At 49.5% G+C, this 60948-nt stretch overlaps 5 protein-coding genes and 1 pseudogene across 9 annotated transcripts; 3 read left to right on the top strand and 3 right to left on the bottom strand.

The window, feature by feature from the left end:
* The first annotated feature begins 6067 nt into the window (after window positions 1-6067).
* Window positions 6068-15334, top strand: LOC100357193 (olfactory receptor 5AP2-like). The gene has a single exon (XM_070075958.1). It carries the CDS (start codon window positions 14036-14038, stop codon window positions 15113-15115), a length of 1080 nt encoding a protein of 359 aa, XP_069932059.1. The 5' UTR covers window positions 6068-14035; the 3' UTR covers window positions 15116-15334.
* Window positions 15335-15483: 149 nt separating this feature from the next.
* LOC138850110 (protein kish-A pseudogene) lies at window positions 15484-21727 on the top strand (annotated as a pseudogene).
* Window positions 21728-32116: 10389 nt separating this feature from the next.
* LOC103345960 (ral-GDS-related protein) lies at window positions 32117-39957 on the bottom strand. The gene is made up of 13 exons (XM_051829716.2): window positions 39783-39957; window positions 39343-39405; window positions 37823-38016; window positions 37144-37337; window positions 36737-37005; window positions 35880-36095; window positions 35446-35549; window positions 34926-34995; window positions 34129-34203; window positions 33645-33719; window positions 33087-33119; window positions 32611-32732; window positions 32117-32392 (listed from the first exon to the last, which is right to left on the bottom strand). Exons 1-13 carry the CDS (start codon window positions 39918-39920, stop codon window positions 32329-32331), a joined length of 1617 nt encoding a protein of 538 aa, XP_051685676.2. The 5' UTR covers window positions 39921-39957; the 3' UTR covers window positions 32117-32328.
* A 2811-nt stretch (window positions 39958-42768) lies between these two features.
* LOC127486022 (butyrophilin-like protein 10) lies at window positions 42769-49750 on the top strand. 5 transcript variants are annotated; one of them, XM_070075953.1, is made up of 4 exons: window positions 42769-43030; window positions 43560-43841; window positions 45276-45404; window positions 47090-49750. In XM_070075953.1, exons 1-4 carry the CDS (start codon window positions 42784-42786, stop codon window positions 47563-47565), a joined length of 1134 nt encoding a protein of 377 aa, XP_069932054.1. In that variant the 5' UTR covers window positions 42769-42783; the 3' UTR covers window positions 47566-49750. The 5 variants fall into 5 exon arrangements, with proteins under 5 accessions (XP_069932054.1, XP_069932057.1, XP_069932056.1 ...); XM_070075956.1 differs by having other exon boundaries at window positions 45302-45404; window positions 47090-47190; XM_070075955.1 differs by lacking the exon at window positions 45276-45404.
* LOC138850036 (olfactory receptor 6F1-like) lies at window positions 49191-52738 on the bottom strand. The gene is made up of 4 exons (XM_070075735.1): window positions 52733-52738; window positions 51668-52304; window positions 49439-49558; window positions 49191-49318 (listed from the first exon to the last, which is right to left on the bottom strand). Exons 1-4 carry the CDS (start codon window positions 52736-52738, stop codon window positions 49191-49193), a joined length of 891 nt encoding a protein of 296 aa, XP_069931836.1.
* Window positions 52739-55147: 2409 nt separating this feature from the next.
* LOC100341660 (olfactory receptor 11L1) lies at window positions 55148-57028 on the bottom strand. Its single transcript, XM_017339486.3, has one exon. It carries the CDS (start codon window positions 56831-56833, stop codon window positions 55862-55864), a length of 972 nt encoding a protein of 323 aa, XP_017194975.3. The 5' UTR covers window positions 56834-57028; the 3' UTR covers window positions 55148-55861.
* Window positions 57029-60948: the final 3920 nt, after the last annotated feature.

The following is a 60948-nucleotide window of genomic DNA, read 5'->3' as shown; positions in this document are numbered from 1 at the left end:
TTTTTGTTGCTATAATTTTTATTTTTTAAAATTGATTCACAAAAATTGTCGATATTTGTGTGCTCCCATGTGATGATCAGTGCACATACCCATGGTCTAGGGTTCAATTGTGTGGTCATCACCACTCTACTCCAAGCCTCTGTGAGGTCAGTGTTTTAGATTGCACACATGAATCAGATCATGGAACTTTTGTCTTTCTGTGCTTGGCTTATTTCATTTAACATGATGATCTACAGTTACTTCCATGTAGTTGACAATGACAAGTTTTCATCCTTTTAATGGCTCACTAATATTCTGTTATTTGTTCAAGCCACATTTTATTTTATTTATCCATTCATAGTTGATGGGCATTTTTGTTCTTTCCTCCTTTTCTTTCTTTCTTTCTTTCTTTCTTTCTTTCTTTCTTTCTTTCTTTCTTTCTCTCTCTCTCTCTCTCTCTCTCTCTCTCTTTCTTTTGTTCTTTAGTCTTTATTTATTTATCTGAAAGGCAGGGTTACAGAGAGAGAGAGAGAGAGAGAGAAAGAGATCTTGCATCTACTGGTTCCCTCCCAAATGGACACAATGGCTGGGGTTTCCAGGCCAAATCCAGGAGCCAGGTGCTTTCTTCTGGGTCTCCCACATAGGTGGCAGGGGCCCAAGTACTTGGGCCATCTTCTGCTGCTTTCTCAGGTACATTAGCAGGAATCTGGACCAGAAGTGGAGTGGCTGGTATTTGAACTAATGCCCATTGGGCATCAGTGTAAAGTTGGCTTCCTTTTTTACAATCTGGGTTCCATGTATTTATTTCTTATTATTTGTGCAAGGACTCCCAGTGTCATCTTGAATAAACCTGCTGAACTTATGCATCACAGCCTTGTTCCACATCTTGGAGATTAAGCTTCCACTTTTTACACATTTAGTAAGGGCTTCGATACTTGGCCTTTATTATGATGAAGAACATTCCTTTTATACCCAATTTATTCTAACCTTTTTCTTGCAAATCATGAAGGCATTTTGTATTTTAGCAAATGACGTTTCTGCATCCTTTGGGATGATCATGAGGTTTTTGTCCTGCGTTGTGTATCATATCTACTGATTTGCATATATTAAACCATCCTTGCATCACTGGGAAATATCCCAGTTGATCACAGTGAATAATCTCGGTAGTATGCTGTTGGATTCAGCTTGCTAGTATTCTGTTGAAGATTTTTGCATCCATGTTCATCAAGGTTGTGGGCCTTATCTTTGTCTTCTTTTGTATATTTGTCTGATTTTGATATCAGGGTGACACTGGCTTGGTAGAATGGGATTCAAAGAATCTTTGTTGGAAATAATTTAAGAAGCTGTAGTATTATTTATTCTTTAACTGCTTGGTCATATTCAGGAGTGAAGTCATTTGGTTATGGGCTTTTCTCAAAAGGGATAATGTGTATTACTGACTGAATCGACTGAATCCTGTTACCAATTCTTTTTCTGTTCAAGATTTGTATTTATCCATGATTCAATCTTGGTAACTCACATGTATCTAGGGATTATCAAATCTGGTGGTATGGAGTTGTTTATTTAATCTTTAATGATTCTTCTCACTGGGTCATTCAAGAAATCAAAAGAGAAATCAAAAACTTTCTGGAAGTAAATGAAGACAACAACACAACATATCAAAACTTATGGGATACAGCAAAAGCAGTATTGAGAGGCAAATTTATAGCAATAGGTGCCTATACCAAGAAATTGGAAAGGTACCAAATAAATGAGCTTTCAGCGCACCTCAAGGACCTAGAAAAACTGCAGCAAACCAAACCCAAATCTAGTAGGAGAAGAGAAATAATTAAAACCAGAGAAGAAATTAACAGGATTGAATCCAAAAAAAATTACAAAAAATCAGCCAAGCGAGAAGCTGGTTTTTTGAAAAAATAAACAAAATTGACACCCCATTGGCCCAACTAACTAAAAAAAGAAGAGAAAAGACCCAAATCAATAAAATCAGAGATGAAAAAGGAAACGTAACAACAGACACCACAGAAATAAAAAGAATCATCAGAAATTACTACAAGGACCTGTATGCCAGCAAACAGGAAAACCTATCAGAAATGGATAGATTCCTGGACACATGCAATCTACCAAAATTGAACCATGAAGACATCGAAAACCTAAATAGACCCATAACTGAAACAGAAATTGAAACAGTAATAAAGGCCCTCCCAACAAAGAAAAGCCCAGGACCAGATGGATTCACTGCTGAATTCTACCAGACATTTAAAGAAGAACTAATCCCATTTCTTCTCAAACTATTCAGAACAATCGAAAAAGAGGGAATCCTCCCAAATTCTTTCTATGAAGCCAGCATCACCTTAATCCCTAAGCCAGAGAAAGATGCAGCACTGAAAGAAAATTACAGACCAATATCCCTGATGAACATAGACGCAAAAATCCTCAATAAAATTCTGGCCAATAGAATACAACAACACATCAGGAAAATCATCCACCCAGAGCAAGTGGGATTCATCCCTGGTATGCAGGGATGGTTCAACATTCACAAATCAATCAATGTGATTCACCACATTAACAGACTGCAGAAGAAAAACCATATGATTATCTCAATTGATGCAGAGAAAGCATTTGATAAAATTCAACACCCTTTCATGATGAAAACTCTAAGCAAATTGGGTATAGAAGGAACATTCCTCAATATAATCAAAGCAATTTATAAAAAACCCACAGCCAGCATCCTATTGAATGGGGAAAAGTTGGAAGCATTTCCACTGAAATCTGGCACCAGGCAGGGATGCCCACTCTCACCACTGCTATTTAACATAGTTCTGGAAGTTTTAGCCAGAGCCATCAGACAAGAAAAAGAAATCAAAGGAATACAAATCAAGAAGGAAGAAGTCAAACTATCCCTCTTTGCAGACGATATGATTCTGTACTTAGAGGATCCAAAGAACTCTACTAAGAGACTATTGGAACTCATAGAGGAGTTTGGCAAAGTGGCAGGATATAAAATCAATGCACAAAAATCAACAGCCTTTGTATACACAAGCAATGCCATGACTGAGAAAGAGCTGCTAAGATCAATCCCATTCACAATAGCTACAAAAACAATCAAATACCTTGGAATAAACTTAACCAAGGACGTTAAAGATCTCTACGATGAAAATTACAAAACCTTAAAGAAAGAAATAGAAGAGGATACCAAAAAATGGAAAAATCTTCCATGCTCATGGATTGGAAGAATCAACATCATCAAAATGTCCATTCTCCCAAAAGCAATTTATAGATTCAATGCAATCCCAATCAAGATACCAAAGACATTCTTCGCAGATCTAGAAAAAATGATGCTGAAAATCATATGGAGGCACAAGAGATCTCAAATAGCTAAAGCAATCTTGTACAACAAAAACAAAGCCGGAGGCATCACAATACCAGACTTCAGGACATACTACAGGGCAGTTGTAATCAAAACAGCATGGTACTGGTACAGAAACAGATGGATAGACCAATGGAACAGAATAGAAACACCAGAAATCAATCCAAACATCTACAGCCAACTTATATTTGATCAAGGATCTAAAACTAATTCCTGGAGCAAGGACAGTCTATTCAATAAATGGTGCTGGGAAAACTGGATTTCCACGTGCAGAAGCATGAAGCAAGACCCCTACCTTACACCTTACACAAAAATCCACTCAACATGGATTAAAGACCTAAATCTACGTCCTGACACCATTAAGTTATTAGAGAACATTGGAGAAACCCTTCAAGATATTGGCACAGGCAAAGAATTTCTGGAAAAGACCCGGGAGGCACAGACAGTCAAAGCCAAAATCAACTATTGGGATTGCATCAAATTGAGAAGTTTCTGTACTGCCAAAGAAACAGTCAGGAGAGTGAAGAGACAACCGACAGAATGGGAAAAAATATTTGCAAACTATGCAACAGATAAAGGGTTAATAACCAGAATCTACAAAGAGATCAAGAAACTCCACAAAAACAAAACCAACAACCCACTTAAGAGATGGGCCAAGGACCTCAATAGACATTTTTCAAAAGAGGAAATCCAAATGGCCAACAGGCACATGAAAAAATGTTCAAGGTCACTAGCAATCAGGGAAATGCAAATCAAAAGCACAATGAGGTTTCACCTCACCCCGGTTAGAATGGCTCACATACAGAAATCTAACAACAACAGATGCTGGCGAGGATGTGGGGAAAAAGGGACACTAACCCACTGTTGGTGGGAATGCAAACTGGTCAAGCCACTATGGAAATCAGTCTGGAGATTCCTCAGAAACCTGAATATAACCCTACCGTTCGACCCAGCCATCCCACTCCTTGGAATTTACCCAAAGGAGTTTAAATTGATAAAGAAAAAAGCGGTCTGCACCCTAATGTTTATTGCAGCACAATTCACAATAGCCAAGACCTGGAACCAACCTAAATGCCCATCAATGGTAGACTGGATAAAGAAATTATGGGATATGTATTCTTTAGAGTACTATACCGCAGTAAGAAACAACGAAATCCAGTCATTTGCAACAAAATGGAGGAATCTGGAACACATCATGCTGAGTGAAGTAAGCCAGTCCCAAAGGGACAAATACCATATGTTCTCCCTGATCGGTGACAACTGACTGAACACCAAAAAGGAAACCTCCTGAAGTGAAATGGACACTATGAGAAATGGTGACTTGATCAGCATAGCCCTGACTGCTAATGGACAACTTAATACATTATCCCTCATAGTATTTTTTTTTTGTCTGTTCTACTTAATATGACTGGTTTAATTCTGTAATTATCACACAGTTATTCTTAAGGGTTGAAAATTAACTGAAATGTGATCCCTGTTAAACATAAGAGTGGGAATAAGAGAGGGAAGAGATGTATAATTTGGGGCATGCTCGGGCTGACTTGCCCCAATTGGTAGAGTTGGAAACATACCAGGGGATTCCAATTCAATCCCATCAAGGTGGCATGTGCCAATGCCATCTCACTATCCCAAGTGATCAATTTCAGTTCACAATTGATCATAATGAAAGGACTAAGAGTCAAAGGGAGCACATAAACAAGTCTAGTATCTGCTAACACCAACCGATAGAATAAATAAAGGGGAGAGTGATCCAACATGGGAAGTGAGATACTCAGCAGACTCATAGAATGGCAGATGTCCTAAATAGCACTCTGGCCTCAGAATCTGCCCTAAAGGCACTCGGATCTGGCTGAAAAGCCCATGAGAGTATTTCAGGCATGGAAAGCCAAGACACTCTGGCAAAAAGATCTCTGTGAGTGAGATCCCAGTGGAAAGAACAGGTCTTCAAAGAGGGAGGTGCCTTTCTCTGAAGGGAGGAGAGAACCTCCACTTTGACTATGACCATCTCTAAACAAGATAAGAGTCGGAGAACTCAAGGGGCTTCCATAGCCTTGGAAACTCATAACTGGTGCATAGGGAGATTACTGATGCCATAAACAGGAGTGTCAATTTGTAAAGTCAACAACAGGAGTCACTGTGCACTTACTCCTCATGTAGGATCTCTGTCCTTAACGTGCTGTACACTGAGGCTTAATGCTATAACGAGTACTCAAACAGTATATTTCACTTTGTGTTTCTATGGGGGTGCAAACGATTGAAATCTTTACTTAATGTACACTAAACTGATCTTCTGTAAAAAAAAAAAAAAAAAAGAAATTATCAATTCCCAACTTGACTCTCACTGGGATTAAACATGACAATAGGTCTGATCTGATTTCATCATCATTTAAAAAAAATCATCTATTATTTTTCACTTTATGTTTCTGTGTGGGAGCAAACTGTTGAAATACTTACTTAAGGTATACTAAGCTGATCTTCTGTATATTAAGATAATCGAAAATGAATCTTGATGTGAATGGAAGGGGAGAGGGAGTGGGAAAGGGGAGGGTTGTGGGTGGGAGGGACGGTATTGGGGGGGAAGCCATTGTAACACATGAGTCGTACTTTGGAAATTTATATTCATTAAATAAAAGATAAAAAAAAATCTTTAATGATTCTTCATATTTTTGTGATGTCAATGATGTTTTGCCTTTTTTTTTTTTTTTTTGGACAGGCAGAGTGGACAGTGAGAGAGAGAGACAGAGAGGAAGTTCTTCCTTTTCCGTTGGTTCACCCCTCAATGGCCGCTGTGGCCGGCGCACTGCACTGATCAGAAGCCAGGAGCCAGGTGCTTCTCCTGGTCTCCCATGCGGTTGCAGGGCCTAAGGACTGGGGCCATCCTCCACTGCACTCCCGGGCTACAGAAGAGAGCTGGACTGGAAGAGGAGCAACAGGGACAGAATCCGGCACCCCAACCAGGACTAGAACCCGGTGTGCTGGCGTCACAGGCGGGGGATTAGCCTATTGAGCTGCGGCGCTGGTGGATGTTGTGCTTTTTATCTTTGATTTTTTTGAGTCTGCTTTTTGTCTCACTCTAGTTAAGAGTTTGTCTATTTTGTTTTTCTTTTAGAAAAATCAGCTCTGCATATTGTTTTGAAAATCTGTATTTTGTTTGTTTTTCCTCTCACTTTTATTTCTTTCCTTTCATTAGTTTTGGTTTGGTTTCTAGTCTCTTGATGTGTAATGGGAAGTTTTTTTATTAGAGATGTTTTGCTTTTTGATGTTGGTGTTGATTGCTATAAACTTCCCTCTTAGTTCGACTTGTTCTGTATCCAATACGTTTTGATATATTGTGTTTCCATTTCTACTTGCTTCTAGAAAATTTTTGAATTTCCTTCTTAGTTTCTCTCTTGATCAATTGGTTGTTTGGCAGTAACTAGTTTGACTGCCATGTGTTTTCATCATTTTGAAGTTTACTTTTCTATTGGTTTCTAGTTTTATTTCTTTATGGTTGGCAAATATTTTCAATATGATTTCAATTTCAAAATTTGTTGATATTTATTTTTTACCTACTGTACCATGTATCATGGAGAATATTTCACATGTTGTTAAGAATATGGTATTTTTTGCAGCTGTTGGATGGAAGGTTCTGTAGTTGCTGTTATGTCCATTTGGTGTAGGGTGTAATTGATATCTTGTTTCTTTATTGATTTTCTATCTGGATGATCTCCACTTTGTTGAAGATGAGGTGTTGAAGTCCTTCAGTGTGATATTGGAGCCTATCTTTCTCATTGGGTCTGAAAACATTTGGTTTATATAATTAGACAATCCTGAGTTGAGTGCACACATGTTTACAGTTGTTATTTCCTGTTGTTGAATTGACTGCTCAATCATCATGTAGTAATCTTTAGTGTCTCTTCTTAGAGGTTTTGACTTAAATCTGTTTTATTTGAAATCAGTGTTGTCACTCCTACTTCCTTTGAGTTTCCTTTTTTTTTAAGATTTATTTATTGATTTGAAAGTGAGTTACTCAGCTAGAGAAGGAGAGGCGGAGGGGGGGGGGGTCTTCCATCCTCTGGTTCACTCCCCAGGTGGCTACAACAGCCAGAGATGTGCTGATCTGAAGCCAGGAGCTTCTTCCAGGTCTCGCATGTGGGTGCAGGGGCCCATGGACTTGGGCCATCTTCGACTGCTTTCCCAGGCCTTAGCAGAGAGCTGGATCAGATGTGGAGCAGCCAGGAATCTAACTGATGTCCACATTGGATGTTGGCACTGCAGGCGGCAGCTCTATCCACTACGCCACAGTGCTGGCCCCTCAGTTTCCTTTGAATGGAGCACTTTTTTCCATCTTTTCACTTACAGTCTCTTTATTTATTTATTTACTGTCTCATATATTTAAGTTGATGGTATGTTCAGAGAGACAAAAACAGCTGCCAAGATAACTGAGTTTATTACCAGAAAGAACTCCAGGTACTCATAACTTCTGGATGCATAATCCACTGTGGCCCAGGGCTATTTTGCCAGTCCTAATCTTATGGTGTGTGTTGTCCATGAGATTACCTTTGCCTAAGATTATCTAGACTGTCAGTTTCTCCTATGAGATGATTTCTTAGCACCACTGGCCTGATCAATGTGGAACTTACTTCAGTTGCAATTTGACATATATTTCTCTAAGTCTTTCACACATGTCTCTTTTTTTAAAAAAAGATTTATTTATTTATTTGAAAGTCAGAGTTACATAGAGAATAGAGACAGAGGCAGAGGCAGAGAGAGAGAGAGAGAGAGAGAGATCTTCCATCCTCTATTTCACTCCCCAATTGGCCACAATGGCCGGAGCTGCCCCGATCTGAAGCCAGGAGCCAGGAACTTCTTCTGGGTCTTCCATGTTAGCACAGTGGCCCAAGGACTTGGGCCATCCTCTACTGCTATTCCAGACCATAACAGAGAGCTGGATTTGAAGAGGAGCAGCTGGGACTAGAACCAGCGCCCATATGGGATGCTGGCACTTCAGGCCAGGGCGTTAACCTGCCAGGCCAGGGTGTTAACCCACTGCGCCACAGCGCCGGTCCCGCGCGTTTTTTTATAACCAAATTGTTACTCTCCACATTTAAATCCTTAATGTCAAGCTGAGCATATAGTCTACAGTAAGCATTCAGAAAATATTTATTGGACAGATAGGTTAATGTACACTACTCACATCTTTTCATATTGCCCCAGAAGTTTGCTTTTACTCTTACCTGAGAACTTCTTGGCCTCTTGTTTGTGCTATGCATATCAGATTTATTCTTAATGTCTAGAGATTTTTAAAGGTATTTGTTAGTGTGAGAGATTGTAAGCATCTAGTGGGGAAAAAGTCATCATTAAACTTGTTTTAAAATGAATTCATAAACACAATTTAATTATCAATGCCTTTGAACCTAAGAATACTTCTGTGTTTGTAATGAGTTGCCTTGTAATTCATTTTAACAGTAATGGATTTACTTTACATTTCAAAAAATTTTATATTTTTGAGATTTGACAATTTTTATAATATTTTAATATTCATTTCATATGTGAACATTATATACCAACACATGTATGTCTTTTTGAAAGTGGGGACATTAATATCATATAACGTGTGATTTATGACAGGGATCATAAAATGAGGAAAGAAGGGTATATTATAATGTAGAGGGTATAATTCATCTAATTTATAACTTCATATGCCAAATAATATGACATTCACACATTTTTATATTCTTACTATATATACATATATACACTTTTTTTCCTAAATGGATTTTACTTTTTTATGTCCGTACGTCTTCATCGTTGTTTGAAAACATGTGTGTGTGTGTAAGTTTATAAAGTTGAAATGTAGCACACATACCCATTCATGTAATTACTGTCAGAGATCCCAAAGCAAACATTTTAGGTCTAGACAAGCATAGGCAGGCATTATCTTGTCTCAATCCTGGATGTGATGTAGAAAGGAACTGGAATGGACAAGTCCACAACCATGTTGGATTGGATGGCAAATATCCTACATGGAGTTTAATCAATTGAGTGACCCTACATAGAATCCTTTTTTGCATGCTATGTATTTTCTCTCATGAAAATAGCATTACATAAAATCCCACGAGTTTGGGGTAAGGCTTCCTCTTGGAGGAAGTTAATGGTTTCCCTAAAAGAAAAATACAGCTGAAATCCTGACCTCTTTTTCTAGATTGGAGAGGACTGAGGGGCACGTGGTGTTTGTGTGTTAGTGTTGAGGGCTGGAGGGAGGAGCAACCTCTACCTATGAAACTGGAGAGCTAGTTGTGAGCTGAGGGCTGTACTCCTATATTCCTGACTTCACCAAGGATGATTTGAGGAGCTGGAAGCCAGTATTTGAAGTGAAATTTGCATGAAGGAAACAGACCTTCTCTAAATCCTGAGTACATGTTTAAGTATTTTTAAAAGAGGACGAATCTTTAAAAAGCAAGAGCAACACTTTCCCCCAAATGTGGTGGAGCCACATTGGAGCTCATGCGCATCTAATTCCAAGTCCTCACTCAGTGAGACTTTGTTCAGAAGAAGATAACTCAGAGTGCAGTTTCTGGGTCCTCACTCAGGCTGTGTTCTGGAGAATTACCACTGAGTGCAGGGCTATGGGTCCTCACACAGGCTGTGTTCGGGAGAATTAACTCCGAGTGCAGTGTTCTGGGTGCTCACTCACATAGTCTGTGTTCAGGAAAAGATACCACAGAGTAGAGAGTTCTGTGTCCTCACTCACCCAGGCTGTGTTCAGAAGAAGCTACCTCAGAGTGCAGTGTTCTAAGCTGTCATCACACAGGCCCATTTCAGGGGAGTTTACTTCAGTCCTCTGTGTTCAGGGATTTTATTGCAGAGACCTTTATCTTGTGACTTAGGCACTAAGATACTGGAGGCAAAGACTCTTGCCCACAGTCTATGGTATCTGCATCCTGTTTAGCTTTCCTAATACTCACTTTTCTACCCTGAAAAATGAGTTTGGAATTTTCTACACTCTTACTGTGAGTATTAAATGCGCGTGCCCTATAAAGTGGTGAGCAGTTTCCAGTGTAAAGGAGATGTTGATGACAGCTGGCTTCTCATCACTGCTGCCATGACCACGGCACAACACACCTTTTCTTGTCACTGGGCTGTGCCCTTTGAGTCAGGCACAGAGGCCACAGCTGCTGAGATCTGAGCACTTGTGGAGGTTTTTTCTGAGATTATGTCTATAGCCTGTGCAACATGGAGTGAGCAAAGTGCACAAGACAGCTGACTGCACTGCTCTCAGCAACATGGTGGTGGTGGTTGGGGGCGGGGTCTGAAGTTGAGTGACTTGACTGCTGGAAAACAGCGCCACCACGAGGCGGCCACGGCTGAAAATGCCCAAATGCTGCTTCCCACACACCCAGGATAGCCAGGGCTGGGACAGGTGGAAATCAGGTGCCAGGAACTCAATCTGAGTCTACCATGTGGGTGGCAGGGACCCGAGGCTTGAACCAGCATTGCTGACTCTCAGAGTGATCAATAGCAGGAGGTTGGAGTCAGGAGTGGAGCTGGAACTTGAACCCAGGCACTCCGATATGGGATGTGGACATTGCAACTGTGTCTCAATCACTAAACCAAATGCCCTCCCCTAATCCCATTCTCCACACAGCTTCTGGAGTTCTGTGTGTGTATGTGTGTGTGTGTGTGTGTGTATGTAGGGTATATATTACATACATGTCAAGTGTGCAATATAAATGAAACATATCAGGCATCTATGATACATAAAATCTCCGTGTGTACATCAACATGCACCCGTATACACAACACATTTTTGCATACATATTTTTCCAGAGTGGGGGAGAACCTCTCTATAACCAATTGGAAGGAAAGAGATTGGGGATTCATTTACTTGATATTTCCCACAGCACCTAATGCAGCTCAGAGACACTCGACCATGTGGGATGAAGCACAGCGGCACGTGGAGAGACTGTGTCTGCAGGGAAAGAGGACGCGCCAGTATGGCCTGTGTCTGAGACTCTCCTCACCTCTCCATGCTGTGTTAGCTGTCGTAGTGAGAAATACAGAGAACAGAGTCTTTTCACCAGATTTACTATCAGAATCAATTAAAAAACCATATTCTAAAGTCCATTCTGAAATACTTGAGTGTCAAAAATGTACTTGTATTTTTATCCTTGGATTTGATGAGATTGCCAGAAGGCTAGAGCCCTGATCCACTTTGGTTAGATTTGAGGCACACGTGTTCACTCTGTCCTACATCAGTGACCATGGACCTGATGTGAAAGGTGGTAAAATTTCAAGATTTGCATTCCCACCATCTACAAGTTGACATACTTGTTATTTTTTAAGGATAGGTATTATGATTTTGTGGTTGTTGCTTGCTCGATTTGCTCTCAAATTTTTACCTTGGGACTTTGTTCTGTCTCATTGCCAAGTTAAGAACTTGAGTGAGTGAAACCACTCTCATTAAAAGGCCACCTTGGGGGATAAACCTCCAATGACCGGCACTTGGGAAACTGGTATAATTCTCATTGTTGCTGCTGGGAAAAATGGGCTGTGGAAGTGTGGTGTGCACATCGCTAAGGAAGTGCGGTGTGGATACGGCCAACTACAGGGTGGTGAGGACGTGTGGTGTGGACACTGTTAACCTCAAGGCTGGCGAGGACATGTGGTGTGGACACTGCTAACCTCAGGGCTGGTGAGGCATCTAGGAGTCGGTCAGAACAGGAAGAAAGACACGAAGGACTTTTAGGTGAGGTTTGTTTCATTGAGAATCCAAAATGCTTGTCAGAGTCCCTGTGATCCATCCCATTAAGAGAGTTTAAATTCTAGTAAATTCAAAGTCCATCGCCGCTTGCTGATACAGACCCCAGGTAAAGCAGCACTGGGCAGCAGCACTGGACGGTACTGGTGGTGCTCGCCTTATGCTTGTTAAATGCCACCAGCTCTCTGCCTGTGGGCACACAGACCAGTGCTGGATCTTTTAAACTGAAGATCGCCGATGCAAAGTACACATCGAACACTGTAAACCCTAATACTCAAAGTAAACAGTGTGTGTTAAGCTCTGCGCTTTATAAAAAGCTTGCGAAGCCCTGTTTAGTGTTGTGGCTGCCGATGGGATTATTTTTTCATTGTTCAATGCGTTTATTTGGGTCTTGATCAGCCAAGCACTTTTCAGTTGCTCAGTTTAGGGCAGTGAAGGGAATAGCACATCCCCTCTCCTCCTGGGGACTGGGGTTTCCAGAGAATCAACCCTGCCTCCCCACACAAATGTGCAGTTGGCTCGAGTTCTCAGGAAAAGGAAATGGCCTGACTGAACTGTGCTTTCAGTTTTACAAATCCTGAAGACTTGGAGAATGAGAGTTGGTAGTGAATTTTAAAGCAAAATGTTTTGAGCCATTCTTGCTGAGAAAATACATTCATTTATTGCACTGGTGATACAAGTTTTATATGCCATAGTAGAGTTTGTAAGAAAGTTCATTCTGAATAAAAACTGCCAGGTGCTCTCTCCTTTACTCTTCCCCGGGAGCGCATATTTATTTCTGTTTTGTATAGAACAGAACATAGTATCAGAGAATTTCTGAGTGACATGCAATCTGCATGCACACAAACACACACACATGGACTTGCACAAACATGAATGTTCACACACACAAATACATACACAGGGACAAGCACACACATCCAGGCACACAGGGACATGCATACACATCCATGTACACATGTGGATGTGCACATACAGGGATGTGCACACACATCCAGGCACACACAGGGACATGCACACATGTCCATGTACACTGTCTATGCATGCTGTCTACTCCAAGAGGAGGAGTCACACCCTACAACAGGATCCCAACCCACTGCAGCTAAAGCAGTCCTAAATCTACTGCTTAGGTATGTTACAGCTATTTGTTTTCAATACTTAAAAACTAGTGGAACATAGCAGACAGGAAATCATCATAGGTAAAAACAAAATTAATAATCACTGATTTAATAAAGTTTCCTTTATAAAGGTCTAATTCATTTAAAACACCTAGCATCTATCATTGATCTTTTTGTCTTATAACCAAGATGTCATCCATCTGTATAATGCATATTAAATAGACAGTGATGTAGAATGAGTGGCATCGCCCAGGGTGTCCACAGAGTGCTTTGGGAACCTGTGAACACACGCCCTGCACAGCAGAAGGGGATGTGCAGGTGTGATTCTGAAGAGTGCTGGTGTGTTTTGTCATCACCAGGGTCCCCACAAGGGGGATGCAGAATGGCAGGAGACAGAAGATGCAAGGCTGGCAACAGAGGGAGCGGAGAAAAGATGCAGCGCTGTGGACAGTGAGGATAGAAGGGCCCTGAGCCACGGGGTGCAGGTGGCCTCCGGGAGCTGGAAGCAGCAGATGGGTCTCTCTTGGAGAGTCCAGAACAGGGGCCTGCTGACGCCCTCACCTGCAGGTGTGTCCTCTGGACGCCAAGACACTCGGACCATTTGCTGCAGCAGCAAGGAGAGCCTCACAGGGGCCGTGTGGCACAGGGTCTGAGTGAAGCTGCTCCACGAGTCTCCCAGTTCAGCCCAAGGGCAAATTCCTGTAACACAGATCTGCTCTGGAGCAAGGGGGTGGAAGTCGCCATGCTGGCTGTGTGCTCTGACTTTGAGACTTCCCCAAATTAAAAACTGTGAATGCTAGGGGTGTGCCGTGAAGAAATGACTCTAGAGAGATGAAATCAGCTCCCAGTGACCCCAGCGAGGGAGCTGTGGCTGCCTGGCTCTCCCCCGAGCCCCCTTCTTTCTCTGTCTCCGGCTGCCCTTACACAATGACAAATGTCACCCGCGTCTCCGAGTTTGTTCTTCTTGGGTTCAGAGGGGGTCCGGGAGTGCAGATGGTGCTCTTTCTGCTCTTCCTGGTGCTGTACGTGGCGGCTGTGGTGGGGAACCTGGGCATGGTCGCAATCATCCAGGCGGACACACAGCTGCACACCCCCATGTACGCCTTCCTGCAAAGCCTCTCCTTGTTGGACTTCTGCTACTCCTCCACCATTGCGCCCAGGGCCCTGCTGAACTGCCTGCGGCGGGACCACACCGTCTCCTTCGGAGCCTGCGCCGCTCAGTTCTTCTTCCTGTCTTTCTTCGGGACCACGGAGGCTTTTCTGCTGGCAGCCATGGCCTACGACCGCTTCAAGGCCATCTGCAGCCCTCTCCTCTACTCTGCCAGCATGTCGCCCCCGCTCTGTGCGCTGCTGGTGTCGGGGTCCTACCTGTGGGGCGTCCTGAATGCCAGCACGCAGACGGCGATGACCTTCACGCTGTCCTTCTGTGGCGCCAATCAGGTCAATGACTTTTTCTGTGACGTGCCCCCGCTCCTGTCCCTGTCATGCTCGGACACCTCCGTGAACAAGCTGGTCCTGCTCGGCCTGTGTGGCTCCATCATCGTCAGCACCTTCGCCGTCGTCCTGGTCTCCTACGTCTGCATCGTCTCCACCATCCTTAGGATCCGCAGCCAGCAGGGCCGCCGGAAGGCGTTCTCCACCTGTGCCTCGCACCTCGCGGCCGTGTGCTTGTTCTTCGGCACAGTCTTCTTCATGTACGCTCAGCCCAGTGCCATCTCCTCCCTGGAGCACAGCAAAGTGGTGTCTGTCTTCTACACCGTGGTCATCCCCACCCTGAACCCCCTGATCTACAGCCTCAGGAACCGCGACGTGCAGCGCGCTCTGCGCAGGCGTGGCCAACAGCTCTCTGTGTTACTCTTGCGGCCCGGGCCCGCCTGGCGCCCCGATTCTCACTGTTGCTGTCCGCTGTAGAATCTTCATCAGCATTTCTCTAACAGTGTTGGTCCAATTTTCCTGTATTTCATTGGCTGTTTGGGAAGGGATTGTTCAAGTCATTTTCCTAGTGTATCTTGATTGTCAAGGTTTCCCTTGTTTTGTAGAAATGTTTTACACTTGGAGGCTCTAAATCCATCTGTCAGTTGTGTGCATGACAAATATATTCCCACGCTTCTGCAGCATGATTTATCAAAATGCTTGCAATAAAATTCTGATAATTAATTTTGAATTTTGATGTTTGTAAGTTCTTAAATTTGATCAACTCTTACTTTTTGTTTTGTTCCTTTTGTTTATTTTATTATCTCTGTACATGTCTTATAGCATGACTTAAATAACTGTAGTTAGACTTAATCTTTTTTTTTTTTTTTTTATTTTTTATTTTTGATAGGCAGAGTGGACAGTGAGAGAGAGAGACAGAGAGAGAAAGGTCTTCCTTTGCCGTTGGTTCACCCTCCAATGACCGCCGCTGCAGCCGGCGCACCGCGCTGATCCGATGGCAGGAGCCAGGATCCAGGTGCTTTTCCTGGTCTCCCATGGGGTGCAGGGCCCAAGCACCTGGGCCATCCTCCACTGCACTCCTTGGCCATAGCAGAGAGCTGGCCTGGAAGAGGGGCAACCGGGACAGAATCCGGTGCCCCGACCGGGACTAGAACCCGGTGTGCCGGCGCCGCAAGGTGGAGGATTAGCCTATTGAGCCACGGCGCCGGCTCGTCTTAATCTTTAAAAAAGTGTATCATTGAGTGATAACCGAATTAATCACCAACAATGTTCTAAATTAGCTCCCCAGTTTGTATTCCTTTATAGTTTAAAGTTTGTGTCCCATTGCTGCCACACCCTGGTTCATGATAAACACTGCTCTACTTTCTACTTCCAGGAAGTCGATGTTTTTAACTTGTCTTAAATTCCACTTGTTGGTTGTGAGCCTAGGCTTCCTTTGTAGGTGAGAAGCCAAGGTCACAGTAGCTGAGGTTTCTCAGCTCATGGCTGTTCCCTACCCTTTTGCACACATGGCTATTAACTTTGCCTCTGAGGAAGAGCCCATGCCACGTTCTGCCAGAGTCCTTGGTATTGAGCAAACAAGGCACAGACTGGGTAAAACGACACTATGGGGGCCGGTGTTTGATACAGTGGTTGTGCCTGCTCGGGACTCCCACATCCCATATCAGAGTTCCCAGTGTATGTACCAGCTCCCCTGCTTCTGCTCCAGGTCCAGGTTCCTTGTAGTGCACATCCGGGGGAACAGCAGGTGATGTCTCAGGACCTGAGTCTTGGCCTCCAACATAGGCGACCTGGATGGAGTTTCAGGCTCCTGGCTTTGACTTGGCAGCTCTGGCTGCTGCAGACCTTTGAGGAGAGAACCAGCAGATGGAAGATTTGTCTCTCTCTGGCTTTCAGATAAATAAAAAGAAATAGAAAAATGGAAAATGGTACAGTGACTTTGAGAACATATCTGGTGGTGTCTCGTAGAGTTGAACACATTTTTGTCCTTGGTCATCAGCATCTCCACTCCTTGAAACACAAGTGCTCGTACAGGAAGGTTCACAGCAGCTTTGTCACAAGATCGAGAAACTGGAAACAGTGCACATTGCATGAGCTTTAATCTATCTGTGCAATGGAATGCTGTTTTTAAGTGTATAAAATAAATATGTAAAACAGATTAAATTCCCTGCAATGGAATAATATTTTTAAAAATGAAGCACCGAAGTAGTCAACAGTATGGATGATTATTAGAAATAAGAAGCAAAAGACACATGGATGCAAAAGAAGACATATTTCCACATGTATGGAGTTCTATGGTCACAAACAAAACCACATAATTAGCTGTTTTAGGATGAGTGAGAAGGGAACAAGTTGACTTTCTGGGGTGATGGGATGAGGGCTTCATGGATGGGTACGTACATTAGAACTCATCCAAGTGTGCCCTTCAGACTGTGGTTGCATTGTGTGGTCATCACCCTCAAGATGGCCCTGGTGACCCTTAGCTCCTGATTCTGATGTGTGGGTGGCCTTGTGTAGACATAATATGAGCGTACTTCAAAATGATCAGGGGAAAATGGAGTTGAAAGACGAGTTCATTTTGGTGCAAGATAAGCTTGAGATGTGGCATAGTTTTTCCAAATATGTGTTTTCCATGAACTTCTTGAGGACCCTTCATACAGTAGAGGTAAGAGCATGTAGCACTGACACAGACTTCCAACTGTGGTAGAGAAGGAAATCTACTCGGGAGCTAAGTGGGGAGTGGTGTCAGTGGGGCTACAGGCCGTTCCAGGGGACAGCAGGCTAGCAGGTGCTTTCTGAGGAACAGGATTCATTTTTAAAGTTTATTTGATGTTTTAAAACTCAACAGGCATAAAATTATATGCATTTATGGAGTATTATATGATGTTTCAAAATACGTATTCATTCTGTGATGTCCAATCAGAGAAAAAATACGTATATCTATTCAACCATTTAACAATTCTTTATGACAAGAACATTTCAATCCCATCTTCCAGTTTTTGAAACAGAGAAATGTACTGTACACTCCATCATCTGTGGTCACCCCAAGGTGCAGCAGAACTGCAAGACTTCTCACTCCTGTCCAGCTATAGGTGAGCATCCATCAGTCTAGCTCTCCCCACTCCTCCTCACTCCCAGCTTCTGGTGACCACCTTGATGCTTTAACTCCCATGACATTGCCCTCTATTTAGATGACACAAATGAGTGAGTTCATGCAATACTTGTCTCCCTGCACTTGGATTTCTTCATTTAACACAATGATCTCCAATTCCACCCATGTGAATGAGAAGATTAAACCCTACCTTATGGCTGAGTAGTAGTCCACTGTGTCCATACCACATCTGAGGCTGGAGCTTGTAAGTTTGGGGTGGTAGCTATTATGTGATCAGGTGATTGGTTTATTCTTTCTGTATTTTTTGTTCCTAATCATAAAATAAATAGAGTATAAAGACACCTTATACACACATATGAACACTCCCATAGAATTGTGCCATGAGTCCGTACCTTTCTATCTGAATGGATCAAGGGCACTGTGATGTCTGTTCTCAGAAGGCATTCCTCCTGCACCAGTTCACGACTTGTGTACAGAGGGAGCTGCAGTTTGGTTCCCACGGTAGGAGGAGGCTCGTGGGTCTGTCTGAGGAGAGCTGGAAGCTCATCAGCTTAGTGTGAACCTGACTCAACAGCTATGGCAGAATCTCACACCTGAGCTTTTTGCCGTGTTTGGGTCACCTATTTGTAGAGCGACAGTCACCTGTTTGCATCATCAGCCCTCTGTGCCTACCACAGAGTAAATCTGTACAGGTGGGGTGCTGCCAGGGTACAGATGCGAAGGCAATGACAAGCTTCTCTTCCTGTCACACCTTGATGGATCACAGAAACCAGACCAGAGTCATGGAGTTCATCCTGCTGGGCTTTCAGACTGAGCGAGCGGCAGGGATCCTTCTGTTGTCTGCTTTCCTGCTCATGTATGTGACTTTGCTGATTGGCAACACCATGATCATCCTCCTGGTGTGCGGGGACCACTGCCTGCACTCACTCATGTATTTCTTTGTAGCCAATCTTTCCTTCCTGGAGGTCACCATCACCTCCACAGTGGTGCCGAAGATGCTGGCCACCAGCTTGTCCCCCTCCAGAGCAATCTCCTTAGTAGGGTGTCTCACACAATCTTTCTTCTACTTCCTCCTGGGGTCCACAGAATTCTTCATCCTGGCTGTCATGTCCTTGGATCGATCTGCAACCCACTGAGGTACACCATCATCATGAGCAGATGCATGTGTCTGATGCTGGTTCTGGGGTCCTACGTGGGTGCATTTCTGTCTATTTTGGCACCGTCGGTTCTAACTGCTCCTCTGCCCTTTTGTGGGCCCAACGTGATCCATCACTTCTTCTGTGACAGCAGCCCTGTGCTGAAGCTGGCCTGTGCTGACATCTCTCTGGCTGAGCTGGCTGACTTAGTTTCCTCTGCGGTGCTGCTGTTGGACTCCTTGCTGGTCACAGGGGGGTCCTACAGCTGCATCATCACCACCATTGTCAGGGTCCCCTCTGTCCAGGGACGGTGGAAGGCCTCCACATGCATCTCTCACATCACCATGGTGACACTTTACTACGGGAGCTCCATCTTCATCTACGTCCGCCCCAGGAAGGGCAACAGGATGGACGTGAACAAGTTTGCCACAGTTCTCAACACGATTGTGACTCCCATGCGGAACCCTTTCATCTACAGCCTCCAAAACAAGAAAGTCAAAGAAGCTCTTGGGGATGCCTTCAAGAAGCATGTCGGTATGCTGACAACTTCAGGGTCTCAGAAGTGACAGCTTTACCAAGGACACTCTTCACATCTAATCCTGTAGTTGTGTGAAGCTGTCCCAGATAACGGGAACTTGAACAACACTCACTCTTCCTGAGCCTTGTCCAGTTCTCTCGTGAGAAGTGCACAATTTTCTGTAGGGTATCACAGAGATCAAAAAGCATGCACCTGTAGCCATCACTCACAGAGATGGATGAGCAGACAGGTGAAGGCGTATATGTGGCTGTTGTCCCAGTGCCTCCAGTCTTTTAAAAGTGAAATTCTTGTTCAACCAGGTGACCTGAGCTCCAGCAGAGCTTGTATCAGGAACCTCTGCTTTACATAGGTCCTCAGCTTTAGTGTAACATTTCTTCTTTGCTTTCTTATTTTCAATATTATTACTTTCTATTTATTAATGCAATTGGTCCCTTTCTAATGTGATAATAAAACTACTCTGGTTCCAGCTTCTAAATGTTGCCCGATATTGAAGTATGACAATAGCTACTTAGTTTTTGGCTTTCACTTCAGGCTTGCTTCCCCCTGGTTTTGTGTGTGTTGTGCCTCCTTCAGTGTCTGCAGGGGAGGGTGTGCCCGCTGCCAAAGGACACAGTAGAACCCACTGCCCACTCCATTGTGCAGTGGACATGGAGGGCCAGATCAACACCCAGTTCAATCATGTGCATTCTTTCCTAGAAACTCGGCTACTGAACTTTCAACATGAAAACTTTTATAAGATGATTTTAATGGTTAATATTAATGATCTGTGAATATCAGTATGTTCTTAGAATTGTATCTATAAATCACATGTTAAAAACTAATTAAAATTAAAAATTAAAAAATAATAAAGTTTAGACAGTCAAAAAATAACGATCTGAGAATGTCAACATGACTGAGGTTGCATTGCTTTTTTATTTACTATTTGAAACAAAAATTCAAATATATTAATTATAAACATGAGGAAATTACTCCAAGGAGCACACTGAGCTGAGTATGAAGGCCAGGTCCCCATTGCTACCATAAATCCTGTGCTTCACAGTGGCCATGGCATCTTGTTGGGAACGAGTAATTCCAAAAGGCTGCTCTTGGTGTAAGAGGGGGGTCTCAGTGCACAGATCACAAAGATGTCCTTCTCATGCCAGCATTAGTTCCTGACCACAGGCGATGGCCTGGGGGCTCGGGTTCCTGTCTCTGTGTGGGGATCTGGATTGACTGCCCAGCTCCTGAGTTTGGCCTGGCCTAGTCCTGGATTTTGTGGACGTGTGGAGAGTGAACCAATGGATGGAAGCTCTCTCTGATTCTTTCTGTGCTTGTGTCTCTGTTTCTCTTCCTTTCCTTCTCTCTCTCTCCAATAAATGAAGAAGAAATAAGATTGTTTAAACAATAGATTGCAGGCCTGGAAGGGTGATGTGGCTGAGGCACCGCCAACCTCACTATGTCTGCCATTTTCAATTTTCAGAGTCTATTGATTGTAATCTTGCTGCTTACATGTAGCTGTGCTTATATCCAATCCTTGGCACCCAGCTTGCTGGACAGAAATAAAATTGGACTGTTGGGTATATTTTGGAAGTGCGCTGGAATTGGTGAGTGAAGAGTCCTTATGCTGCTGTGTGCTGTGTCGTGATGGCCTTCAGCATCCTCTTCGTACAGTAGCTTGGGGAAAGGCCAGAATGTAATTGCCATTAAATTTCATTGTGAACAAGGACTTACCTGCAGAGAATAATAATGGAAAGCATGGCTAACTTTTTATCTCTGAACATTGAATGAGATAAATTTCCAGATGTTGTTCTCTATTTTTGTTATTGGACCAGTGTTCTACATACATAATTAAGAGGTTGCCATTTCATACTCAAAGAGTTTAATGGTATGTCACAATCAACCTCAGTACTGTCATTACAATTTTACATTCTGCAAATGCCATTCTGTTGTGTCCAATACCAATTTTGAATGAGGTATCTCTAAGGCACGTAGTAGGAAACAAAATTGGTAAATTATTCCAGTTCCTTTCCCTGTGATTTGGACATGACATATCGTTATAGAAAGATCTTTTTTGGATCGGCCTTTTTATTGAGAAAAGTGACTCAGTGTGTGTTGCTAAGAATTGAATTCATACTTATAATGCTTGTTTCTCCTCTGGTTGCACCATTTTGTTCCTTAGCCAGAGTGCCTCTACCAGTAGCAAACTCTGTAGCTTATTACAAGTCTTTAAAATATTTAAAACAAGCCTATGCAAGTCTTCAGGAAGACTTAAAAGTAATGTTCACATTTAACTTGAGCATTAAGACTAGCCACCTGGCGGAGTAGCTTCTGAAACCTCTGGTCAAGTATAGATAAATGTCTAAACAGACTTGACCAGCTAGCTGTCATGTTCTGAAAAAGGCAACGTTTCCAGAATAAAAAAAGCAAATTTGAAGAATTATAGAATGAAAATATACATGCAGTTTTCATTCTTTTTAATGTCATTTCTTAAAACTGAAATATTCAGTTGCCCCAAAATGGACTGTATTTTTGTTTTTTTAACATAGCACTTTAAACCTAGTTTGTCAACTTGAACTGGAATCTCTTGTGTAACTTTGTAGATGATAAACAGTTTACAGACTACTTTCCAGTGTGCAACGACATGCATATCCTTTAATTTTGATAGTGAAGGAACACCTCCAACAATTTTTTGTCTAGGCAAACATGAATTACACATTTTACAATAGGACAATTATTACAAATTTATGATTATTTTTTGTGAGAGGCAGACAGATCTCCGATCTGCTGGTTCCTTCCTCCAGTGCATGCAACAGCATGGGCAAGGCTGGAGGCAGGAGCCAGGAACACAATCCAGAGCTCTCACTTAGGTGACAGGAACCGAGTTACATCAGCCACCACCACTGCCTTGCAGGGTCTACGTTGGTTGGAAACGAGCCAGTCCAGGAATTAAATCCTGGGGGATACAGAGGTGTTAATCACAGTGCCTTCAATGGTTAACATTTCTTAAAGTTCAACTCAAATTCAGCTAAAATTTCAATGCTGAGAGAACATTAAAGCTTGAATTATCCAGTATTAATTAGATACAGCTCTTAACTTCTCTGTTAATGTTTAAAAACAAACTTTTTAAATAAAATTATTTACAATGAACTTACAAATTACTATTTCCAAAGTAGCTCTTTCTGCAGAAACAGCATGAAACTGAAACCCCTTAATTAAAAGCCCTTTTGGATTACTTGGCATGGTTCAGGAAAATATCTAAATAAAGCATATTTTGTGTTGCCTGGTTTGTGTTTCGTTTTGGGAGCAGTTTTGACAAAATAAAAAAAGATGTTGTAGGTTGTTTTTGGAAAAAAAATAGATTGCAAAGTTCTCATGCACTTTCATAAATTCTCTCACATATGTGCGCATGTCTTTCATATGTTGTTTACACATACGCACAAATAGAGAGGTTAAATAGCATTTTAAGTTTATTTTTAAAACCTTTGTTTATTTGAAAGGCAGAGAAACAGAGAGAGAGAGAGAGAGAGAGAGAGAGAGAAATGGAGACAGAGAGAGGCCTCCCATCTGCTGGTTCACTTCCCAAATGTTCTGAACAGCCAGAGCTGGACCAAGCCAAAGCCAGGATCCTGGAACTGCATCTGCGTCTCCCATGTGGGTGTCAGGGACTCAGGTATTTGTGTCATCATCTGCTGCCTGTCAGGGTGTGCATTAGCAGGAAGCCGGATCAGAGCCTGTGCAGCTGAGACCTGAACCAAGCATTTCAATACAGGATGCGGGCGCTTCTGGTGGCGACGTAACCTCTGCGCCAAATGCCCAAGCCTCATGTGGTTTCTTTTTCTAAATGAATATTTGCATGACTGACGATGGGTGCATAGTTCTAGTTTCATTGTGGTAAGAAGTATGTAACATAAAATTTACATTTCTTCTCTTTGAGTGTTCATTGCAGCGGCATTATGTACACTCACAATGTGGTACAATTATTACCACTCATTTCCAGACATCTTCAGTCAACACAAACTGAAGCAGTTAAAGCAGGACCCCCCCCCCCCCATCACTGCCTACCCCAGGCACCAGTAAACACTATCTACATTCCTTTTGCATGCATTTGAGTATTTTCGGAACCTCTAGTGAGCGGAACCCAAAGATGTTTGCCATTTTGTGGTCTATGTTATCTTGCTTAGCTTAATGTTTCAAGGTTTATTCCTGTTGTGGCAGAGATTAGAATTTCATTCTCTTAAATTAGATCAGAATTTCATTTTCTTAAATGACTGAATAATCCAATTCCCCTTGTCCTGTTACCTGCTGATGGGCACACAGGTCACACCACCTCCTGGGTGTTGGGAAAAGCCTTCCATCAGCACGCCTGGCTGAGTATTGCTTTCAGTTCTTCTGAATACGTAACAAGAATGAAATTCATGTATCATACATGCATTGAAATGTTTAATTTTTTACAACTGACAGATATTCACACTTCACTTATGAGGAATTACCACTGTGTTGTCACTAACAGGGAGCAGAGACTTCAACTTGTTGCATCCTTGTCAAATGTTAATTTCTGTTGTTTTGTGAGTAATAGACAACTCACTTTATCACAGTGCTATCACTGTATGGTCTTAATTTGTATGCCCCTAATAATTAGTGAGTCTGAATGTATTTTTGTGTGCTTATTGACTATTTGTATATCTTCTTTGGAGAGTCAGTTCAAATCCTTTGCCCATTTTTGTATTGGGTTATTTTTAATCGAGCCGTTTTACTATTCTTGAGTTCCCTATATGGATATGTTCTGAACATCAATTCCTTATCATGTATATTATTTGAAAATAATCATTCCCATTCCATGAGTCGCCTCTTCATCCTGCCGATAGTGTCCTTTCATACACAGATTTTTTTTTTTTAAGACAGGCAGAGCAGACAGTGAGAGAGAGAGACAGAGAGAAAGGTCTCCCTTTGCCGTTGGTTCACCCTCCAATGGCCGCCATGGCTGGTGCGCTGCGGCCAGCGCACCACACTGATCCGATGGCAGGAGCCAGGTGCTTATCCTGGTCTCCCATGGGGTGCAGGGCCCAAGTACTTGGACCATCCTCCACTGCACTCCCTGGCCACAGCAGAGAGCTGGCCTGGAAGAGGGGCAACCGGGACAGAATCCGGCGCCCCGACCGGGACTAGAACCCGGTGTGCCGGTGCCGCAAGGTGGAGGATTAGCCTAGTGAGCCACGGCACCGGCCTACACAGATGTTTTTAATTTGATGAAGCCCAGTTACTTATTTTTTCCTTTTGTTGCCTGTGCTTTTGATGTCATATTCGAGCTTTCTCTGTTTTCTGGTGACTCCATTGTTTGTTACTCTTTTGGCCCCACCTAAGAAACATAGAATGTGTCAGTTTAATTTCTTACAGTATAATCTCTGTTAAAAACTATGGTAAGCAACCTGACTGTAGCCACATTTTTTACTTCATTTTGACAAATACCTGACTCATTGAATTTCACTTTTGGTGAGGTCAAATTTTGCATCCCCATCAAAAATCATTTTGGACTGGTTGTTGATAATATGTGCATAGAGATTTAAACCATTTTGCAAATAAGGCTGTTACTGGAACCATAGGCAAGAATGTAAATGGATAAGAAAGTGAAATTATGGGAAGATGATGTGGAGCAAAGCCAGTTTCTTGAAGGATTAATTATGGGAAAATTTATATTTAAGTAATGGTAGCCTAACCATCCCCAAATTCATAAATTGATGGTAAGAAAGAAGTTTCTGAATGTGTATGTGTGGGTGTATACATGTATGTGTGAGTGTGTGTGTGCCTGTGTGTATGTGTGAATGTATGTTTATATATGTGTAAGTGTGTGTGTGTGACTGTGGATGTATGTGTCTGTACATGTGTGTGAGTGTGTGTGTAAGAGAAGGGCTTAATAATTAGATCTTTATTGTGAGTTCTAATCAAGTACAAATTTAAAATGTTGCTAAATAATACAAACCAACTTTAATTTTGGTCTCTCTCATCTGTGGTCCAAACCACTTAAATCATACTGATATTCACTCAGGAAAAAAATGATTATATATTTTTGCTTATTGAAGCTACTTTAAGTCACCTTCTGATTCATTACAAAGTGCCATTGCTGTGTTCATGCAACCACATACTGTGACATTTCTTACCTTGAATGTTATTTTCTCAATGAATTTGCTTCTTCATTGAGCATTACTGAATGTAAATAAAGGCAGCCTACACAATGGGCGATCTGGAAATCATGCATCTGCTAAGGGGTGTATTTATAGAATCAAGAATCCGTACAAGTGAACAGGAACAGGCAAACCCGATTAAAATGGGTAAGGACATTCAGACACATATCTCTGAGAAAACATGTAAATAGCAACAGCTAATCATCATCATGGAAGCTCAATATGATGATCTCCTCAGACCCGATGATTTAGCAAGTGCTGCTGAGGAGGGGTGAAGAGAAGATCCTTGCACACCTGAGTGGGTGTAACTCACTGCAGATTTATTTATTTATTTGAAAGTCAGAGTTACACAGAGAGAGAAGGAGAGGCAGAGGAAAGAGGTCTCCCATCCACTGGTTCATTCCCAATTGGCCACAATGGCTGGAGCTGGGCCAATCCAAAGCCAGGAGCCAGGAGCTTCTTCCCGGTCTCCCACATGGGTGCTGGGGCCCAAGGACTTGGGCCATCTTCCACTGCCCTCCCAGGCCACAACAGAGAGCTGGATCAGAAGTGGAGCAGCCGGGACTTGAACTGGCGCCTATATGGGATGCCAGCACCACAGGCGGTGGCCCTACCCACCGGCCCCCACACTCTATGTTTAAACTCCAAAAACTCAATGCCACAGCCAGCCCTTGGCATGGGATTAGGATAATTGGAGACACTAAATTCTGTGAGCCTCGTATTCACCTAACACACAGACCAAACCTCCAGATTTCTGCAAGTGTGCACTTGGCCTAGAATGGACAGTTCTCACACTCATGGGAACATCATTCTTCTTCTTAGATTAATTAATTTATTTTTTAAGGCAGAGTTGGAGAGGGAGAGGGAGAGGGAGGGGGAGGGGGAAGAGGAGGGGGAGGGGGAGTGGGAGATGGAGGTGGAGAGGTAGTGGGAGAGGGAGAGGGAGGGGGAGAAGGAGAGGGATGAGGAGAGGGAGAGGGATTGGGAGAGGGAATGTCCATCCATTGGTTCACTCCCCTGTTGTCCGAAAAGGCCAGGGCTAAGCCAGGCTGAAGCTAGGAGTCAGGAGTCTCATCTGGGTCACCCATGTGGGAGGCAGGGCCCCAAGCACTTGGGCCATCTGATGACTTTCCTGGGTCATTAATAGGGAGCTGGATCAGGAGAGGATTTAGCACACATATGGGATACCGGCATCCCTGGTGGCAGCTTTACTGCTAAGCCACAGCGCCAGCCCGGAGCCCAACCATTTTTAACAGTGCAAAGTGGAGGAGATGGAGCAGTCCTCATGGCTGCATCATAGAGCCAATGAGTTCCCGACCCATGAGTCACAGTGCCTGCCCATTTCTGAGAAGCCTCAATGGCTTCCCACTTAAAAGCTAAGCTGCAAAGCCTTGGAATTGTTTCTCCTTAATCATAGGGATGGCATCAAATAGCTTCAGTTGGATCTACAATCAGGCAGGACCATGACCTTCAAAGGAAGCCACAGCTCCTCTTCCTTTCTCTGTCATACTCGGGAGGCTGCTGAAAAGCTGCAGCTGTGACCAGGAGTAAATTATGGAGCTAGGTCTGTGTGTGTGTGTGTGGGGGGGTGTGGGGGTTCAAAAGTATTTCTCTGACTTCTCCTTGAATGCCAGTCATGGAGGATTGATGCAGTCACCCTACTTAGAGTGACTACCTATTTTATCCATGAAATCCCAAGTTTTCCATCATGCAAATATTTCATTGACATTTATTTCAAAGTTATCCTAGTTTATTGCTCAATTTCAGTCTTTATAGGTATTCTAAATTTAGGAGGATGGGACATAATGGGCTGATTCTGCTGTAAATTAAGTATTTCTGTTGCAGATTAAGGTGGAAATACCATCCTGAACCCGTATATCAAAAACATTAACGAATGACCATGCACACAATTGATTTGAAATTGTTTGTATCACCAGCTACAAGCAGCAGAATGTTGAAAGGTTATTGAAAAGTATAGATAACAATGGTTTAAACTGTTCATGTGATCGAATAGTCTATTCTGGGGTCTGCTTTGCTCTGGACCCTCCCCTCTCTCTGGGTGCCCTGCACACGGTGACCAGCTAGGCTGCCTTCTGCACCATGCTCCTCCTGACTCATTCTCGCTGGTGCGCGTGTGTCTGTCCCTGGAGGCTGCCTGTGGGTTACCTCACCACTTTGCTGGGTGCATCAGTGCTACCCTTGCTGCATCCCTTCTCAGGGGGGCGTGGGAGCCGATGCCCACCTCACACTGCACCTTCAGAGTAGACTGGGGGTGAGCACCATGGTGGTCTGCAGGTGTTGCTGGGAGCACTGGGAGAAAGCCTGTCCTCACATCCAGCCCTGAGCTGTGTGCTGCTGGGGCTCCTCCCCACCCATCTCCAGCTCACCCTCTCCCCTGTTGCAAGGGTCTGAATGTGTGCATCCCTCAGAATCAGGGTCTGAAATCCTAGTCTCCAAGCAGATGTTGGTAAGAGCTGGTAAGAGACCGCCAGCTGCCTAGCCCCTCTGCCAAGCGGGGACAGTGACAGGAAGGCCGCTGTGACCCTGAAGGTCCCTCAGCACACCTGCCGAGGACACCTGGGGGAGGCTGGCACACAGGGCAGCAGGTGCTGGCTGACAGAACATGTGTGGGCGTGGCTTTTGAGCTGGGTGCTGTGGAGAGGCTGGAAGGGTCTGGGCTGTGTCCTAGAAAAAGCTGTGTTGCTGTGAATACCCGGGCAAGGGCTCGGGGCCAGGGAAGCGCCGTCCTCGGGGGCCAACCTCAGGTCCTGTGCGGTGAGAACAGGTTGTTGGTGGACACGTGCGTGGGTGAGGCCTGGTCACACAGGGGAGGGGTTGAGCGGGGGTACCCCGATCCATGCCCTGTGGAAGGCAGACCTTGTGGATGATGAACGTGAGACAAGGGGAATGATTTGTGATGGAGCCGAGAAGCAGGCCCTCAGCAGACAATGCCTGGAGTAAGTCACTGTTCCCATATGAACTTGTCTACACCGCAGTCACAGGGCACAGGTGGAGAGCACACATCTGCCCACACCTGCACTGCTGCCCTCCCTCCTGAGCCTGCTGGAGCGGGATTCAGACTGCAGGGCCTGCCTCCTGGGCTGGTATCCCCTGCAGGGTCTGTGGGCCAGGCATGGCCAGCCACGGGCAGTGAGGCTGAGCACCAGGAGCTGGTGCTGCTGCTCCCGGGAGGCAGCTGTGTCAGCTCCGCTCCAGTGAGAAGGCCTGGGGGCTGTGCAGATGAGTCAGGGTGCCAGGATCAGCTGGGTGTTCCTGTGTCTGGCCCACCGCTGGGCAGCAGGCTGGGTAGAGGTGCCCAGTGCTCCATGTCACCCCGTCACTTCACACCAAGAGGCCTCTGCCACACACCCAATCAGTTACAAGGCTTTGTAGCCTCAGTGACTGCTGGGTAGATGGACCCACTGGCCTAGGAACAGGAAGCATGGTCCAACCCTGCGGTCAGACCTCAGAGAACTGGTGAGGCCCTTGGTTTCTAGTCAGCCGGGATGGGGGCATCGCCATGCAGAAGATGGGCCCTCTGTGACGTCCACTCTGTGACATCCTGGCCAGACCCGTGTGTGCCCAGCATGTCCTTGGCCTCAGGAAGGTCATTTCCCCTGGGGCTGTGGACACTTGGCTGGGAGAGAAGCCCTCTGCTCTCCGGTGAGTGTCTTGCCTGCAAGTCGGGCTTTGTGATGGACTGGAGCCCAGAGGAGGCAGTCCCACCCCCAGGTACTGTCAGGGCGCCCAGCTGTGATTCAAAGCCAGGAACCTGGTGGCAGGAAGACCGCGGCCTGTGTCTGGAGAGCCTGCAGGGCTGGGGCATGGCCAGGGGCTTCTCTGAGAGAAGCTGCAGCCCCACAGCCCACCAGGCCTGAGGGTGCTGGAGCAGAAGCATCTGCCTTCCCTTGGCCACTGACATTTCTGGCCTCAGCTGAGGTGGGTAAAATATACAAATATTTGTGAGGCAGCTGAAGAAGTGCCTGTAGACAGATTATTTAGGGGCGGGGGAGGTTGCTGTGGCGTAACAAGTAAAGTCACAGCTGGCAACACCAGCATCCACGTGGGAAACCTGGGTGCAGTTCCATCCTCCTGGCTTTGGCCGGGCCCAGCCCTGGCTGCTGCGGCTATTTGGGGAGTAAACCAATGGATGGAAGATCTCTTTCCCTCTCTCTGTAACTTTCAAGTAAATAAAATAAACCTAAAATTAAAAAGCAGCAATGTGTTTATTTTTTAAAGATTGATTTATTTACTTGAAAGTCAGAGTTACAGAGATAGAGAGAGAGGTCTTACATCTGCAGGTTCACTCTCCAATTGTCCTCAGTGGCTGGAGCTGCATGGATCTAAAGCTAGGAGCTTCCTCTGGGTCTCCCACATGAGTGCAGTACTTGGGCCATCTTCTACTGCTTTCTCAGGCCATAGCAGAGAGCTGGACCGGAAGTGGAGCAGCCGGGAATCGAAACCAGCACGCATATGGGATGCCGGCACTGCAGGTGTGGCAGCTTTCTTCAGTGAGCTGAAGAGCCAGTCCCAGCAACAATGTTTTAAAATAAATTAAAAATAACTATTTGTTTGAAAGGCAAGGTGAGTGAGAGATCTATCTGCTGATGGCCCCATATGCTTGCAGCAGCTAGGGCTGGGCCAGGCAGGAGCCAGGAGCCCAGAATACATCCAGATCTCCGGTGTGGGCGGCAGGGACCCAAGCACTTGGTTGAGCATCCGTTACCTCTCAGGTTGCACTAGCAGGGAGCCAGATGGGAAGCAGCGTAGCACACCAATATGGCATGCAGCTGTCCCAAGCAACGGCCTACCCCACAGCACCCCATCACGCACCCCTAAATGTCTCTATAAAAGAGGTTCTTCAGTGACCAACACCTGCAACAATGCTCAAGTTCTTTAGGAATCAGGTACACTCAGATGGAGCCTGAAAGCTCCAGAGCAGTCAGGCAATCACAATGGGAATGACAGCACCATTTGGCAGGGACACGGCCATGCAAGGAAGCTCGGGCTGTGGGTGTGCAATGCTACAAGCATTCCAGGAACCCAGCAGTGTCTCCCAGGGTGCAGAGATGCAGCTTCTACACTGTAGCTCCTCCACTATGTACATACCTGACAGATCTGTGCCGTGTCACCAAAACCTGTGCCAGAGTTTAAATACCAGCACTCAGAGCCCCAACCGGAAAACACTGCCATGTGCCTGATGGTGACTACTCACGCAATGATTCAACGCTGGCAAAGGTGAGACACAGCAAAATGCAAGACAAGTTCAAGTCAGCCTTTGGAATCAGAAAGGCCAGGTCGAGTCCCTGCCCTCCGACATCATTTACAGCAAGCGTCAGGTGTCAGTTGGACCCACTGTGTGTCAGTGCTGGTGCCTGAGGCCCTGGGACTCCCCTCAGGTGTGCCTAGCTTCTGCAGAGCTGGTGGCTCCCAGGTATGTCAGGAACGTTTCCTAAGACAGCTCTACCTGAGGGGACTTGAAGACAAATGTGCCATCCACAGGCACAGGTACTGACCCTGCAGCACTGCTGTCGCCTCGCAGGTTGAAGATGCAAGTTCCAGTGAAAATGTGGGGACATAGAAAAGTTAATACAGAGAAGATGGAGAATGAGAAAACAAAGCAAGTGTCAGGAAGGAGCACCTGCTGCCATGAAGCCCAGCCCTTAGTGTGTCCATTATTTCCAGAAACAGACGGCTTGTTCCTATGAAAATAAGCAACACATTCATTTGGATGTCTTAGGGATACTAGCCATTAATGTGTCCCGTAGTGATACAGATATCAAAACAAACTTTTATGATAAAGCATTTTGACATTGTGGTAGTATTTTTACATTCCATCTAAAATGCTTTTTATTCTTTTTTCTATTTTTAAAATTTATTATTTTACTTATTTATTTATTTGAAAGCTAGAGTTAGTGGGAGAAATAGAGAGGTCTTCCATTTGTTGGTTCACTCCCCAAATGGCCACAATGGCTGGAGCTGGGCTGATCGGATGCCAGGAGCCAGAGTTTCTTCAGGGTCTGCTGCATAGGTGCAGGGGCCCAAGGACTGGGGCCATCCTCCACTGCTTTCCCAGGCCATAGCAGGGACTGGATCAGAAGGAGAGCAGCCAGGACTCGAACACACCCCTGATGCCAGCATTGCAGGTGGCAGCTTTACCCACTATGCCACAGCACCAGCCCACCAGCCCCTCTTTTATATATTTAGAAGGCAAAGTGAAAGAGAGACCTTCCATCTGCTGGTTCACCTCCCATTTGCCCACCACAGCCAGGCCAGGCCAGGCTGGACCCAACATCCTAAACCCAGGGCAGAAAGTGCAGGAGGAGTGAGGCAGTGTTTTTACACCAGGCATCACATGATCTGCCAGATCCTCTTAGGAGAAGAACCTCAGGGAACCTCAACCAGCGAGGTGCAGCTCCAGGAGCTGCAACTAGAAGGGGTCTATTTCCGCGGTGCATTTGCACAGGTGGAACACTGCTCACAACCTCAGTTATGGGGAAGCAATGATGAGGAAGAGTGAAACTCATGGTGCAACATATTTATATTAACTTTAATAAAACTCTAGTAGGGAGTTACTAACAGTGACTATAGTTAAATGGGGGAAATTAAGTGGGGCAATTAAACTGATACAACGCAGGCCTCAGCTTCACAGCAGGGAGGCCACTGTCCCAGGCACCAGGCTCACAATGAGCTCAGATCTGCTCCTGAGGTTCTAGCACTTGGTCATGAGGGCATCACGATGGTGTTCATGGCCTTGAGGCTGCTGTGGGCTTCTTGACAGGGGGCTCCAGCTGGCGGGACAGGGTGTAGCTAACGGAGAGAGCACAGCCATGAGTCCACCAAGAGCCTCAGCTCAGGCCTCCCTCCCAGGGCCTGTCCAGGAGCTGCAGTCCTGGGGCCAGCAGTGCCCATGGGACAGGGCCTGCTGCCCACCAGGGGGCCTGGACAATGCCTCCTGCAGCTGCACAGCAGGGAGAGCCCTCCCCACCCCCACACTAGGCTTCACTTAATTCCTGCCCATCACTCACCTCTCCTTCTCAGTGAGAAACTCCACAGACCGGAACCACACGACAAACTCCTCATCATGCTTAAAATAATACTTGCTCGCTGCCACCTGCAGTAGTTGGATTTCTTGCAGGACTTTAATTTCCTGGGGACAGAGGGACACACAAGACACTGTTAGGGCCTGGGCTAGGAACGCTGTGGGGACCTGGTAGGGGAGGGGCTGTGGTGTTCTGGGTGTTTCCTCTTAAGAGGCCTCCTCCCCTCCATCCCATGCAGGCCCCACCCTGGCCTCCGATGGGGGTGCAAATAGCCCCTCCCCAGGGGCTTCTCCTTGATTCCAGTCCTCTACCCGCACCCACCCTAGGGATGGGTCTCCCCCTCATGTGCACCCAGCCCTCCTAATAGAGCAAAGCTGCAGGGGTGATGCATGGGGGTCCCGACCGGGGCCACCTGTGACCCCCAGTGCCCTCCTGCCCTGAGTGAGGCCACAGCTGCTCACCTTATTCAGTTTCTGGAAGCTGACATCAGCCTGCTGGAAGGCAGACAGAGTCCATAAGAACCACCCCCAGCTGGGCCCAGCCCCGACCCTCCCCTTCATGAGGCCATCAAGGGGATGTGGGTAGGCAAGGACAAGGATCTGGGTGAGCTCTGGAGAGGGGACGTGGCAGCTGAGGCTCAGGCACCTGCTGTTCTCCCCTGCCTGGTGACAGGAGGGAAACAGAGGCTGGGATGGGCGAGGGTGCTTGGCCATGTCAGTGCTTCCTGACCTTGCTGGGCCCAATTTCTCTCCTGCCCATGGAGCCTACCCGAGGGGAGGCCAAGGAGGCTCAGCCAAGACCTTGTGTAGCTTTGTCCCACCAGGAAAGGGAGGGGCACCCGGTTGGAGGCCCCGACACTCCCAGGGCAGAGGCAGTGAAGCCCCAGCCCCAGGGATGGCTGTGAGGTTCAGGAGAGGGGGGCAGCGCTGAAGGCTAAGAGCGCAGTCCAGACTCTCCCCACCCCCCCGCCCCCAAGCCTCAGGGACCCGGCCCACCCCACCTGCCCCAGGATCACTCACATGCACAGAGTCCCCCATCACAGTGTCCAACATCACCAGGTATTTCAGGTAGGTGCCAAGAAAGGGGACGACTCCCTGTGCCACAGGGGGTGGTGATGAGCACCTGCTCTCAGCTGCCCCCCGAGCCCTGGCCCCAGAGACCCCTCCACCCCAGCTCCTAGACCCTGGCTCATGTCTCCCCCTGGGAGCCATCCATACCTTGGCAGCCTCCCCCATTCTCCATCCTCCCAGCTACTCCCAGGACAGCAGGCACCGCTAGGACTCCTGCTGGGATGTCCAAGGGCACACAGGCCGTGTGGCCCCCAGCGCCACCTCAGCCTCAAGTGCACTGAGAGCCCAGCTGCCCCAGACCCTGGCTCTGGTCTCTCCGGTGGAGGCCACTGAGGCAGTGTGGGGACTGCAGGGAGGGCTGGAGGTGGAAGCCCTGCTCCTGTGGCTTGGGCCCCGGTGTGACGGAGGAGTCCCCTCACCCGGGCACACACACCTTCTGTTGTTTCCGCAGCCTCATCTGCGCTCTCTGGGGATTCTTCTCCCGGGAAGCAAGCTTGAAGGCACCCTTCTGCCAGGATCAAGATCAGGGTCACAGGGCCTGCCCACACCTGGGCCCTCTGCTGGGCCCTGCATGTTTGACCCCCTCCCCCAAGTGCACTCTGGATGCTGTGGCTCCCACCCTCACTGGGGGCACCTTGTGCAAGGGGCCTCCCTGGGTCTGGTCCTTGGCTGGCGACGGTGCTGGGTGCCCCCCTCACAACTGTCCTGACTCAGCATGCTACGCCTGCCCTCCTCCTCCTCACTGTCCCCTGGGAGGAAGGCCAGCCCCTGCACCATGCATCACCCTTCCTGGTGCCTCACTGACCCCCGTGAGCCCTGCACTACAGGTTCATGAGCCCCATCCTCCATTTGAGAAATCAGAGGCCATGGGCAGTGACCAGCCCAGGGCCACACAGGAGAACCTGCCCTGTCCCCAGCTGACTACCACCCCACTGCTTCAGCCCAACTACAGCTGCACTCCTGTCCAGGCACAGCCATGGAGGGAGAGGGCCAGGTGGTCTCAGGAGGCCTGGCTGACAGGTGATAGCCACCCAGCCCCACTGGGTCCCCCCCTCCCCGGCAGGGTTGAGGATGAACCACAGCTTCTGCTGCACATCTCCCCTGCCACTCAGGGAGTGAACCTTAGGGATCATCTCTGAGTGACAGGCAGGACCTGCACAGGCTCTGGGTGGTGACATTTTGCTTCCTCCCTACCCCTCAAACACTTGTCCCGCCTCCCAGCCCCCTTACCTTGGTGAGCCGATCTCTGCTCAAGCCATTGTCCTTCTCACACAGGCGCTCAAATTTTTTGCAGCTATTCCTGTGGAGATGGGAAACCAGGAAGAGCTACTCAGTGTGATGGGAGGGTGGTGAGTGCAGCTCCCTTCACTCGACAGCAAGGAGGATGCACACGGCCCAGGTGAGTTTCCCACTGAGTTCCCTAAGCCCTGGTGCCCAGGGGACAGGAGGGGAGCTCAAGTGGTTCTCCTGGGCCCCTCCCCTCCACTGAGCAACACTGTTCTGCCTCAAGTTCACCTGCACAGGGAGCTCTGGTGCTGCCCAGGAGCACTATTAAAGAACTGGTGCCTGACAGCAAAGCAAATATCATCCTGCGGCAAAAATTAGGCAGAAGGTCTAGGGGTCTCGAAGGTGCCATCCCCATGCCTCCCCTTTAGAGTCCACGTCTGGCCCCTCCCAGAGTCATGGGGGTTAGTGCTGAGTCCTAGGGTCCCAGGTACACCCTGGTGCTCCTGTGGGAGAAGGCACCCACCTGGAGACTTCTCCCCACGTCTCTTGCAGGCGACAAATTGGGGAGGTCTGTAGAGCAGTGAGGATGGCATGGGCCGAGGAAACGTTCCTGAGGGTCTGGCACTCCTGGAGAGCAGAGCGGATGAGGGAGAAGTCACCTGATCCCCCTGGGCTGACGTCCCCCTCCTGCATCAGATGCCCATGGAGCCACAGGAAGGCACGAGGGCACTGTGGCCACTCTCACAGGGAGAGGATTGGGTTCAACCCACACAGAGTTTCAGGTGGGAGGTGAGCATGCACCCCTGGGGGAAGTGTCAGGTCAGGCCCCTCCCTGCCAGCGAGGGCCCAGGGTTTGTGCAGGGTCTTCAGCCACAGGGTGTACTCCTGAGGGCTGATAAAGCAAAGTGGCCATTCCCAGAGTGCAGTGAGCGAGGGCCCTGGTCGCCCGCAGCTGACCTTGGCCACCTTGATCCAGTGCTCCACCACACGGGCCCTGTCCGTGGCCTTCATGCTGGGGTCCCCCAAGCATGTGGTTACTACACAATTTGTCACACAGTTGAACTGCTGGACGGTGGCATGGACAGTGGAGGCCAGGTGTTCCTTGCCTCTCTTGTTGCTCTTGGTCCAGACAGAGCCCAGGCAGTGGAAGGGCACGACCTTCTGGAACAGCTCCTGGGGAGGAGAGTGTCCCATGGGCACAGCCACCCCCACTCAGAGTGCAGGGGTGCTGTGCATGGGGCTCACAGCGGTGGGAGCAGCAGCCCCCTGAGGGTGCCCAGAGCCCCACGGCCCAGAGCCCATTCTTGGAGAGAAGACACAGAGGTGTTTTCTCCCAGGCATCCTGGCCAACTCCCCATCCCTCAGCCCATCACCTACAGCCCTCTGCTCCTTGTGCCCATCCCAGCACACCTCCCTGTGGCAGCTACAACAAGGGCTCTGTTTGTGTGTCTGCTCTGGGACCCCGTCCAACTCTGAAGCCTGATCAGTGCTGAGACAGGTAGGCATTCTGGGCAGACCAGCAGGGACGGGGGGCCTGGCTGCACCTCAGTGAGTGCCCTCCACCACCACCAGGCCACACCGTGCCCAGCTTTCTGTCTGTCGCTCTGTGCACCTGGCATGAGTGTGTCCCATCTGTGCTGTGCACAGGGGGCAGGTGGGTTAGGACATGAGAAACGAGCCCGGGTCACACTGGGGCTGAGACATGAAGCCTGGGCTGACTCAGAACACTGGACTCTGGCCAGGGCTTGAGTGGGACGGCAGGTACCACAGGGACGCCGTGGTCCTGGCCCTGCCCAGCAGAGCCGGCTGCTCACCGCATCCAGAAGTGTGAGCTGTTCTGCCATCGTCCTGGGGGAGAAGGCGGTGATGTCAACCATCTCTGCCCCAGGCAGCTCCTCTGCAGTCCCAGCCCAGCCAGAGGAGGCCTGTGGATCTGGCCCTGGTGCTGATTGTGCACATGGGGGCAGGCCCCATGGGGAAGCTGGCCCTGGCTCTGGAGCAGGTCCTGGCTGAGTCAGTGGTGCTGCAGCTGGCTCCAGAGCCAGTGCGCAGAAGGGTGCTGGCCCTGCACGCAGAGCAGGAGCTGGAAGAAGAGAAAGGGTTGCCAACGTGAATCACCTTCCAGTGGCCTCTGCAAACCCCGAGAAGTCGCACTGCCTGGAAGGGGATTCCAGCCCCAAACACCACCCCTGAGAGACCTGCAGACTGCGCTGTGCCTCACCATCTGCTTTGGCCTCAGGGTGCTGGGCGTGTCCAGGCAGGGCATACAGAAAGTACACCTGGGTCCCCAGGTCTCCTCCAGGCAGGCTGACAGGCTTGCAGCCCACCTTCATCTTCAGCAGTGGAAGGCTGGTGTTGCCATGGAGCTCTGCCTTGTACAGGTCTCTGCAGTGTCCCAGGAAGGAAGCCATGTTGCTGGGGACGCAAGCATGGGTAGCGGGGTCAGAGGCTGGCCTTGGCCATCACACTGCACTGCCCTGGGCCCCTTTATGGCTCTGGGGCCCTGGGCATGCCTCAGCCTGTCCAGAGCATGACCCCACCCCCCAAGCCCTCCTGGGCTGCCCTGGCCGTGGGAGACCTGGTCAACAGGGCTGGTGCACACCCCGTGGTGACAGCCTCCCAGTGACCTTCTTTCCTGAGGGGAGGGCCCCCGGTGCTCAGCACAGAGGCTCCAGGCAGACTTAGGAGCAGGTTTCTCAGGATCTCTGCAGGTCTTGGCCTCCTGGGGTGTGGGCAGGGTGCATGGGTGGAGCTGGGAAGCACCTGTGCTGGGCATGGACCCCTGGCTGCTCTGCGCCCCAGCCTCCCCTCTCCTTTACAGGTCTGGGACCCCATTCACAGCTCTGTTCTCCTTTCCTTTGCGGAGAGTCCTCATGTGCCTGGAGAGCACAGAAGCTCACCTATGGAATATCTGGTCCAGGAAATACGGAACAGTGCTGAAGTCACCATATGAGCACAGCAGAGTGGACAGGTAAGCAATGGTTCTTCCTGGGGAGGCCGGGACCAGGGACTCCTCCAGCTTCACCCCGGTGCCTGCCTGCAGGCTCCACAGGGGGCAGACCTCTGCCAGGTGCAGTGTGGACACACCTCCAAACTAGGGGGGACCAGCAGGGACAGGAGTCAGAGGCAGCTCCAGGAACCCCCAACCATGGGAGTCTGGGGTGGGAGAAAATCCCCTCACAGAGGGCAACCAGCTGCACCAAGTGACCCCTCACATCCCTGGGGGGTGGGGAATGAAAGGCCCAGAGTGACTTTGTTGGCCACATAGAGAGCAGCGTGGGAGAGTGGGGAGGGCAGAGTATCCCCACAGGGAGGCCAGCAGCTGGGAGCAGCAGTGCAGAGATGGAAGCTGGCGGTGTCCCGGCCACAGCCCTTCTGCATGGTGATCTGACCATGGCTGCTCCAGGGGGACACCTCAGCCCCTCTCCCCAGCAAGTGCTGTCTGGGCCTCTGTCTCAGCAGGGCATTAGCTCCTGTGAGAGCGACGGTGACGCTCTGACTCTGCGTCCCTGAGTGTGGTTGCATGTGCCATGTGCTCCTGAGGAGGTGATGGACGTTAGGCCAGGCCATGGTGTGGGCCCCAGCTCTGCCATGCTGATAAGGAGAGGGGACAAGGACACAGAGAAGCACGGGAGAACACAAGAACATGGGAACAGAGATGGACATGTACAAGCAGGAGACACAGGGACATCCAGCCCCCAGCACTGTGTGCAAACTCCTGTGTGAGAGAGCCGCCCTCGTGTGGGCCCTGGGCTGTGACTGCCCAGCAGACCAGGCTTCCAGGGGCGCTCTCTGAGGTCGTGACCTGCAGCAGGGCAGCCGGGGATGAGCACTGGAATCCCAGCTGAGCTGCAGATCAAATGTCCTTTCCCATGGAACAGGATGGAGACGTGTGTGGGCTCCAGGGCTGAGACCAAGAGACACACTGCTGACACGTGCATGGAGTAGTCTCTCTCTCTCTCTCTCTCTCTCTCTCTCTCTCTCTCTCGTGTAAGCCTCACCCGTGTGTGGGGTTTGGGTTCTCCATCGTGGGTTGTGGGGAGGTCTGGAAGCACAGCGGAGCTGACCCCTGCCCGGGATTCCCAGGCTGGGTGGGAAAACAGTGCTGTCCCACAAGCGGACGCTCTTGACTTTGTATCCAGGGAACCAGTAGTAACCTGTCCCCTGAAAATCCCACCAGGACCCGACATGGGGTTGCCATAACCCAGCTGTCAGTGGGCAGCAGAGGGGCGAGATCTCTTAGGAACGAGACTGGGGTCAGTCACTCGGGTGGAAAACACCATGACGGGGCCCAGAGGTGCCTATATCCAGGCTCTGGTCCTCGGCCCAGCCTGCTCATCTTGAGTCCCCGCCTGTGTATCTCCCTAGGCCCCTCCCTCAGCCCAGCCCAGCACTGTCCATGGCTGTTGGCCTGACACACCTGTCCATTGCTTGAGAAGATGAGTTCCTCATGGGAATCATTGCTGATCTCCAGCGTGGAGCCCTGCAAACAGAGTGCCCGGAGCCAGGCCAGAAGGCGTCAGTGTCCCACAGGAGACACCCCGTGAGTATTTCCACTCTCCAGGTCACATATGTAGGGACATCTGGGTATACCCCCAGCTAGGAGGACTCCAGGTGACACATGAGAACTCAGATGTAACTCCTGAGTGGACAAAATGGCCCCAACACCCACTTTCCCATCCGCCATCCCTGGAATGGATACGGACGACACCACAGCCGTCCTCCAACACCTGAATCCTGGTGCTGTGCAGGAAGGGCCCCTCCTCTTGTCCCCTTCGTGGGGACAGGAGGACAGCCCATTTGGGGTCACCAGAGACTCCGGGCCTGTATGGGACTTCCAGGGCTGCTAAACCCTGTTACCTGTGGCTGCCTCCTCCCCCATGGCCACAGGCATCCATAGTGAGAGCTCAGCCAGCGTGTTACACACTGGAAGAGACCTTCATTCTGGGCTTTGGCTCGGCGAGAGCCTCGCCTTGATGAGAAGCAGCAAGGGAACATAGTTCTCCCTGCAACGTTTCCTATCAAGTGAGCTGGCAATGGCTACCACTAGAATGTGGGTGCCTGGTTACCAGAGTTCCATGTTCTGTTGTGGCCCGTCACCAGGGAAATGAGGTCACTTCCTCCAGGTCCAGTACATGGACCCTTCCAGCAGGAAGAGCTCCCAAGGCCCTCTGGGCTGCTGACTGTTCCTCTCCTGCCCCGATGCCATCCCCTTGACTGTGCACAATTCTGCAAACACAGCCCCATCCCTCAGTGCCTGGGAGACCTGGATGGGGTCAGGATCCCAGGTTGAAGGGCACTCAGTTGGAGTCTAAACCTCCTTTTCCTATCATTTCCCAAAGAAAGCAGCCTGCTTCTTAGGAAGGCCCCTAAAATCCAAGCTAAGGTCAGTGAGGAAAGCCAAGGGCAGTGTATTAGACAAGCCCTAAGTTCTTAGGCCATCTTCTGCTGCTTTCCCAGGCTCATTAGCAGGGAGCTGAATCAGAAGTGGCACAGCTGAGCCACACACCGGCACCCCTATGGGATGCTGGCACAGCAGTTGGTGGCTTCACCTGCTAAAGCACAGCACCAGCTCCTGTGTGAGCTTTTATTTAGAATGCTGAGATTGAATGGTGGAACTCGTGGCAAGGTCATGGCATCAGCTGGAGTTTGAGTGACTTGTGGAAGCCCCAGCATGGGCCAGGGTCTTCTCCACTCCACAAGGGTGGCCCTCCATCCTGAGTCGGGTCTGGTCCTGGTTGTTCCCTTGCTCAGATGCTGCCCCCCAGTCAAAATCTCTGAGCTGGAACTAGTGTTTGCACTCTACCCTGCTGTAAGGACAGAGCTGCCTTCCCACGTCTCAGACACCCCCAAGCCTTCAAACACGAGTGTCAGCTTCAGCAGGCTCCTGAGCACCACATGGTTTCTCTCCCAGCCCCATGCTGCAAAGTCTGGCCTGCTTGCCATGGAGCACTGCTGTTCTCCAGACCCTGACCCTGCCAACGGCAGTGTGTCAGAGCCATCAGAAACCTGTATCCATCAGGGGTCTTTCCACAATTCTTTCCACCAATCTTTTTTTTTTTTTTTTTAAGATTTATGTATTTATTTGAAGGCAGAGTTACAGAGAGGCAGAGGTAGAGACAGAGAGGTCTTCCATCTGCTGGTTCACTCCAAATGGCCGCAATTGCTGGAGCTGCTCCAATCTCACCAGGAGCCAGGAGCTTCTTCTGGGTCTTCCACATGGGTGCAGGGGCCCAAGGACTTGGGCCATCTTCTCTTGCCTTCCCAGGCCGTAGCATAGAGCTGGAGGGGAAGTAGAGCAGCCGGGACTTGAACCAGTGTCCAAATGGGATCCTGGCACTGCAGGCATCAGCTTTACCTGCTATACTACAGCACTGGCCCCTTTCCTCATATTTTTTGGGTGAATCTTTGGCAGTTCTTGTTTTGCGGCTCTGTTGAACTACACTGGGTATCATGTGTGTTCTCACTAGAAGTTCTGTGGGCTCATGTTTGGGACCCTAGGCTGCTATTGTAGACATACAGGTGACAGATAGATGATGTAGATGATGGACTGATAGATGATAAGATATCTAGATGACAGATGATTAGATAGATAGATTAGATAGATGATTAGATAGATGATAATATAGCCACATTGTAGATAGATAAATGAGTAGATCGATGGTAGATGATAGAGACAGGCAGATGTAGGTGGAGGTTGATTGATAGATGATAGAGGGGCCAGCGCTGTGGTACAGCGGGTAAAGCAGCTGTCTTCAGTGCCAGCATATGGGCGCCAGTTAGAGCCCCGGCTGCTCTACTTCCAATCCAGCTCTCTACTATGGCCTCGGAAAGCAGTGGAAGATGGTCCAATTCCTTGGGCCCCTGCACCCACCTGGGAGACCTGGAAGAAACCCCTGGCTCCTGGCTTCGGATACGTGTGACTCATGCTGTTGCTGCCAATTGAAGAGAACCAGAGGATGAAAGTCTCTCTCTCTCTCTCTCTCTCTCTCTCTCTCTCTCTCTCTCCCTCTCTCTCTGCCTCTCCTTCTCTCTTTGTAACTCTGACTTTCAAATAAATAAATCTTGTAAAAAAGATAGATGACAGAGATAGGTAGATATAAATAGATGACTGAGAGAGACAGGCAGATGCAGGGAGAGACTGATAGATGACAGATGGAGATAGACATAGATATAGATAGATGATAGAAATAGGCAGATGCAGGGAGAGATTGATTGATAGATGATAGAGATAGGTAGAGAGATGATAGAGAGATGATAGAGCTAGGTGATAAATGATAATATAGCTAGATTGTGCACAGAGAGATGGATAGATGATAGAGATAGGTGGGTAGATAGATGATTGATAGATAGGCTATGCAGGTAGAAATTGATGGATGGACAGATGACAGATGGGGATAGGTGGATACAGGTGTAGACAGATGGCTGTAGATTGATTCTTGATGTCTGATTCCTGCTCTTGGGTGAGGACTGATTCTGAGCCTTTACCTATGACTGGGGCGGAACAGGGACTTTGATTTCTCATGGAAGACTTTCATTTACCACCCAGAAGCTCAGCTCAGCAGCCAGCATCCACGCGACTCCATGGGGCACAGGAGGAGCATGTCTGTCACCCTCTCATGGAGTCATCTGCCCCGCGCAGCCTACGATTTTGAAATAACACAGATGATGGGTCTTCAGAAAGTTCACAAAAGGGGCTAGCGTGGGGTGCAGGGGGTTAAACTGCTGCTTGAGACACAAGCATCACTCACTGGGGCACTGGTTTAAGTCCTGGTTGCTCCAGTTTGGATCCAGCTCTCTGCTAATGGCCTGAGAGAGCAGCAGATGATGACTCAAGTGCTTGGGTTCCTGCGTGGAGGACATGGAGCTGAGGTGGTACAGGAGCCGGCCCTTGCCTACCATGTACCTGCACAGGCGCAGAGCACAGGTGTCCAGAGAGCAGATGGCAGAGTCCCGGGGGAGGACGACTTTCCTGGGCAACCACCTGGCCAGGGGCAAAGCTGTGCTGGGGATTCACAACATCACTGTGTATGACAACGGGACCTACCCCTGCCTCTTCAGGGATGGGGAGCCTCACAGCGAGACCACCCTGGCGCTGCAGGTGGCAGGTGAGGGCTGCCTCAGCCTCCGCCTCCCTGGGAGCACCTCTCCCCAGTTCCCGGTCCCAGCTCCAGGCTTGGGCTACCATCCACAGTGTGCAGTGTGGGAGCATCCCCACGTCCTCACATCCCCACCTGCCCACGCTGTGTCCCAGGAGGTGCAGCCTGCCTTCCCGCCATTACTGGGAAAGGCAGAAGGCAGGGAGCCAGGGAAGGAGAGGACCAGCTGGGGAGAGGGAGGGGAGACAGAGTGCAGAGGGGAAGGGGAGACAGGAAGGGAGACAGGGACAGGCCAGGGCGGGCAGAGGAGCTGGGGACGTGGAGGGGGCATTCTGCTCTGCAGTCAGCCCTGCCTGGGCTCCTTCCTGTTCCCCACCCTTCCCGACTTGCAACACTGGAAACTCCCGCTGACTCTCCAAGACTCTTTTCTGCTCTGTGGTATGTAGTGATTGGTGAGACTATGCAGGCACCTCTGGAACCCTCATAACACGTCTGGCATTGGCAGCAGCCCTGGACTGAGCCTCTGTGTCTCCCCCAGGGCTGGGCTTGGAGCCCAGAATCCATGTGACCGAGGACCTGGACAAGGGCATCCGAGCCGAGTGCACCTCAGCAGGCTGGTACCCAGAGCCTCACGTGGAGTGGAGAGACTTCAGGGGGCATGCGGTGCCGGCTGTGACCCGTTTCTCAGCCTCAGCCACCACTGGCCTCTTGGCTGTGCTGTCCAGGGTGGCCGTCCCAGACAGGAGCATGGGGGGTCTCACCTGCTCCATCTCCAGCCCCCTGCTCCATGAGAGGAAGGTAGCTGAGAGCCACCTGCCCGGTGAGTGTTCTGTGTGGCTCCAAGCACAGGTGTGTGTGGCCCTGCGTGACGGGACACTGGAGCTGCTGTCTGTGGCCCTGCAGTGGGAGAGGGGAGGGTCCTGGGTGTTGACTGCGAGGGCGGAGTACAGATCGGGGTGCAGACAGCCACTGGGCAGAGAGACCGAGAAAGTTGTGCCCTGACATCGGCTTCCTGTTTGGTTCTTTCCATGTCTCTGGTTTCATAGCAAATTGGAGCAGGAAGCATGTAGATGTCCCAGCACACAGTTGCTCCCCACAGCAGGAGAGGTGTGAGTGTCACAGCTGCCAGCACCAGCGTCCCCCAGAGTCCACAGTTCAGCTGAGGGTTGGACCCCATGGGTCTGGACAGATCTGTCTGCCTGAGTCCACCAGCACAGCTGCTGCCCTGAGAGCCCCCCGTGTCCCCCCCGGCCCCTCCCCTCTGATTGCTCGTGGTCTCTACAGTTCCCAGAGTGAGAGCCCAGTGGATGGTGTCCTCCACAGCCCCCTCCTCGGACTGCACCTGCATTTCCTGCACGTCCGCCCACGGCTCCCTGCTCTTCCTTTTGCCCTAAGTCCACCCCTGGTGTCACACACACTGCACCTGCCCATGCATTCTTGGCTGTGTCCAGGTTTAACTTTTCCCAGACCATCCTCTCTGGCTTCTCAGGCACCACGTCCACCGCGTGGTCCTACATTTCTATCACGGCTCGTACACAAGTGTCTGTCCCCGGATGACCTGGTCCCCTCAGCTCTGCCATAGGGCAGCTTCTGGCCCCTGGAGCTCACTCCTCCCAGCTCTGCTGCTGGGGAAATCCGAGAAGAGAGTGGGGAGGCTGGGGGGCAGAGGACAGGGCAGCTGCTTCCCGCTCATAGGCAGGGTCCTCTCCTGGGTCCCATTTATTATGGGAGCTCCACTTCATGATGTATCACGTCACAAAAGCCCTAGCTCACTGTGGGGTGAGGGTCCCAGCTCCTGACTCTCACTGTGGGGTGACGGTCCCAGCTCCTGACACCAGCACTCTGGGGTGAGGGTCCCAGCTCCTGTCACCAGCACTCTGGGGTGAGGGTCCCAGCTCCTGACTCCCACTGTGGGGTGAGGGTCCCAGCTCCTGACACCAGCACTCTGGGGCGAGGGTCCCAGCTCCTGACACCAGCACTCTGGGGTGAGGGCCCCACCACGTTTGGGAAGACCCTCCCTCAGACCAGGCCCCATCGTGCATGTGAATGGGCATCCATTTCTGAACTGTTTCAGAGCAGGCTGGAGACCTGGTGCCCCTGACTCAGATCCTGCAGCAGGGCCTGGGACAGGGGCTCTCATCCCGATGTGCTTGGATCCCCAGGGTCCCCGTGGACCTCCCTCTCAGGATGGCCCCGCCCTCCACATGGAGGATGCCCCTGTTTCTGATCCTCATCGTGCTGGGGCTCATCACAGCCGGGGGTCTCTGCCTCTGCCCGAAGCTGAACCGGGAAGAGAGCGAGGAGCAGCCGGAGAAAGGGAGGCTGCAGGAAGAACAGGAGCTGGGGCCTGGAGCCGGCCGCGACAGGATTGAGCCATTCCAGGGTGAGCGGGAGTGGGGAGCTGGGCAGGACCACGCTGTCACTCACCTGGGCCTTCTGAACCAGCTTTGTGCTGTCCTGGGGTGGGGCAGGGGCTTGTGGAGGGGCTGGCTGCCTGGCAAGAACCTGCGGTCTCAGGCTTCACACTGTTCTTCCCGCCTGGTCCCTCTGGTTGTCCTCCCTGATGGACACAGGGGCATCTGAGCTTGAGGCTATAGTGACTGCCCGGGCTGGGGAACGGGCTCCTCTAGCTGTCCCAGGTGGCTCCCTGGATCGGCCTCTGCTGTGTTGTGGGGATGGCGCCATGGTGGGAGGAGAGGCAGACAGGAAGGAGAGGGCACAGCAGCCCCTAAAGGAGCCAGCCGGGTGCCACGAGAACACCCCTCCTTCCTGAGGGCAGCACCACAGCAGCTGTGCATTGGCCCCTCACAGGCCCACCACCTCCACACCAGGACCGTGGCTGGCACAGGAGGCCCCGGGGGCACCGTCAGAGCCTGTCCAGCCTGGCAGTGCGGGCTGCAGCCTCGGCGTGAGCTCCTTGGAGTCCAGGGACGGGGCGTGTTCTGTGACAGGTGATGCCAGGGGAGCTCAGTGAGCTCTCGTACGATTTCGCTGCTTCCAGAACACGAGGCTGGGCTGGGTTTCCATCAGCCAGACCCCAAGACACCACAGCCTCCTGCATCACTGCAGAAACAAGTCCCTCCATTGGAAATGGCCGGTGGGGGTGGAGTCCTTGGAGCCAGGTGCCCCAGGGGACAAGGAGAGGACAGGAGCCCCTTCCTCTGGGGTGGTGGGCATGGTTTCCCTCCCACACTCGTTTCTGACAAAGTGAGAAGCCCAGAGTTACTCAAGAGGATGCTGGACAGGGGTGGGTGAGAGCACAGGTGTCCTGAGGCTTGTCCTCAGGCGTGAGTGCATGTGTGCAGGTGTGTGGGTGTGTGTGAGCAGTGTCCAGGCCTTGCATGAGCATGTGCATGAGGTCATGTGTGTGCACGTGGAGGTGGTATGCACGCATACATGTGTGCATTGTAATGTGTGTGCATTGTAAAGTGTGTGCATGGGTGTGTGTTCCCATCTAAAAGAGCACAGGTTTCGTGTCAGATGCTGGGAAGTGGGCACAGAGGCCTGGGAAGGAAGACCCTAGCTCCTTTTGCTCTTGCAATGTCCAAGGAGAGGCAAGTACACAGGTGCACACACATGCTGGCATGCACTCTTGCACACAACACATGCACACATGCTAGAGTGCTCTCTCACACACACATATACACAAGTTGGCGCTGGCATACTCTCACACAGACACACACATTGGTTTACTCTCACAATGCACACACATGCTGGCATGCTCTCTCACACACAGACATGTTTGTGTGCTCCCTCACACATAGACACACATGCCACACACACTGGCACTGTCACACACACAGGTACACACTGGCATGCTCTCTCTCACACACACACACATCACACCCACACACTGGCACTGTCTCACAGACACACACGCACACACTCTGTGCACTCAGCCAGGTCTCTGCCACCCCAGGAGCAGATCCCTATCACCTGCTTGGGGCTGATGGCTGGCAGGGACACAGGAAGAGTACAGGGGTCCCAAGGTGGGGCAGACCCTGACATTCCTGTGCATGAGGGACGGCAGACCCACCCCTGATGCCTGTCCCTGGCCTCTTTCTGTAGTGAGTCCCTCGCTGGACCCCGCCACAGCCAGCCCCAGGCTCTCCCTGTCTGAGGATCAGAAGAGCATGAGGCGGCTGCTCTTCGACCAGGACCTGCCCCCCTGCGCCAGCAGCTTTAATCAGGACCCCTGTGTGCTGGCCTGGAGCAGTTCTTTGCCGGGCAGTACTACTGGGAGGTCGAGGTGGGGGACGGGAAGGCCTGGACACTGGGCATGTGTCTGGGCAGTGTGGGCCGGGAGGGCAGGATCCCCAAGGCCCCCCAGCATGGCCTCTGGGCAGTGGAGTATTATGAGGAGCGACTCCAGGCCCTGTGCTATCCCAGAACGTGGCTCTGGCCTCCCTGGTGCCTCTGTCAGGTGGGCATTTTCCTGGATTGTGATGGGAGATTTTCTTCTAAAAAATATTTCCTTATTAGATAGGCAGAGAGACATAGACAGAGAGAACAAGCTCCCATCTGATCTTTCACTCCTGAAATAACCTGACGCTGGGAGCCAGGGACCCAATCCCAGTCTCCCATGTGCGAGTCCCATTTCTGGGGTCATCACTGTGGACTGCCGGAGTCTGCGTTAGCAGGAAGCTGAACCAGGAGGCAGAGCTAGGGATCCAACACATGCTCTCTGAGGTGGGCCACAGGTTTCCCGAACAGTGTCTTATCTGCCAAGCCAAACCCCTGCCCCTAAGGTTTTATTTATTTATTTTTTTAATTTTAAAGTTGGAATAGTGTTGGCCTTTCTGTTACAGTACTGAAAACATAGGCACAATTAAAACGACAAGCCCGGGGTGCAAGCTTGGCTCAGCGGTTACAACATCGCTTGGATGCCTGCATCCCAGATCATGGTGCTGGGTTCAAGTCCCAGCTCTGTTCCTGGGAGATGCCAGCTTCCTGCTGATCGCACCCTGGGAGACAGCAGGTGATGGCTCAAGTACCTGGGCCTGTGCCACCCACCTGGAGACCCAGGGAGTTTCTGATTCCAGCCTGACCCAGCGCTGGCTACTTCCTCCCCCTCCCCCTCCAGCTTCCATATAAAATGAATACAACTAAGTAAATAAGTAAACCTCAAGACACTTTAAAAGAAAAAAAGGAGCCCCTTGGAAAATGGTAGGAAAAAGAAGTAAGTGAGCTAACAAGATGGACCCAGATTGGCCAATGCAGCTGTGAAGGTTATTGAACTACTGTTAACTTTCTCTAGTGTTATAGAGCAGTTTCTCAGCCATGGCATTAATATTTTGTCCACATCATTCTCTGTCATGTGGGGCTATGTGTGCACTTTATGCTATGGGGCTGTGTGCATTTCCTTTTAATTTGTTATTTAATTATTTTTTTTAAATTTTTGACAGGCAGAGTTAGACAGTGAGAGAAAGATCTTCCTTCAGTACGTTCACCCTCCAAATGCCCTCCGTGGCTGGTGTGCTGTGCCGATCCGAAGCCAGGAGTTAGGTGCTGCCTCCTGGTCTCCCATGTGGGTGCAGGGCCCAAGCATTTGGGCCATCCTCCACTGCCTTCCCGGGCCAGAGCAGAGAGCTGGACTGGAAGAGGAACAACTGGGACAGAACCGGTGCCCCAACCAGGACTGGAACCCAGGGTACCAGCGCCGCAGGCAGAGGATTACTCTAGTGAGCCACAGTGCCAGCCTATTTAATTATTTTCTAATTTATTTGAAAAGCAGAGTTAGAGGGATGAGAGAGATAGAGAAAGAGAGCGAGAGTGAGAGCAAGAGAGCGAGAGCGAGAGAGAGAGAGATCCTCCATCAGCTGGTTTACTCCCCAAATGGCCACAATGGCCAGTGCTGTGCCAAACCAAAGCCAGTAGGCTGGAGCTTCTTCCAGGTCTCCTACAAGCACTTGGGTCATCTCCCACTGCTTTCCCGGGTGCATTAAAGGGAGCTGGATTGGAAGTGCAGCAGCTGGGTCTTGCAGCACACCCAAGCGGGATGCCAGCATTGCTGTGCCACCATACCTACCCCTGTCTGCCTTGCTCTGGACCCTCCCCTCCCTCTGGGTGCCCTGCACACAGTGACCAGCCAGCCTGCCTTCTGCGCCGTGCTCCTCCTGACTCGTTCTCGCTGGTGCACATGCGTCTGTCCCTGGAGGCTGCCTGTGGGTTACCTCACCCCTTCGCTGGGTGCATCAGTGCTGCCCTTGCTGTATCCCTTCTCAGGGGGGTGCAGGGAGCCAATGCCCACTTCACACTGCGCCTTCAGAGTAGACTGGGGGTGAGCACCGTGGTGGTCTGCGGGTGTCGCAGGGAGCACTGGGAGTAGCCGAGCTCACTGCTGGCAGAAGAGGGGGCCCTGCCTTCTGCTTTCCTGATATTTCTGCTTTTCCTACCCTGTAATGGAGTTGATCTCACCTCTCGGTTTCTCATAGTATGGATGGCTGTGCAGAGTAGGGGTGACTCCTGTGCAACCAGGGTCAGCAGTCCAGTACCTCCTCTCGTTGGGAGTGGGTGGGAATGCTCGGCTATCCTGGCCTGTGGAGGTGAGACCGTGGGAGGTGTGCAGTGTGTGAAAAGGCACCAAGGAGATCCTCAGGCCGTGGGCGCAGGGCAGTGTGGGAGCCAACTGCACTTAGGCAGGATCAACTCGGGTTGCATGTGCTGTGGGTTGTATGTTCTCGAGTGACAAGTCACGAAAGAAGAAGACTTCTTGTCACGTGATATAAAGGATGTGTCCTGTCATGGCTGTTGGCGTTGACCTTGGTCACATGGCCGAGGCAGTGCTCTGCAGGCTTCCTCACCCTGTGGTCACTGCTGTCCTGTCACACGCCACAAGGCGGGAGGAAGCTGCTTCCTGACGCCATCTCATCCCTTCTGTTTTCTTCTGCACCTGCTCTCTGATGTTTGCTTGTTTCCCAGGTGTCCCCAGGGTGTCTTCACGCATCCATCAGCACTTCAGTGTATACCTGAGAGTGCTGCACCTACACCTCTCCCGATTGTTAGAGGTAGACGTTAGATGCGTTTCTCCCACTCCTGGAGGACACGCTTTCAAAAGCACTGCCCTGTGTGTGTCTCTGCTGTGCCTCATGCAAAATTCTCACATTTAACAAAAACTGCAATAGTCTTACGTTTGTAAGATACTGGCCACAACCCTTGTGACAGGTGACAAAAGTTCACCACTTTTCACCCCTATGGTCTCTTAGGAGGCAGACTTTTTTTTAAAGTTTTTTTTTTTTTTTAAATTTGACAGGTAAAATTACAGACAGTGAGAGAGAGAGAAAGAAAGGTCTTCCTTTCATTGGTTCACTCCCCAAATGGCCGCTATGGCCGGAGCTACAAAAATCGGAAGCCAGGAGCCAGGTGCTTCCTCCTGGTTTCCCAGGCGTGTGCAGGGGCCCAAGCACCTGGGCTATCCTCCTCTGCCTTTCTGGGCCACAGCAGAGAGCTGGACTGGAAGAAGAGCAACAGAGACTAGAACCTGGCGCCCATATGGGATGCCGGTGCCACAGGTTGAGGGTCAGCCTAGTGCACCATCGCACCAGCCCCAGGAGGTAGACTTTCAACAGAGGCATATCTTTGCCAGGGGACTCGGTCTCAGTTAAAACATGTTCTCCTATGTCCTTCCAACACACAGCCTTCCCTGCCCCATTCACTTCCAAAACCAGGAAAGGTTCCTAATGATGGGAACAGGGAGGTCTGAGGGCAGCTGTTCCCAGCCCCCGCCTTCCTCCTGGGGGAAGAACACAGCCCCAGCCCACTCCTCTGCCTGGCTCTGTTGGCCAGCCCCTGACTGCAGCGTCTAACCCCAGTCCTGGGAAGTGGGTGAGGGGAAATAAATCTTCCTGGGTGCATGGCTGAGAAGGCAAGGCCTGCTTCTGGCTCCTTAAGGATGGGGTCTTTTGGAGGGAAATTAAAAACAAAATGCTCTAATTATTGTACCCCAAGGTTATTTTTCTCTGAAACTCTAATTCTGTGGTTGAGAAGCAGAATTTGTCACTTTTATTCTCAAGGGACAGCACCTTGAACACGGATCATCACGGGACTTCTATAGCTTTACTCAAACCCTTTCAGTCCTGGTGAAACAGATGTGGCATCTTGCAAGTTATCAGCTTCTCCTGCCATCTGCATGTATTACCATACCTCACCTAAGAAAATGTCACATGGGAATAATGGTACTCTCATTTCCATTATGATTTCATGCATTTTCCTGTCCTAGTTCTTACACCCCAGATTTACAAGGTGATACAAAAATCTTACAAAGAACGAGAACTTGGAGTTTTCGTAATGTATGCTTCACACCGAGTATGTGTCCCTAATGTTATAAACAAAACTCAAAAGAAAACCCACGTCAATGTATGACTATTTTGCTTGGACAAGCTAGTTTGCTTATATCAAAAACTCCTGTTCCCCTCCTGCATGAGAAAGGAGAGCTCCTGCACCCAGTGTTTCCCTTGATAGGTCTGATTTTGTCTTTCAGGTGTTTCCCCTTTGTTTTCTCCCCGCTGGAACCAAAGAAGCATCCGTGTCACTCTGTGGTGCACTTGGAGCCATGATCGAACACCTGCCATGCTGCAGGAATGGAGAGCCCTGCAGTCTGGGGGCCGGCACACAGCACACCTCCCCATCACACCGTGGGGAGTTTACCTCCTTTCCACTTTCTCAGCAGACTCTCCCTCACCTCCTTGTTCCGGAGCGTGTAGATGAAGGGGTTGAGAACGGGGGTCACCACGATGTTCAGGATGTGGATGGCCTTGCTCAGGTCCAGGGCGTCCTTGATGGAGGTTCGCACATGCAGGAAGATGGTGGACCCGTACCACAGGAGGACCACAGTGAGGTGGGAGGAACACGTGGAGAAGGCCTTGCTCTGGCCACTGGCCGAGGGGATCCTGAGGATGGTGCTGATGATGTAGACGTAGGAGACCAGGTTGATGAGGCATGAACTCAGGATGACCACACAGGCGATCACGAAGGCCACGATCTCCACGGCTTGTGTGCTGGTGCAGGCCAGGGCGATCCAGGGCGCGATGTCGCAGAAGTGGTTGATGGCACGGGGACCGCAAAAGGACAGGCTGCTGACGAGGGCAGTGGGTGCCACGATGGCCAGGAAGCCACAGGCCCAGCAGCCCAGGGCCAGCAGCAAGGAGAGCAGACTGATCATGATGGCCACGTAGCGCACTGGGATGGCAGCACCACAGGCGGTGGCCCTACCCACCAGCCCCCACACTCTGTGTTTAAACTCTGAAAACTTGATGCCACAGCCAGCCCTTTGCAAGAGATTAGGCTAATTGGAGACACTAAGTTCTGTGAGCCTCGTATTCACCTAACACACAGACCAAACCTCCAGATTTCTGCAAGTGTGCACTTGGCCTAGAATGGAGAATTCTCACACTCATGGGAACATCATTCTTCTTCTTAGATTAATTAATTTATTTTGAAAGGCAGAGTTGGAGGGGGGGAGGGGGAACAGGAGGGGGAGGGGAAGGGGGAAGGGAAGGGGGAAGAGGAGAGGGAATGTCCATCCATTGGTTCACTCCCCAGTTGTCCGAAAAGGCCAGGGCTAAGCCAGGCTGAAGCTAGGAGTCAGGAGTCTCATCTGGGTCACCCATGTGGGAGGCAGGGCCCCAAGCACTTGGGCCATCTTCTGATGACTTTCCTGGGTCATTAGTAGGGAGCTGGATCAGGAGAGGATCCAGCACGTATATGGGATACCGGCATCCCTGGTGGCAGCTTTACTGCTAAGCCACAGCGCCAGCCCGGAGCCCAACCATTTTTAACAGTGCAAAGTGGAGGAGATGGAGCAGTCCTCATGGCTGCATCATAGAGCCAATGAGTTCCCGACCCATGAGTCACAGTGCCTGCCCATTTCTGAGAAGCCTCAATGGCTTCCCACTTAAAAGCTAAGCTGCAAAGCCTTGGAATTGTTTCTCCTTAATCATAGGGATGGCATCAAATAGCTTCAGTTGGATCTACAATCAGGCAGGACCATGACCTTCAAAGGAAGCCACAGCTCCTCTTCCTTTCTCTGTCACACTCGGGAGGCTGCTGAAAAGCTGCAGCTGTGACCAGGAGTAAATCATGGAGCTAGGTCTGTGTGTGTGGGGGGGGGGGTGTGGGGGTTCAAAAGTGTTTCTCTGACTTCTCCTTGAATGCCAGTCATGGAGGATTGATGCAGTCACCCTACTTAGAGTGACTACCTATTTTATCCATGAAATCCCAAGTTTTCCATCATGCAAATATTTCATTGACATTTATTTCAAAGTTATCCTAGTTTATTGCTCAATTTCAGTCTTTATAGGTATTCTAAATTTAGGAGGATGGGACATAATGGGCTGATTCTGCTGTAAATTAAGTATTTCTGTTGCAGATTAAGGTGGAAATACCATCCTGAACCCGTATATCAAAAACATTAACGAATGACCATGCACACAATTGATTTGAAATTGTTTGTATCACCTGCTACAAGCAGCAGAATGTTAAAAGGTTATTGAAAAGTATAGATAACAATGGTTTAAACTGTTCATGTGATCGAATAGTCTATTCTGGGGTCACTGGTACCAACAACACTGCATTACTTTTGGTGAATCTATGCATACTATGAGGGAAAACATTTATTTACATACAGAATGTCAAGTCACTCAAAATCTTCTTTCTACCTAGTTACGTTGCATGAGGGTGCTGAGCTCGGAGTAGGATTGTAGGATTTTAGGAACTCAGCAAACAGAAATGAGCACCTGGTCATCAGGGCCAGTGTTACATGGACTGCACGGAGAGAAAGATGAGGCTGGGCAGGGTTTGCCAAGAGCCTCGGCACTCTGGCGCCCGCTGTTGGCTTCCAAAGCCCTCCAGTGGCAAACTCAAATGTCCCCCCCACCGCTGCTGTAAACACAGTCCATGCAGGCAGATTGATCACTGTTTTGCACACTCCCTGAAACTGCCCAGGACGCCTGCAGGCCTCAGATAACACAGACTGCAGACTCCTCAGCTCACTGTGCTGCTCAGCTCCCCTGCAATGCCCTTCCCTGGGGTCCTCTTGCCCCCTTCTGTGCCTAGTGACCCCGGCCCCAGGGTCCTTGGGCTGGGGGGTGTCCTGCTAGAGGACACCCATTGGCTCCATTGGAGCCTGTGGAAACATCCTCCAAAGGCAGTGTTGTGCTGCCTCATCAGTGGGCACATTCCCCAAAGTCACAGCTGGAAGTGACAAGAGGCCCTGTTTACAAACATCAGGATTTCTTTCTCACTAAAATGTAACACAGTTGGTGAATGATCTGTTAAACAAAGGGGAATCAATGAGGAGTTTTAATCCAGATATTTCTAGTTGCCTGGAAGTGAGTGGGAAAGGGTTGGTGTTAGGAGGGGCTGAATTCAGAGCAGGTGAGGAGTCCTCTGGTTCCTCTGGTGTTCCTGACCTGCTGGTCCTCCCTCCATGTTCCTCCTTCCTCTGTCTCCCCAGTTCCTGCCATGCCCCCAGGTGGCCCAGGCACTCCCTGCTGCTCCCTGAGTGCAGGTGGAAGTGCTGTGTAAACACAGGGCTCTCCAGGCAGTGTTGAGCCAAGTTTATGCCCCAGCTTGTGCTTGGCTGTTTGAGCTGGTCGTAGTACGAATGAGCCATTCTTTATGATTCTGTATGCGTCTCTCCTCCCTTCCATACTGGAGGCCACGCTGAAGCCGAGTCTGCCCTGGCCCCTTCCATAAGACTGTGTCCTTGGGATGGGTCTGGCATGTAGTAGGGGATTGAAAACATTTTGGGCCGGCGCCTCGGCTCACAAGGCTAATCCTCCACCTGTGGTGCAGGCACACCGGGTTCTAGTCCCAGTCAGGGAACCGGATTCTGTCCCGGTTGCCCCTCTTCGAGGCCAGCTCTCTGCTGTGGCCCGGGAGTGCAGTGGAGGATGGCCCAAGTGCTTGGGCCCTGTACCCGCATGGGAGACCAGGAGAATCTCATGGCTCCTGGCTTTGGATCAGCACAGTGCACCGGCTGCAGTGCCCCAGCCAGCCACGGTCTCTCTCTCTCTCTCTCTCACTGTCCACTCTGCCTGTCAAAAAAAAAAAAAAAAAAAAAAAAAAAAAAAAAAAAAGGAAAAATAAAAAGAAAAAGAAAGAAAGAAAACATTTGTGGAATTAATGACCAGAGCAATGGGCATGAGAAGTCTTCTCAGCACTGACAGAATCAAAGAAAATACTAAAGGGTCTCGGTTTCTAGTGCACATCTTTTGCCAGCCAGAACTCACAATAGAACACAATAACTTGCAGTTTCCCTCTCACCCCTATAATTGCATTGAAAAAAGATATTAGAAATTCATTCATTAGAAGTTATTACACACAAATACTTGGCACTTCAAAAATACTCATCTATTCTTCCTTGTGTCCAGTAGATATTGTGGATAAATGCCCATTTCACACATATTCTTTTTCATTCCTTCTTTCCATAGCTGTTTAACAAACACCAGTGTCCCATTAGGGTCAGGTCCACAAAGGTCCTAAGGATTTCCCAACAGTTCTTAGAAGTTATAGAGACTTTTGTACCTAAGGCTATTGAAAGAAAAGAGGAATCCCGTACAATCTGAAGCTCACATGTGTGTAGTCACAAGGCCCTGGAATGTTACCATCTTGATTCCCATTAGATGGTAAAAGAAAGCAACCAAGGATAAAATTTCCCCCAGCATGGTTTAACAGAGACCATTCACCTTTGATCGGTTGTTGGCCAGAGACCCCCGCCAGCAGCTGCTCCGCTCTGACCTGTGGGGTCCATCCTGGGCTCACAGGGACATCAGCAGAGCTTCTGTAGCCACCACCCCAGGCCTCACTCAGTCCACCAAGTGTCCTCCGCAGCTTTCCTTATCAAACAACGGAGCTTCCTCTCACTCCAACTCTGTATATACCACACTTCCTCCTCACAACTTTTCTAACAGCCTCTTTGAAGTCTTTGTTCCTCAAGCTGTAGATAACAGGGTTCAGCAGTGGGGTGACCACAGTGTAGAAGACAGAAGCGATCTTGCTGATTTCCGGTGACAGCTGGGCACGGGGGCGCACATACATGGAGATCATAGTGCCGTAGTAGATGGTGACAACAGCCAGGTGGGAGCCGCAGGTGGAGAAGCTCTTCATCCGGCCAGAGGCTGAAGGGATCCTCAGGATGGAGGACACGATGAGCACGTAGGACATGAGGGTCAGGAAGAAGCAGATGCAGAGGACGGCGATGGACAGGACGAAGATGGCCAGCTCGGGGACATGGACACTGGAGCACGACAGCTGCATCAGTGGGTGGAGGTCGCAGAAGAAGTGGTTGATCTGGTTGGGGCCACAGAAGTCCAACGTGGAGATCATCAGGGAAGGCAGAAAGCCCGTGCCAGCGCCCATCAGCCAGGAGGCAGCCGTTAGCTTGGTGCAGGTCTCGGGGCTCATGAGGACGGGGTAGTGGAGTGGGCGGCAGATGGCCAGATAGCGGTCGCAGGCCATCATGGCCAGGAGGAAGCACTCGGTAGCCCCAAAGAACACGAAGAAGTAGAGCTGTGCCATGCAGGCAGAGAAGGAGATGGCCCGGCCCCCCGAGAGCAGGCTGGCGAGGAGAAGGGGCACGATGGTGGACGTGTAGCAGATCTCCAGACAGGAGAGGTGTTTAAGGAAAGAGTACATCGGAGAGTGCAGCAGCTGCTGCTGGCTCACCACAGCGATGACAACAACATTGCCTGCAATGGTGAGAGTGTAGACAGCCAGGAAAATGGCAAAGAGCAGAGTCTGCCACTCAACAATGTTCTGGAACCCTAGGAGCTGAAACTCAGTGACAGCGGACTTGTTCGGGGGCATGGCCATTGACTACAGGGGACAGAGAAATTGGGGAGAGGCACAGAACACAGAAAAGACGCACAGAACACAAAAGATGCTGATAATATTCAAGCTTGGAACTCCAGACAGGATTTCTAATAGTTGATGTCTCTGGGTACAGCTTTCCAGAGGCATGAACCTATAATTCCATGTCTCTTTAACAAGATACAGCTGAACATAACTAAGACCACAGAGGGAGACTGTGTAAGTGCCGTTTTGATTTAATTAAGTAGATAGAATTAGTATCAAGATGGGGTTGGTGTGGCTCTTCCCAGAGCTCACACAGGCCCAGGGAGCTGCCACCCTGCTGAACCCCGACTCCCGGCTCACCCTTCCTAACACAGAAGCCCCTGCCTCTTGCCACTTGTGATTTTGCTGGGGTTACCTCCCAGGGCTGACATTACCTCAAATCTCATCGGGATGAGGGAAGCACAGAACTCGGCTCCCAGGAGGCTGGGTCGGCATCAGTGCCACGCAGTGAGATGCAGCTAAGCTCCTGTTTTGCAGCTTTCTTTGAAATTGTATTAAAATAAACAGAATTAAGACAGTTGCTGTTCTTCCATGCAGTCTTACATGGACGAAGCAGCCGCTGACTTCTTGAGAACTCTGTCTTGGTCACTGTTGTTACTAGTATGGCACACGCTTGCTTCTTGGGGCAGAATTAGTGACAGTTTCCACACCGACGAGCAAAGGCGAGCTGTGCCCCCATAGCTAGGGCTCATTTCCCAGCCTGATGTCCGCAGCCACAACAACCAGACCTGGAGATCTGGGCTGTGGGACGCAGCACCCAGCACGTGCACTACAGGCTGAAGCAAGCTCCTCCTTCTCCCTGGAAACCCCCTTTCCCCCTGCCAGTGCACAGAGCCCTGCGTTGCCCCTGCCCCAGGCTCCGGGTTACTCTCCTCCAACCTAACTTGCACTAGGCTTCCATCATCAGATCTGCAGTTTGCCATCTCCTGCTGGTGCTGGGTTTGGTTGAAGCAGCTGCCTCCCTTCAATAACCATGGGGCGCCTGGGGACCTGCCCTTGAGACCCCTGCTCCCCAGACACTCTCCTGTGAGCTGCCAATCAGGTGCATGAACAATGAGGTCAGCCTTCCGAGACTTGAATCTGCCCACCAGGGACAGTGGCAGCTCCCATGCTCTGCTGGAAATAGGATTGGAAACACTGAACTTAGGACAGGCCCCGGCAATGCTGAACTGGAAATTGAATCAGACAAGAGTGTTCCTCCAAAATGAAAGAAGTAGGCAGTTAGTGATGGAACAGTTCTGACGACCAAACATGTAGAAGTTACTCTTCACTGAGTAGCTTCTGCCGCCACACTTCACAGGGGTGGCTGTTTGACAACTGTGTACACCTAGGTAAACTAAATAATTCATATCACCGGGAAAACTTAAATTTTGAAGACCCAATCTGTGCTCTTCTGGAATAGGCACAAGAAACCTGAATTTTCTCTCCAAAACCCTTTTAGTCATTTTTAAAATATTTTTTTAAAAACATTTATTTGAAAGGTAAAGTGACAGAGAAAGAGGGGGATAGATAAGATCTTCCCTCTGCTGGCTCACTCCCCAAATGCCCACAGCAGCCAGGGCTCTGCCAGGCTGGATACAGGAGCCAGGAACTCCATCCAGGCCTTTCAGATGGGTGGCGGGGGTTCAAGGATTTGAGCCATCATCTGCTACCTCCCTGGAGCATTAGCAGGGAGCTGGATGGGGAACATGGAGCAGCAGGGACTGAAACGGGGTGTTCTGTGGGCGGGGATAGCCTTCCTGTGAACACCACGGCAGCCGGGGTGATGGAGCCTCGGAACTGTCAATCTTACTGATTTCTCAACTTGACCTTCATAACCTTATTGTTAACTTGTTTTAAGTAACTGCATAGTAATTAATAGTTGCATTGAAGTAAAAATAAACACCCAATGATGCGTAGCACACAAAAACAATATATTCACTGATATCTTTATTCAAACTTTATCTAAAGTGATATTCCAAAACTCTTCTTTTATATTTCTCGGTAAAGCTGTTTTGAAGGTGCCCTTCACAGGTGCATTATTAACTTGTGCACAGAGAAATCTGAAGTCCTATAACTATCTTTTACCACGGTATTTTTACCCAGTCAGTTACTGGCAATTTTATGCTAATAAATGGCTGCCAGAAATCATTAGAACATAAAAGAAATGACCACAGTTCCCTGAGATCACAGCCTAACTTCACTGTAAAATATAGAATACTGCCATTTGTGGAGCATTCGTTGAGTTGGTTTTCAGGGTTGAGTGGCTTGCACACATGACCTCACCCTCACGGTGGTCTGCGTGTCCAGTGTCCACTTAGAAGAAGGAACTCAGAGGCCCAGAAAGAGAGTGATTGGCTCAAGGCCACCAGATCAAAGTACCACAGCACCACCAGTCCCAGCCAGAACAGCTGGCTGTCGGGGCCATACGTGGGGTCTTTGAGGAAGAAGCTAAGCATGGATTTCAAAAATACTTGCACCAGAATGGGCTCATTCTGTTCCCAGGAGCTCTTTAAGGCAACTTCAGTTTGCAAACACAGGTCCTCGTTTCATCTCTAGCCACAGCAAAAGGTGCTTGCTCTCAACGTAATGAAAGGCAAGCCATCTGGTGCTCACCCTGTGAGCACGGGGCCTGCAGACTGCCTGGAGCTCCTGCCTCGGGTTCCGGATCCATGCTCCATGAGGGGTCCAGGTCCATGCTCCATGAGATCCCAGGTCATCAGTGTGCAGTCCATGGACAGCATCGTGGCTTTCGGGGTCGTGCTGGGAGGGCATGATGGAGGCTGGGGGTGCCGCCTCCATTGCAGACAAGACAGCTTGAGAGAGGAGAGAAGTGGTTTTCAGGGAGGAATTACGACTGCAGTTTCATCCTAAAGTTAAAAATGCCATGGACAGGTGGAGGCTTCAGGAAAATGTATTTTGGTCCAGGAAAAGGAAGAATGTTCTGGAACTGAGGCTCCACACCCCTCTGGAGCTGTGGCTGTGCTGTGTTGATCAGGGAAGTGACGTCTTAGAGAGGCAGGTGCCGAAGTGCTTCCTGAAATCTAAGTCTATTCTAATTTCATACACAGAAGCGACTGCACTAACTTGCAGGCGTAGCTGCCTGAGGAGGAGCAAAGTCCATGGGGTGCTGCTGTTTTTGGCCTGCATGCTGCGGGTCCGTGGCCACACGCTGAAGTGGGGGGGCTCTTGCTGGGGTCTACCTAAGGAGCTGCTACACCGGGAGACACAAGTCCAAGACAGCCGTGTTCTGAAGGTCCAGAAGAAGGCAAAACCCCTGCCACCCATGTGGGAGACCATGGTGGGGCTCCTGGTTCTGGGTGTTGGCCTGGTCCAGCCCTGGCTGTTGGGAACATTTGGAGAGTGAACCAGTAGATGGATGATCTCTCTCTCTCTCCCTCTCTCTCTCCCCCCTCCTGCATCTTTCTCTTTCTGTTGTTTTCTTTTCTTATACATAAACTCAAGAACAGCAACAAGGAACAATAATCAGAGAAGGCGGGGCACAAATGGAGAGGAACCCCAGACAACAAGGATGGCATGTGTGTGTAGGGAGTTTAGCTAAACTCTTTGGGAGGCTATGTTTGTAAACGTTGGAGTCAGGGAAGGGACGAGGGAGAGAGGGTGTCACACATGGCTGTGACGCCCGACTCATACCCTCTCATTAGGCATCCACGTCTTGAAGCTGGCTCTGATCACTTCCTCTAAGCCCACGTGTTTTAGGACTGGGCTACATGTGCACAGAGATACCCCAGAGCTGAGAACCCCGTCAAGCAGCCCGGGGTCACAGAGGGACCCCAGAGCTGAGAACCACCTGCCAAGCGGCCTGGGGGCACAGAAGGTGGAAGCCAGGCTGGAGAAACCAAAAAACAGGAGTGACAGTGCCCGGAGCACCCATGCCTCTGCAGGAGCCAGAGCCTTACACATGGACATCCAGGACTAAATTCCTTCCAATCCCACAGGCCTGACCCCAGCCCCTCCCATCCAAGCTTGCCCAGCTGTCTCCCACCTAATCCATGAGCTTTCCCGACCCAGGGAGGCAGCCATGGGTCATGTTCCCAACATCGAGTGAAATCATGTAGAGTGTGTAAACATAG

The sequence above is a fragment of the Oryctolagus cuniculus genome, chromosome 6, assembly GCF_964237555.1.
Source record: "Oryctolagus cuniculus chromosome 6, mOryCun1.1, whole genome shotgun sequence".
Classification (NCBI taxonomy): Eukaryota; Metazoa; Chordata; class Mammalia; order Lagomorpha; family Leporidae; genus Oryctolagus; species Oryctolagus cuniculus.
This window is presented reverse-complemented; position numbering and strand designations above follow the sequence as displayed.

Coding starts and splice junctions, on each gene's coding strand:
- LOC100357193 (XM_070075958.1), top strand. CDS start 14,036: ATGAAATCAGCTCCCAGTGACCCCAGCGAGGGAGCTGTGGCTGCCTGG.
- LOC103345960 (XM_051829716.2), bottom strand. CDS start 39,920: ATGTTCCCTTGCTGCTTCTCATCAAGGCGAGGCTCTCGCCGAGCCAAA. Junction 39,406..39,782: donor GGGGGAGGAGGCAGCCACAG/GTAACAGGGTTT, acceptor CTCTGTTTGCAG/GGCTCCACGCTGGAGATCAG. Junction 38,017..39,342: donor TCTTCTCAAGCAATGGACAG/GTGTGTCAGGCC, acceptor GGTCCCCCCTAG/TTTGGAGGTGTGTCCACACT.
- LOC127486022 (XM_070075953.1), top strand. CDS start 42,784: ATGGAGCTGAGGTGGTACAGGAGCCGGCCCTTGCCTACCATGTACCTG. Junction 43,031..43,559: donor CCTGGCGCTGCAGGTGGCAG/GTGAGGGCTGCC, acceptor TGTCTCCCCCAG/GGCTGGGCTTGGAGCCCAGA. Junction 45,405..47,089: donor CAGGATTGAGCCATTCCAGG/GTGAGCGGGAGT, acceptor CTCTTTCTGTAG/TGAGTCCCTCGCTGGACCCC.
- LOC138850036 (XM_070075735.1), bottom strand. Junction 49,559..51,667: donor GCTGAGAAAGTGGAAAGGAG/GTAAACTCCCCA, acceptor TCACCTCCACAG/GCCAGGATAGCCGAGCATTC. Junction 49,319..49,438: donor ATACTATGAGAAACCGAGAG/GTGAGATCAACT, acceptor CGACACCCGCAG/ACCACCACGGTGCTCACCCC.
- LOC100341660 (XM_017339486.3), bottom strand. CDS start 56,833: ATGGCCATGCCCCCGAACAAGTCCGCTGTCACTGAGTTTCAGCTCCTA.